The sequence below is a fragment of the Micropterus salmoides genome, unplaced genomic scaffold, assembly GCF_014851395.1.
Source record: "Micropterus salmoides isolate LMB-PRFRI ecotype aquatic unplaced genomic scaffold, ASM1485139v1 Ms_hic_scaffold_9, whole genome shotgun sequence".
Lineage (NCBI taxonomy): Eukaryota > Metazoa > Chordata > Actinopteri > Centrarchiformes > Centrarchidae > Micropterus > Micropterus salmoides.
Window position 1 is genome coordinate 2,706,722 of NW_024044681.1, and position 72,089 is coordinate 2,778,810.

The 72,089-nt window shown below is 40.2% G+C and overlaps 2 protein-coding genes, 2 long non-coding RNA genes and 1 pseudogene across 4 annotated transcripts; 1 reads left to right on the forward strand and 4 right to left on the reverse strand.

Moving 5' to 3' along the window:
• Nucleotides 1–7,524: 7,524 nt before the first annotated feature.
• Nucleotides 7,525–16,510, reverse strand: LOC119895435 (ribonuclease inhibitor-like). The gene is made up of 2 exons (XM_038708571.1): nt 15,693–16,510; nt 7,525–7,747 (listed from the first exon to the last, which is right to left on the reverse strand). Exons 1-2 carry the CDS (start codon nt 16,127–16,129, stop codon nt 7,525–7,527), a joined length of 660 nt encoding a protein of 219 aa, XP_038564499.1. The 5' UTR covers nt 16,130–16,510.
• Nucleotides 16,511–17,812: 1,302 nt separating this feature from the next.
• On the reverse strand, nt 17,813–34,222 carry LOC119896075. Its single transcript, XR_005443165.1, has 5 exons — nt 34,135–34,222; nt 31,912–32,000; nt 31,634–31,795; nt 30,092–30,211; nt 17,813–17,871 (listed from the first exon to the last, which is right to left on the reverse strand). It is a non-coding gene; the product is annotated as an uncharacterized LOC119896075 (long non-coding RNA).
• An 8,160-nt stretch (nt 34,223–42,382) lies between these two features.
• On the reverse strand, nt 42,383–47,835 carry LOC119896070. Its single transcript, XR_005443159.1, has 2 exons — nt 47,802–47,835; nt 42,383–43,923 (listed from the first exon to the last, which is right to left on the reverse strand). It is a non-coding gene; the product is annotated as an uncharacterized LOC119896070 (long non-coding RNA).
• Nucleotides 47,836–48,727: 892 nt separating this feature from the next.
• On the forward strand, nt 48,728–51,985 carry LOC119895436 (annotated as a pseudogene).
• On the reverse strand, nt 51,954–59,899 carry LOC119895437 (NLR family CARD domain-containing protein 3-like). Its single transcript, XM_038708572.1, has 4 exons — nt 58,113–59,899; nt 54,533–54,706; nt 53,589–53,641; nt 51,954–52,000 (listed from the first exon to the last, which is right to left on the reverse strand). The coding sequence occupies exons 1-4, from the start codon at nt 59,882–59,884 to the stop codon at nt 51,954–51,956; spliced, it is 2,046 nt and encodes a 681-aa protein (XP_038564500.1). The 5' UTR covers nt 59,885–59,899.
• Between the last annotated feature and the right edge of the window lie 12,190 nt (nt 59,900–72,089).

Consider the following 72,089-nt stretch of genomic DNA (forward strand, 5'->3'; position numbering starts at 1 on the left):
GGAAAACAGGTCGGCTGAGTCAGTGAACTCTTTTAAGTCCCTTCTTAAAACATACTTTTATAGGAGAGCTTTTCCCGATGTTATTTGACTTTATTTTATCCCTTTTATTTTATTGTATTTTACTAATTTTATATAAATTTTTCATGCTCTTATCTTGTTTTTTTTTGTATTATTCTTTACACTTGTTAAAGCACTTTGTAACTTGTTTTTGAAAAGTGCTCTACAAATAAGGATTATTATTATTATTATTATTGTTCTCACCACAGGTTACGTCCCTTGTCCCTTTCAGGGGGGCCAGGCCACTAGCTGGAGTCCCACTGGGAAGGGGTGAAACAGAGTGCCGCCTGCCTGCGACAGGCAAGGGGAACTATCTGCACCATGGCAGCTATTAAGCCCATTAGGTGAAGGCAGAGCCCCCAGTTGTCCCAAAGAGGAGCCTCCAGAATCAGCCTCACCGCATCCACCCACACTCTTCTGAGAAGAGGTTGGAGGAGAGTGAAGGATGGAAAGCAGACCTTGGGGCCACAGGTGGCCCAGAGCTTCCAGCCCAGGAGTGGATTGCCGTTCTTCAGGGAGAAGAAGAGTTGACAATGCGCAGATTCTCTGCACGCGAACAGGTTGACTTTAGCCCTGCCGAAGCGGTGCCATATCCAGCCTCCACTTCCCTGGGTGAGTTTCCTCTCGACATGATGCTGCTGAGATCAACAGCCCGGCACGTGTACCGCTCTGAGAAAGCAGAAGCGGGGAGTGCCCACAGCCACAACTTGGTTGCTATCTTGCAGAGAACCCAGCCCCCCTTGCCTGTTGATGCAAGCCTCCTCTACTGTGCTGTCCACCCGGACGATGACATGATGACCTCGCAGTCTGGGCAGAAACTGGCAAAGAGCCAGGTGCACAGCTCTTAGCTCCAAGACTTTGATATGCTGAGTCACCTCCATGATGGAGGCAAGGAAGGAGGAAGCCTCCTGAAGCTCCTCTGTAGGACTGGGGCTGACAGAACCCTCCGGCACGTGATGAGACAGGTGGCGCAGGTAGAAAGACATAATGGCTTCAGAATTAGCCAAGCAGGTCTGCGTAGCCATAGCCTGCAGTTCTTGTAGGGCAGGTAGCCTTGAGAGGGACCTGTACCAGTGTGGAGGACACCTCCGTACTTTCATCGAACCAATATGGCTTGTTGGTGGCTCAAACACAGTACACATTGGTCATGGCCATCTTCAAATGGCAGAGGAATACTACAGCCCACACAGTTATGTCCCTGTTGGCTTTCCATATCTAACAGCTCACGGTGAGATTGGAAGGGGCAGGCACCAACGAGGGGAGCACTCTCTGTCTTACTTCTGTGTTTACACTTAGCTCTGAGAGGCTAATAGCTTAGCGTGCTAGCACAGCTACGCCCTTATCACTTTTTACTTTCTGTTTGTTTGAGATGTCAGGTGTCAGCCAACAGCGCTGGCATGCATGCAGACTATTGTCTGAGCACGTGAGCTGACAGCGCCGGCAATACGCTCAAGGGAGTTGGCATCTTCTCTAAACAGAAGTGTCTGTCTCGTCTGTTAGCCGACAGTATCGTACAGCAGCCTACTAACTGCTTTGAAATGTGTTTAATATTTTTTATTTGTTCCCCAGTCCATTTCCCACAGTCACAGCCATTAAAATAAATGGGATCCATTTTTCTACGTGAGGCTCAATATTAAGAGCAGTTTGGTAGGGATATTCAAATACTAAATTTTAATATGAGGGTAGGCTATTTATTTTATGGTTAGTAGCTATCTTAAAGTCTATCACAGAGACTGGTCATGTTCTGCCCCACCTTTTGCAATGTGGGTGTAGGTAAGATGAGTTTTCAGTAGCCTAGATGTTGACATTCAGTTTTTCAACCACTATTTGAGCACATTGTGTGGCATGAATATATTTTTCGTTTTATTACTTTATGAAGTTAATTTAGAACAATGTTTGGAACACTTTTGAGTGTGTTAAATAAATAAATCTCATTTTTGAAGTGAGTGAGGTGGACCGACCACTTCTTCAGTGCCCAAGTCTTTTAATGGGGAAATGCTGACACAAAGCCGAGCTGAAAGAATAAGGCTAATATTTTCATACAGCTCATAAGAACGCATAAAATCAATGTATTGTTTTAGACTGCGTCTCTTCATTTAGGCATTCACACTGTCTGTGTTTTTCTGCCTCCCTGCATGTGTCAGCTGTAGCCATGCTACAAGGACCATGTTTGTTTCTGTAGTGTCACAGTTTAGCTCTTCGTTTGTAAAATATGATGCTCTTCTGACAGTGGACTTGTTCATGTCTGAGATTGGTCATCTGCTGTGAACATCGCCTCTTTTATGTGAACATGCTCACGGATGGATTGGGAAACCCTGGGTTGACTTACCAAGTTGATGACCAGCTTTGTGGTACCGCTCATCCCAATTGCGATTGTTAGGTTAGTTAAACCAGATAACGAAAACATATCCTAGGTATGTTGAACTCGCTTTGTGGTACAGGCCCCAGGTCTGTGTACTTCTGTTTCTTGTTATTTTGGTCTTGTCTACCTTGTGTTCCATTTCATCCTAGTCTCTGTCTGTTTCTCTGTTTGGTTGTTGTTAGTTTCCATCTGTTCCACCTGTGATCACTGAGCCTGTCTGTTCTCTCCTTGTGTCTGTGTCTATGTCTCTCATGTTAGTGTAGTCCTGTTTTGTCCTGTCTCTGTTCCCTGCCCTGGTTTTGTTCTGTTATGCTGTTTCTGTCTAGCATTGTTTCCTGTCTGCTTGATTGCTTATGTGTCTCACCTGTGATTAATTGCCCTGCCTACTTGTGTGTGTTGCCCTCAGTTCTGTTCAGTCCTTGTGGTGTTATCCTCATATGTTGAGTGTTCTGCCCTGTGCCCTGTTTCCTGTGGTTTCCTGGATTGTTTCCCTGTGATTTGGATTATACCTGCCTGTGTTGAGAATTATTTTAGAACATTACAGCCTAAATTGTTATCATTAATTGCTAGAGCGAAGGTGGTCTGCATTGGCATCATTTAAAATATTATTTTAGAGTGTAAAGTTAAGATTACAGTGTCAAAACTCTATAGCTATTGTCATCATTTAGAGTGCTATTTTATAGTGTAAAGTTAAGATCCCAACGCTGAAACTCTATAGCTCTGAGAGTGTGTGGTCCTCTCTGTGTCTAGCTGCCTGGAGGCAGTAACAGTAGCACATGTGTGTGTAAGCAGGCATGTGTACTCTGGGAGCAGAATGAGCACAGCAAGGCATCATCAAAATGTAGAAGCAGAATTAGTGAAAATTGTGTTACAAAACATACATCAATAGAGTAAGAATGTCCTGTCTATAGCAAACAGCACAAGAGACACCAGGTTTTTGGTTAAAATAGCATGATCAGCAGAGGGCATCCCGGACACAGAGAGGGGGAGCATTGCAGACAAAAAGTTAGACATTAGGCAAGAAACAGTCATCAGTAATTATCCTTAATCAATATTAATAATCATTATTAATCATTTTAATCAGTTGTATTATCATTAATCAGTTACTTACTTTAAGTAATAATTGTTATATCATCATTTTAATCATTTTACTAGTATTAATCATTAATCATTCTTTTCTTTTTACATAGATGTGCTTTGGTTTTTACTTCTAAGTAGTGAACTGTAGTCATGAACACAGAAACAAGCTCACTGTGGTTAGATCCTTGAGTGGGAGGAATGACTGCAGGAACAGGCTGCAGGTGGTTTACCTTGTCCAACTGTCATCTACTGTAGATTATGACCATAGGAGAGGCTACAGGTGTGCAAGATCTGCCGACAATGTGACAGTGCATGCTTTGGTCTACTGTTATCTACTGTTGTTGTGATTACATGAGGAACTGCTGATGTGTTAATCTGCTGATTAAGGGGGTTTGATTGTCAACTTTCAACCTCTGGTTATTATAGCCAGTATGAGCTTTGAGTGAACTTGCTGTAGGAATTCATGCTTTGCAAAAACACGACAGAGGATGACCAAAAATCCGACAGATGCTTGGCAAAAACACGACAGACAGATGATAAGCAGAAAGCAGTCAGCATAACATCAAGAATGCTGTAAGAAACCAAGCATTAATGAAAAATGCAACTTTACGTATGTTATTCTTATATTAATTCTTTAAAAAATACAATTATGTGTCAAATTAAGCATGCGTAACCTTTAAAAAAACGGTGAGACTGAAATTGAAATGTAAATGATGAACTTCTTATGCAGTAGTAAAAAGATGTAGAAAGTCTACAATACAGTAATAAATGACAGCAGGGGAACAGTGTTAATTCGTAAAAACAACACAATAACAGAGGAAAAGAAGTTCATCATAAGGAAAGGAGGGGGCAAACCAGCACAGAAGAGATATATATAATATAAGGCTGTCTGCAGACCATAGGAGGGACTTCATCCTCCGGCCTGCTGGGATGTTGTACAGGTTTGCTGTCCTGTTTTGGAATAAACTCTTTTTGCACCGACTCTTGACCGTCTCCAGAGAAGTTTTTGATTGCAAATTTATTGACTATAATAGAAAGCTAATGGAGTATTTTTTGACAAAGTTTATTAAGTTGGTGAAGGTGGGGACCAGGCTTAACTGGCCCAGCCTGGTCATACATCTGACCCAACACCTGTTTAGATTTTGCTGTTTAGTTTGGACTGTAATTAAAATATCATCAACTGAACTTTGTTCTGGTCTGCATTTTTGTCCACACCTCTGTATTCCTGCTTCAGCACTCAACTTTCTGACACTTTAGTGTCATAACAATGTTGGAAAAAGCAAATACTGAATATATTTGTTGTTGTCTGATAGATGAAATAGATTATTTATTAATTGAATTCATGTAGTTTTATGATCAAAACGTGATGTGGAATAGAAGCTGAAAATCAGGAGTTTAAGAGGTTTAGAGTGAATTATCCAGTGGAGACGTTTCTTGTTATATTAAGCTCTTAAATGTGGAGCTCAACATTGCTCTGCCACAGTCAATGGACTAAACCACTGAAGAAGAAAATAGACTTTAGTACTGAGATACTCAGTGTGGATCAGTATAATATCAGCCTTATGTCTGCACTTTAGTGTCACCACAACTTTCACATCATATTAATAAAAAGGAAAAAATGGTGTCTGACCTCAGAGTCTCCAGTCTGCAGTGTGGACTCTCCAGAAAACCACACAGCAGCTTCACTCCTGAATCCTGCAGCTCGTTGTCACTCAGCTCCAGCTCTCTCAGATGGGAGGGGTTGGACTTCAGAGCTGAGGCCAGAGAAGCACAGCTGATCTCTGACAAACTGCAGCCCCTCAATCTGAATAAAGAATAAATGATGGAGATAAAAATACATTTCTAATCCAATCAGATGTGTTCAGGTTTTAAATGCGGAGCTCAACATTACTGATTATGTCCTAATCAATGAGCTTTTCCCTAAAATGAGTAGAGGGATTTTGTCATTGTAGATCATCATAATGTCAGCCTTCTACAGACATCATCCAAATGTCAGCACAACGTTCATACACCTATTCATGTCAACACAGATATATAACATGTTGGTGATCAAGTCAGTCTGTGTGTATGTGCATTCTGAAGGATCAATATTAGTGATCAGAAATTCTATGTGATAACACATGTAAATGCAAATGCTCTGTATTTGTATAGCGCCTTTCTAGTTTTTGCAACCACTCAAAGCGCATTTACACAACATTCATAAAGGTGGAACAGCCACCAGGGGCAAATCAGGGTTCAGTATCTTGCCCAAGAACACTTCGACATGCAGCCTAGAGGAGCAGGGGATTGAACCGCCAATCTTTCGATTTCCAAGCAACCCACTCCACCTCTGGATGGAAGTTATGTATGAACAGAAATTAGGTTCAGTTGTTAATTAAACATATCAGATCTATATTAGTAACAAAGAGTCAGTGAACTGACCTCAGAGTCTCCAGTCTGCAGTGTGGACTCTCCAGAAAACCACACAGCAGCTTCACTCCTGAATCCTGCAGCTTGTTGTGTCTCAACTCCAGCTCTCTCAGGTGGGAGGGGTTGGACTTCAGAGCTGAGACCAAAGAAGCACAGCTGATCTCTGACAACCAGCAAAGACTCAATCTGAATAAAGAATAAATGATGTAACTTTAGAAGAAAATGTTCCTGCTTGAAATCATTCAGTGTTTGATAATCTGTTCAGAGCTGAAGAAGGTTTTGAATGTAGAAGTTTAGAAAATGGAAACTCCAAACACCTGAACCCAACAGGACGCAGGTTTAAGCTGTAAAATACAAAAAAGTAAAAAGATTTCTCATTAATATTAATGGCAACGTGCTGCTACTTCAATAAAGACGTAGTGACTTCAGCTCTTAAACTCTGCAGCTCCACCAGTGGCTCCATCTATACAAACTCATGCTGTGCAGCCAAACACAAAGAAAAACCCACAGAAACTGATTTAAGATTCCGCTCAAGATCCCAAAGTTTCCAAAGATGCCAAATTTGTCAGGATGAACATTGGGCAAATGTGAACAAAAGACATCTACAATATTTCTTTTAGGAATAGTAGAGTCATCAAATCAAAGCTTCTTCACTTTAAACCATTCAGTCAGTATAAGCATCATGTAGCTTCATCACAATGTTGGAAAAAGCAAATACTGAATATATTTGTTATTGTCTGGTAGTTGAAATAGAGATTATTAATGTCTTCATTGAAGTCATGTAGTTTTATTATCATATTAAGCTTTTAAATGTGGAGCTAAACATTGCTCTGCCACAGTCAATGGACTAAACCACTGAAGAAGAAAATAGACTTTAGTACTGAGATACTCAGTGTGGATCAGTATAATATCATTATGTCTGCACTTTAGTGTCACCACAACTTTCACATCATATTAATAAAATGGAAAAAATGGTGTCTGACCTCAGAGTCTCCAGTCTACAGTGTGGAATCTCCAGAAAACCACACAGCAGCTTCACTCCTGAATCCTGCAGCTGGTTGAAACTCAGGTCCAGCTCTCTCAGATGGGAGGGGTTGGACTTCAGAGCTGAGGCCAGAGAAGCACAGCTGATCTCTGACAAACTGCAGTGACTCATTCTGAATAAATAATAAATGATGGAGATAAAAATCCATTTCTAATCCAATCAGATGTGTTCAGGTTTAAATGTAGAGCTCAACATTAATGTGTCCTAATCAATGAGCTTTTCCCTAAAATGAGTAGAGGGACTTTGTCATCGTGTTTTGTGGATCATCATAATGTCACCTTCTACAGACATCATCCAAATGTCAGCACAACATTCATACACCTATTCATGTCAACACAGATCAATAACATTGTATCACTGCCATCTCCATCAACACACAGCTGACTGACTGTGAGCTTCATCCTCAGGTGTCTTTAGAACTGGATCAACATGAATCCACTTTGAGTTCAGACTAAATTCGGAGCCAAACTCTTCAGACTGACAAACATTTAAAAAGAACTGTTGTGATTTGTGCTCAGACAAACCCCAAAAACAAGAAAACTTAACGAAATTTAAAACTTCTGTTATGGATTTAATTATGGTAGATATACACTGGACAAGAGCAGAATACATGAACTGACCTCAGAGTCTCCAGTCTACAGTTTGGACTCTCCAGTCCAGCAGACAGCAGCCTCACTGCTGAATCCTGCAGATTGTTGTTACTCAGGTCCAGCTCTCTCAGATGGGAGGGGTTGGACTTCAGAGCTGAGGCCACGACTTCACAGTGAGTCTCTGAGAGTCCACAGCCACAAAGTCTGCGATGACAGAGAATAAAAAACTTAAAATATAATAAAAGCTGCTCAGCCATTGATCACAATGTTTGTGGTATGAAACTTGAGCTCCTGTCCACATGTCCAAGTGTCCTTGAGCCACATAACAAACCACATTATTACTACTTTGGACAGAAGTGCCTGCTAAATGACTGTAATGTGAACATGTCATATTGTGATTAACAGGTTGCTGTGATTTGTGTTTGTTCACTGAGCTGTAAAATTAGTGCAGGTTCGAACTGCATTCGAATGGATTTATCTCAGTCATGTGCTTGAGTGTTTTGTGCATCTCTGATGCATCTTATGTCACTCTATCTGCTTTTCATTTCCCATTAAATTAATTTAATGACTCCTGTTGCATTGATAGTACAATTAGTAGTACAGATTGTATTATTACTATTTTATTGCCAATAGTTTTTCCTCAAGTGGAGCTCAGCTAGAGTTCAACAGCATTATTTCTTCTCTGAGCTTGGTGAAGATAAAATCCCTCCACTGAAATGAACCCATGAGCAGAGATCATATTTATTTGATAAATCTTTGTAAATCCTTTCTTAAATAAATACATTAAATGTGAAAGTGTCTTGATTCATCCTTGGTTTTACAAGTGGTTTGTTAGTCCCACGTCCCTAGACAAGCCGTGAACATAACAACTGCAAAGAAAGTCCTTTTCAAAAGAAGAAACATACAGATATAATCTCAAATTATGAAACACTATCAAATAGAATAATTCCATTCACACAAATGTGCTGACACTCTAGTGGGCATCACATGTGCTGCCGTTTTCTCTGCATATCTTGCCTTTAGTGTTGCTGCTGTGAAATGGTGCAGAAAGGAAACACATTATCTGACAGTTTGTGTTTGCAAACTGATATTATTTCTCACATTAAGCTTTAAAAACGATCTCTATCAGTGAACATTACCAAAGTAGCTTTGGAATTTACCAGATTACAGACCAGTCCACTCAAATCCTACCGTAGAGAGCTTCCTTACTGTTTCTAATTTAAACTCATTTCTAACGCAGCAAAACACATGAAGAGACATTCATCGTTGGAACTAAACAATGTAAAGTGGTATCTTATATTTAATGAGGATGGAGAGGGGAATGTTCTGTTCTCTCTTCAAGAGGGAGGATGGCCTCCCCTCACATCCTCTCAAATCAAACAATAATTAGAGAAAATGGACAGAACAGTCCATCATATGAAATAGCTCCCAAACTGCAGAGAAAAACTAGAAGAGCAACAACTGCATGAAAGCTTCAAGTGACGTTAGCTCCAGCAGATCACAGATACGACATGTCTGTGTGTCTGTATAGAAGAAGAACAAGAAACAGACACAGTCAACTAACTCCCAGGGATGACGTATGACGTATGGACGGATGACGTATGACGTATTGACGTAGTGTGTGTGTGCGTTGGGTGCGAAAATTAAACATGGCAGCGCGCCGCTGCTAGAAAAAGATTAACTTATCCGTAACATCCTAATTCAAAAACCTGGATTTCAATTCGGACCTGGACCAACTGGAGGATTACATTGACCATCACTTCAACAGACTTTGTACAATGGGCCGATCACGCAAAGCCAAAAAACCACGCACTTCGGATTCTCCCTTATCAACCGATTCACCGTTATCACCAACATCACCAGCATCCACTCCTACCGAAACAAACTGCTGTTCCGACATACTTTTATCAATCAACGAGCGCTTATCTAACCTGGATTCTAGACTCTCACTAATCGAAGTACTGCACAAAGAATTTCAAAACATCCGCCATAGCCTGGAATACAGTCAACAACAAGTCGATTCGCTCACAGAAGAAAACAAATCACTGAAAAGCTCCGTGGACACACTCACTGCAAAACTTTCCACTGTAAACACTCAACTTACCTCCGTCATCGCTGAGAACAAAGCCATGCAAGAAACTATCCTGGATATACAGTCACGAAGTATGAGAGACAATCTAATCTTCTCCGGCATTCCCGAATCATCCACCGAAGACCCCGAAAAATCTGTTAAGGACTTCATGGTTAACCAGCTCAAACTTACACCAGAGACTGTAGAGCACATCACTTTCCATCGCGTTCACCGTTTAGGGCAGAAACCCATCAACTCCACCCGTTCCCGGCCCATCATCGCCAAATTTGAACATTTCAAGCAAAAAGTACTGGTTCAGCGACAAGGACGGCAGCTCAAAGGGACTCATTACGGACTCAACGACCAATATCCACAAGAGATCATCCGCAGACGTAAGCTACTTTTCCCCATCCGTAAGACAATGATCAATCAAGGTAAAAAAGCAATCATCACAGTGGATAAATTATATTGATGGACAATTGTTTAGAGACAAAGACACTACTCCCTGGCTTTACTAACTATTGAAACTAGCAATGTAACATTTCCAATCCGTTTATGCTCAATTTATATTCAATTCATAATCTTCATATTCTTTAATAAAACCAATTGCATCACGCACGCACATTGTATTCTAAATGCACCTAAATAGCCTTGCACACTGTTTATATGTTTGTTGCTGGTTTTAGGTATCTATGTTTTCCCTGTTTTATTTGTCACTTGGTATAATAGATTTACACACACACACACACACATACACACACATGCACACACACATCCATACACACAGACTTATATACTCACACAAGGTAAATATGAAATGTACATTATAGGTTCATGCAATTGAAATTCTTAACTTGGAATATTCGTGGAGTTGGTTCACAAACAAAAAAAAATAAAGTTTTAAATTACCTAAAAAATACACAAGCAGATATATGTCTAATACAGGAAACACACCTGTCGCAATATACACAAAACAGCTTAAAAACTACACATTTTAACCACTGTTTTTCCTCCCACTATAATTCAAAACAAAGAGGAGTATGCATCTTAATAAACAAAAAAATACAGTTTAACCACCATACAACCATTTCAGATCCTGAAGGCCGTTTTATCATTATTAACATTTCAATCAATAATAATCCAATTACAATTGGCAACATTTATGGACCAAACTCTGATGATTCCGCCTTCTTTGCAAATTTCTCTTCCTCTCTTTCAAACATTTCCAACGGTCCAATAATTATAGGGGGAGACTATAACACTGTAATCAATCCATCATTTGACAGGTCAAAACATACAGGAAAACCTTGGCAGTCCTCTAAAACAATAAAACAGTTCATGAGTGATTTTGGTCTTGGTGATGGTTGGAGGCTACAACACCCACTCGCCAGAGAATACACCTTTTATTCTAATGTCCACCAAACCTACTCCCGCCTTGATTTCTTTCTAACCAGTAATTCAATCCTACCTAATATCTTAGAAACTAAAATACATCCGATCATTATTAGTGACCACTCTCCAGTAACTCTCACATGGAATCCATCTGCAATACCAAAGCACCCCACCAGATGGCGTTTTAATACATCACTCTTGAAAGATCCAGAATTTGACAGCTATTTCAAGAGAGAGTGGACATCCTTCCTTGAAATAAATGACTCTCCAAAGTCGTCAGCATCACTGCTCTGGGAAACATGGAAAGTAGTTTTACGGGGTAAAATTATATCATATTCAGTACATAAAAAAAAAAAGGACAAAGAAAAAGAAGTCCAACTGGAAGAAAGAATAAAAGAATTAGAAATTTTACATGCTAATAATCAATCAGAAAGCATCTATATAGAAATTAGAGAGAAGAAAATTTTGCTTAATGAAATAATAAACAAAAGAAACCAGTTTCTGATTCACAGGCTCCGTCAAGAAACTTTTCACCATAGCAATAAATCCGGAAAATATTTAGCCAGTCAAATTAAAAGAAATAAAGAAAGAACAGCTATAACCTCCATCAGAAACTCGGCAGGGAAGCTAACCAATTCACCAGTTGAGATAAACAAGATATTTCAAGATTACTATATAAAATTATACTCATCGGATCTGGACCCAAACCAAGAAGACATAACCCAATTCCTCGATAACACTATTCTACCCAAACTCAACATGGAACAAGTAAACACACTAGAATTACCAATCACAGAAAAAGAACTTCACTCCGCATTGAAAAGCATGCAAAAAAATAAAGCACCAGGTCCAGATGGCTTCCCTGCTGAGTTCTACGAACATTTTTGGTCAACCGTATACCCACTATTCAGCAGAACAATAACAGAAATAAAACATAACGCAAAGTTCCCATCCCACATGAATACAGCACTTATATCACTCATTCCTAAACCTAACAAAGACCACACCTTCGCATCTAACTATCGCCCTATCTCACTTATAAATGTCGACATAAAAATGATTAGCAAAACACTAGCCCATAGAATTGAACAAATTATACCGTTTATAATCCATCCTGATCAGACCGGCTTTATAAAAGGTAGATATGCATCCAATAACACCCGCAGATTATTCAATCTAATGCATTACTCATCAGTACAAAAGAAAGATACTCTCATTGCCACATTAGACGCCGAAAAAGCTTTTGATAGGGTCAACTGGAAATTTATTAATTGGATCAAGATTTTATACACATCACCATCGGCCACAGTCACAACCAATGGACTAACATCACAAAGCTTCACACTGCACAGGGGGACGAGGCAGGGATGTCCACTCTCTCCATCCCTATTCACGATTTTTATTGAACCTTTAGCAGCAGCTATCCGCCAAAACCCAGTAATCAAAGGTATTGAAACACCACAACAAACACATAAAATCTCACTTTATGCAGATGATATCCTACTATATATACAAGAACCCCTAACATCCACTCAAGAAGTAATTAAAACAATCCAGTCCTTCTCAAAAATATCAGATTATGCAATAAACTGGAACAAATCTTTCATCCTCCCTCTACATAAAACCAAATGGGATGTGGCACCCCACCAAACACCTATACCTATATGTCATGATCACATCACTCACTTAGGCATTAAGATCTCCTCCAGACTGTCAGAGTTGGTAACACTCAACTTCACACCACTGCTAAAAAAAATAGAAGACGATTTGCTTCGATGGCTCAACCTTCCAATCTCCATAATCGGCAGGATAGCAGCAATAAAAATGACGATTTTACCGAAAATTAATTATCTATTCTCAATGATTCCAACCCACCCTACACTCACCTGGTTTAAATCACTAGACTCCATTATCACTCACTTCTACTGGAAAAATAAAACGCCAAGGATAAAACTCACTACACTACAAAAAAGTAAGGTTCAAGGAGGACTAGAAGCACCAAATTTCCAATATTACTCAATGGCTAACCAACTGCAATACATATACAAATGGATTCACCCCACCCAATCCGATATTATATGGCTAGATATAGAACAATCACTATGCAAAGAATTAAATATAGCTGACATACCGTTCCTCACCAAATCAATCAAACAACACACATGTTTTAATGCAGTAACTATAGCTTCCACTCTGACAGCCTGGTGGAAATTTCACCATATCACAAATTCTAAATTAGTTCCATCTAACTTCACACCACTGTGGAACAACCGTGACTTTATAAGCAATAAAAAAACATTGAATTTTCACACATGGGCAGAAAGGGGTATTACCCACATTAAGCACATTTTCAAATCTAACACATTTAGACCATTTCCGCAACTAGCCCAGGAGTATGGCATCGGGAGCAACGAATTCTTAAAATACCTACAAATCAAATCTTCTGTTCTGACAAAAATAAACATCAGAGACACAACTTTAGAACTTCCAGCGGCAATATCAGACTTGGTCAACATTTCCTCCCCAAAGAAACTTCTCTCTAAAATATACAAAATGATTTCAAACCAACTTCAGACCATATACTTACCAACAATAAAATGGGAAAACGATCTTTCAATAGCTCCTGATGCCAGCTTCTGGACCCAAATCTGTAAAAACATCCATCTCATGTCCAAAAATGCAAATCTTCAGTTAATACAATACAAAATACTTCATAGAACACATTACACGGGCAATAGATTAGCTAAAATGGGTTTCACATCAGAAGTTTGCACACATTGCAATCAAAATTCTACAGATACATACATCCATGCAACCTGGCACTGCACTCCAATCAAACACTTTTGGGAAGAGGTCACACAGTCACTATCCACTATAGTTGGCTGCCACATCCCAATGTCGCCTTCTCTTTGCTTGCTGGGAGACCTCACAATAATCACTGATAAAACTATAAACTCTAAAATACTCCTCATAGCTCTAACCATCGCCAAGAAAACTATCCTCATGAACTGGAAAACTAGAAATAAATTACACATTAACATTTGGAAAAATCTTATAACAGACTTCATTGCAATGGAATATGCATCTCCCCTTCATAATTACGCATCTAAAACTGACTCCTGCCGCCCAACACTTTCTGACCTCTTACAGCTGTGAACCCTTTCTCGGTTTTCAACTCCAACTCCTCCCACCTTCTTAATCAACCCACGAAAATTAATGCATTTAGTTGTTTGAACTTGTTCATGTCATCATTGTTATTACTATCTTTACTGTTATTGTTATCGTTGCTATTTTCACTTTTATTTTTTCATTGTTGTAATTGCTGATGTTGCTGTCTTTTGCTTTCACCATTGCGGTCACCACTGCCATCATCATTGTCATTTATTATTAATATCATTATTACCATTATTATTATAATCATCAATATTGCCGTTGTCAATGCTGTATTGGAATTAAGTGTCATTGTCATCACTACTGCAATAATTCCCCCCTTATCTCTTCACGGGTTTTTAATGCACCACAACATAGAATAGGGAGAAAAAAAAAAAAAAAAAAAAAAAAAAAAAAAAAAAAAAAAATGTATATATAGAAAACCACACAAACACCAAGGCGGTGGTTTCAATGGGACAGCATCTCTGTCCCAATTTGAGACACTATCGCACTGTACTCTCTCTTTTAATGCACCTTAGACATTACACATAACACACAAAAAAAAAAAAAAAAAAAAAAAAATGAAAAGATAGGGACTGAAGAGATGTGGGGGAAAGGTATCTTACATTATCTTATTTTATCATCTTTTATTTTATGCAGGATTGACAATGGCAATTGGTACATAGGAGGAAGGATGGAAATAAAAATCAACAAACACAATACTGGCAATATGGTGGTAGTGGGGCGGAGATGGTAATGAAAATGGTAATAAATAATAAATGGTAACTTTGTTTACGCATACACACACATACACATACACATACACATATATATACTCACACCTGTTCACATGTACACTTAGATCAAACACTTAAATCACTTTTATGTCACTTCTGGAATTATGGATTTACAAGATTGCTCACTACTGCACTATGTTGGTTTGTATATGTCTGACTGTTAAATAAATACAAAAAAAAAAAAAAAAAAAAAAAAAAAAGAAACAGACACAGTATAGAAACAGAGTGCAGACACTGGATCAGTGGAAAAATAAAAAGACTGCTGGGATAAAATGACTCAGCTCCACCACCTCTACGGAGATTCCACCTGACCACCCGCTGCCATCTGCCTGTACCCCTGCTCAAACCCGCTCGTTCCGCCTGGACCAAATCCTTATTTGAGTTTTTTTGAGAAGAAAAAAACTGAACTGCCTCCTCACTACCTGAGTCTTTGTCTGCACCTCCCTGAAACCAAACCTAACAACAAACTCTTAATCCTGAAGTTTTCCTGCTGGATTTGTATCAAGCCTCCATCACCCAAAGAAAGTTAGAAGATGATAGAAGATACTTGTGTCACTAACTTGATGGATAGAAACAAAAAAATAAGAAGTATTTCAATAAGCAGCTTTAATACTAGTTTAGGAAACTTTTATAGTGTGATTTTTTATTGAGCGTGTGTGTAAAGTGTGTATCTTTACTGTAATACTGATGCTTCAGCTTTACGTTGCTTTACAGTGTTGATAATCACATCTGGACTTACCGAGCCTCTCTGTAGTTCCTCACAGCTGGAATCAGTCTCCGTCGTCCCTCATCTGATGTGTTGTACTTCTTCAAGTCCAACTCATCCAGAACCTCCTCTGACATCTGCAGCATGTAGGCCAGAGCTGAGCAGTGGATCTCAGAGAGTTCCTTCTCTGATCTGTTCTCTAACTTCAGGAACTCTTGGATCTCCTGATGTACTGAGTGGTCGTTCATCTCCGTCAGACAGTGGAAGATGTTGATGCTTCTGTCAGGAGAGATCCAGTTCATGTTCATCACCTTCAGGTTGTTGATGGCTCTCTGGAAGATTTCTAGACCGTTGTCTGTCTGACCCAGCAGGCCTCCTAAGAGTCTCTGGTTGGACTCCAGAGAGAGGCCATGAAGGAAGCGAACAAACAGGTCCAGGTGGCCATTTTCACTTTGGAGAGATTTCTCCATGGAACTCCTCAGGAAGTCCTCCAGTCCCTCTGTGTAGCTGCTGGTGAAACAGTGGAACTTGTAGACTGCAGCCAGAAACTCCTGAACGCTCAGATGAACAAAGCAGTAGACTGTTTTCTGGAAGATCACACTCTCTCTTTTGAAGATCTCTGTACAAACTCCTGAGTACACCGAGGCCTCTGTGACATCAAGACCACACTGCTCCAGGTCTTCTTGGTAGAACACGATATTTCCATTCTCCAGATGTTCAAACGCCAGCCTCCCCAGCTTCAGAAGAACCTCCCTGTCAGCCTCCGTCAGCTCCTGTGGACTCGTCTCATGTCCCTCATCGTACTTCTGCTTCTTCTTCTTTATCTGAACCAGCAGGAAGTGTGAGTACAGGTCAGTCAGGGTCTTGGGCAGCTCTCCTCTCTGCTCTGTAGTCAACATGTGCTCCAGAACTGTAGCAGTGATCCAGCAGAAGACTGGGATTAGACACATGATGTGGAGGCTCCTGGAGGTCTTGATGTGTGAGATGATTCTGCTGGACAGCTCTTCATCACTGACTCTCCTCCTGAAGTACTCCTCCTTCTGGGCGTCAGTGAAGCCTCGTATTTCTGTTAATCTGCCAACACGTGAAGGAGGGATCTGATTGGCCGCCGCAGGTCTGGAAGTTATCCAGACGAGAGCCGAGGGAAGCAGATTCCCCTCGATGAGGTTTGTCAGCAGCAGGTTGACTGATGACTTCTGTGTGACATCAGACACAACCTCACTGTTGTGGAAATCCAATGAAAGTCTGCTTTCATCCAGGCCGTCAAAGATGAACAACAGTTTCCAGACAGCGAGCTTCTCTGCTGGGACCTTCTGTAATGTTGGATGGAAAACATGGAGCAGCGTGAGGAGACTGTGCCGCTCATCTTTGATCAAGTTCAGCTCCCTGAACGAGAGCAGAACCAGCAGACTGACATCTTGGTTTTCCGAGCCCTCTGCCCAGTCCAGAGTGAACTTCTGCACCGAGAAGGTTTTTCCAACGCCAGCGACGCCGTTGGTCAGAACCACTCTGATGGCTCTCTGTTGGCCAGGTAAGGTTTTAAAGATGTCCTGGCACCTGATTGGAGCGTCATGGAGGGTCTTCTTCTTGGAAGCTGTCTCAAGCTGCCTCACCTCATGCTGGGTATTAACCTCTTCACTCTGTCCCTCTGTGATGTAGAGCTCAGTGTAGATCCTGTTGAGGAGGGTTCCACTTCCTGTTTCATCACTTCCTTCAGTCACACGTTCACATCTCCTCCTCAGACTGATCTTATGTTCATCTAAAACCTCCTGCAGACTGCCATCCACTGTCACAGAAGAAAGAATCATTAGTAGGAATTATTCATTATCACCAACATAAAAACAACCAGTAAGAAAAATGAATCCAATTGAAAATGTTTCTGATTGGCTGAGACAGCAACATTTTAAATGCTGCGAGGCAAAGAAACCCAAGAATCCTGTTTTCAGACATGACGACATCAGCAGACAGATGGACAGTCTTACTTTGTACGGCGCTGCTCTGACTGGCTGTCTGCAGTCCAGCTCTGGATCTTTCTCCACACTGGGGACAGGAGGAGTGTCCTGATGAAGCAGACTGGTCCCAGTATGAGGTGATGCACCGTCTGCAGAACCAGTGTCCACAGCTGGTAGAGACTGGATCCTTCAGGACGTCCTGACACAAAGCACAGCAGGACGGCTGCTCCTCCACAGAAACTTGACTCCTCTTCTTCTCTCTGTGAAGACATGTCATGGTTTTGGCTTTGAGGGTTATTATTTCCTGTTTTATTTTTTTAAATGTGAAAAAAAGAATTCATGCTTTGACAGGTCTGTCAACACCACAATACGACAACAACTTTTTCAATGTTTGTTTTCTGAATGGAGTTCCGATGCTATGCTAACTTGTAAAGTGCAATGGAAGCTTGAATAAAGTTACAGTTAGTTAGTCAGTTAGTTAGTAGTAGTCCAACTGAGCTCTAGGTGCCAACCGATGCCAACAACAACAGTGGAACTTGATGTGCACAGAAGCTCGCTGCCGAGAAGCTCCAGTGAAGATAAATCAACATTGTAATCCCAAAAACTAAAGTAAAAAGCTAATTTAATAAAAGTAGTTTACTCTGAGCTCCTGCAGGTAAATGACATAGTTGTCAGAGCAGAATCCACGCAGCATTTTCACTAGCCAAATTTTTGTTTTTGGCAAATTACGTTTTATACAATCAAAGTTGACAATGGCGTGCTAAAATGTACTAATATTATCATTAGATCTGATAAGGTTATGTGTAAAGCTCCTTTTTTGAAAACATGTAGTCTATTAAGATAAACACATTAAAATAGTAGCTTCTTATTATATATGATAAAACTGCTGCATAGGTGTAAAAGATTCATTAAAAAGATTAAAACTAAACTGTAAAAATTTGCCAGAAACATTTGCATCTGCCTTTCCACAGAGCTCTGACTGGATTTATGTTTATCATCACGAAGTTGTGGTAGCTCTGAGTAACTAGAGATACAAAACAAGTATACAGGTCTTTTTTAGATTATTCCCACACAGAGGCATCTTCTGCTTCCCTATGGCATGACAACTTTTATTAAAACATAGTCCAGTATTTTAATAATCAGAAGATGGGTACATGGTGGCCATAAAGGGATGGATATGGTCAGAAACAATGCTCAGGTAGGCCGTGGCATTTAAACGATGCCCAATTGGCACTAAGGGGCCTAAAGTGTGCCAAGAAAACATCCCCCACACCATTACACCACCACCACCAGCCTGCACAGTGGTAACAAGGCATGATGGATCCATGTTCTCATTCTGTTTACGCCAAATTCTGACTCTACATCTGAATGTCTCAACAGAAATCGAGACTCATCAGACCAGGCAACATTTTTCCAGTCTTCAACTGTCCAATTTTGGTGAGCTCTTGCAAATTGTAGCCTCTTTTTCCTATTTGTAGTGGAGATGAGTGGTACCCGGTGGGGTCTTCTGCTGTTGTAGCTCATCCGCCTCAAGGTTGTGCATGTTGTGGCTTCACAAATGCTTTGCCGCATACCTCGGTTGTAACGAGTGCTTATTTCAGTCAAAGTTGCTCTTCTATCAGCTTGAATCGGTCGGCCCATTCTCCTCTGACCTCTAGGATCAACAAGGCATTTTCACCCACAGGACTGCCGCATACTGGATGTTTTTCCCTTTTCACACCGTTCTTTGTAAACCCTAGAAATGGTTGTGCGTGAAAATCCCAGTAACTGAGCAGATTGTGAAATACTCAGACCGGCCCGTCTGGCACCAACAACCATGCCACGCTCAAAATTGCTTAAATCACCTTTCTTTCCCATTCTGACATTCAGTTTGGAGTTCAGGAGATTGTCTTGACCAGGACCACACCCCTAAATGCATTGAAGCAACTGCCATGTGATTGGTTGATTAGATAATTGCATTAATGAGAAATTGAACAGGTGTTCCTAATAACCCTTTAGGTGAGTGTAGTTGGACTTGCCACTAGCAAGATTGCCCAGCAACATTGCTCAAAAAGTTTCCCCATGTATCATCAGCTTAACACCATGTTTCTTAATCTGTTCTTAATGCTGTGCATTTCTTCTCTACACTGGTCGGCCACGCAAACTTACGCAGACCGACTGCTGTGTTAATGTGTGTGCATGCGACCAGTCGCGTGTGATGACAGAGACCATGCCATCAAGTTAAAAGCAGACGGGAAGCTGACGGTCCACATGTGGCTGCCCTGTGACAGATTCAAATTTTATATTCTCTTGACAAAAGTCTGGATGTCGTATTTGGCGCGCGCACCCTCGTGAGAGAGTGAGACGCACATGTTGCAAATGTTCATGTCACCTAGGACAAGTAGGGGACAGTCACGCTCTGGGATTGAAGACAGCAGTGTGTCTAGCTCCTCCACAAAGTTACCCATTTGTCCTGGTGGACGGTATATGACAATCACAGAGACCTTTACCGGAGCGGACACAAAAACAGCATGGTATTCGAAGGAGGCATATTGATTCAGGGGTAGCAGCTGTGTGAATTTCCATTTGTCCAGACGACCGGGGGGGAGTAATTCGTGGACAGCGCAGCGGGGGTAGCAGAGTTTTCTGGTTTGATCCAGGTCTCAGTGAGCGCCAGTAGCCCAAGAGTGTGTGTTACTATAAGCAGTGATAAAGTCAGCTTTGTTCCACGACCTAACAGACAAGTAAACAGATGTGGGTGGTGCCTGTTTTAAAAGCTTGAGGAGTGCCTGGTTTCTGTGCCTGATGGCATGATACCTCTTGCGTGAACCGGAGACAATAGGAATAGTATAGTAGCACATGGCCTGAGTGTAGTTGTAGCTGGCTTGCTCAGTGGACTCACACAGGTAGACTTGCTGGTCTTTACCCGAGTAAGTCTTCACACAAGGAGCCGATGATTACGCAGACGCTTCAGTGGTAGGTTTCACTGAAGTAGTATGAGTCTAATTGCACACAGGTGTTGGGCATGACAACTGATTGGACCCAGCTGAGATCGCCCTCTGGATTAACAAGACAAAAGCTTGGTTTGAGTGGGTGGGACAGACACCCAGTTGTTTGATCTCGCTCAGCCGGCCTTCAGATTCTAGTGGATTGCTCAGTAAAAGTGCAAAGAAATAGCACCTCAAGAGTAGCAAAGAGAGTAAAGTATTACCTCACTGCTGCAAACTTTTATTTGCCCCACGATTCTTGTCCTGTGTTTAAGAGTACAACAGGAGTACAAGTACTCTGTTCAAAGCTTTGGATTGCCCTCTGGATTAACAAGACAAAAGCTTGGTTTCAGTGGATGGGACACACACCCAGTTGTTTGATCTCGCTTTTAAATTCCCAACTCTCCCAGATCCTCTCCAAACAAAACTCTGAAGCCATCGTTGAGTTCTGAGATATATTGGGGACGGAGGTGGGCGGAAGAGGAAGTATGACAAGGTTGGCGGGAGATCACATTTTTTGATCTTTTCTTTTGTGAGTGTAGCAATGGGTTATAGATCAGATGGTAACGGTGGTGGGTGGCCATAGATATGGAGGTTAGCCAAACTAAAAAGGCAGGGCGAAAATCTTGGTGTGAAGCGAACCGTGGAGGAGAGAGTATTCCAAAACAAGCCAACAAAAAGATAAGAGCTAAACCTAGTGAGAGAAGTAGGCATGATGATGACAAGCAGGGAGAGTGGAAAGTCATTACACTCAGTAATTATAAAGGTCACTTTCATCCAGTTCAGGTGACCAACGCCATTGAGAAGGATATGGGGAAAATTAAATATGCTAAATTATTGAGTAACAGAATACAATGCAAGGGCTTTAAAAATAATGGGCACTTACGAAACCAAGCAAAATAGATCAATACACTATCAGGCCTACCCCAGAGGTTAGGCATAAGGAGTTCTCAGCCAGGAAGACCAGCTACACCACAGTAACCGTGCAGTCATTAGTGTATAGTTGAGGAGAACATCTTGATTGTCGAAAAGAAGAGCTTCATACCTTTTATGTGTAAAGCTGTTAATGTTTCTACACGACAAGAAAGAAAAAAGTGACAGGATCAAGACAGTGGTAGAAGCTGCAGAGGAGTTCCATCTGAGATTTATAGCTGAACATATACATGTTATGTTAAGTACTAACAATGAAAATCTTCTCAGAGTGTTATGTAAGCTTATAATATTCCACCCTTTGCAAAGGAAAGCTAGAAGTTTGATTTCAAATGAACAAGAAATTAAAAAGTTTGTAGTCTGAAGTTAAACGTGATTTTGTTTGCATTCAAGAAACTTTATTTTACATGGTTATGAGTATGCTAGGTTTGATAGAGGTAATAATCAGGGTGGAGGATGTGCAACATTTGTAAAGGATGGGATACCATTTAGAAGAATAGCAACAACAACAGAAATAGAATGTGTGGTTACTGAAATTTATAAATCAGATTGGCACTTAGTAGTTATCAACTTATATAACCCTTGTAAACCATTAAGCCTAGAAAACTCAGAGGAAATAATATGGACACAAGGAAACTGGAAATATGGTGTGGAGACTTCAATGCACATAATAGTCTTTGGGGAAGTAAGTATACTGATAATGGAAGAAGCAGTGGAAGAACTGATGGATGTTAGGCAACTAGTTTGTTTAAATAATGGAAATGGCACAAGTATTGACATACAGTGAGGAAAATAAGTATTTGAAGTTCTCCCACTTAGAAATCATGGAGGAGTCTGAAATTGTCATCTAGGTGCATGTCCACTGTGAGAGACATAATCTAAAAAAAAAATCCAGAAATCACAATGTATGATTTTTTAACTATTTATTTGTATGATACAGCTGCAAATAAGTATTTGAACACCTGAGAAAATCAATGTTAATATTTGGTACAGTAGCCTTTGTTTGCAATTACAGAGGTTAAACGTTTCCTGTAGTTTTTCACCAGGTTTGCACTGCAGGAGGGATTTTGGCCCACTCCTCCACACAGATCTTCTCTAGATCAGTCAGGTTTCTGGGCTGTCGCTGAGAAACACGGAGTTTGAGCTCCCTCCAAAGATTCTCTATTGGGTTTAGGTCTGGAGACTGGCTAGGCCACGCCAGAACCTTGATATGCTTCTTACAGAGCCACTCCTTGGTTATCCTGGCTGTGTGCTTCGGGTCATTGTCATGTTGGAAGACCCGGCCTCGACCCATCTTCAATGCTCTAACTGAGGGAAGGAGGTTGTTCCCCAAAATCTCGCAATACATGGCCCCGGTCATCCTCTCCTTAATACAGTGCAGTCGCCCTGTCCCATGTGCAGAAACACACCCCCAAAGCATGATGCTACCACCCCCATGCTTCACAGTAGGGATGGTGTTCTTGGGATGGTACTCATCATTCTTCTTCCTCCAAACACGGTTAGTGGAATTATGACCAAAAAGTTCTATTTTGGTCTCATCTGACCACATGACTTTCTCCCATGACTCCTCTGGATCATCCAAATGGTCATTGGCAAACTGAAGACGGGCCTTGACATGTGCTGGTTTAAGCAGGGGAACCTTCCGTGCCATGCGTGATTTCAAACCATGACGTCTTAGTGTATTACCAACAGTAACCTTGGAAACGGTGGTCCCAGCTCTTTTCAGGTCATTGACCAGCTCCTCCCGTGTAGTTCTGGGCTGATTTCTCACCTTTCTTAGGATCACTGAGACCCCACGAGGTGAGATCTTGCATGGAGCCCCAGTCCGAGAGATTGATTGTCATGTTTAGCTTCTTCCATTTTCTAATGATTGCTCCAACAGTGGACCTTTTTTCACCAAGCTGCTTGGCAATTTCCCCGTAGCCCTTTCCAGCCTTGTGGAGGTGTACAATTTTGTCTCTAGTGTCTTTGGACAGCTCTTTGGTCTTGGCCATGTTAGTAGTTGGATTCTTACTGATTGTATGGGGTGGACAGGTGTCTTTATGCAGCTAACACCTCAAACAGGTGCATCTAATTTAGGATAATAAATGGAGTGGAGGTGGACATTTTGAAGGCAGACTAACAGGTCTTTGAGAGTCAGAATTCTAGCTGATAGACAGGTGTTCAAATAATTATTTGCAGCTGTATCATACAAATAAATAGTTAAAAAAATCATACATTGTGATTTCTGGATTTTTTTTTTAGATTATGTCTCTCACAGTGGACATGCACCTACGATGACAATTTCAGACCCCTCCATGATTTCTAAGTGGGAGAACTTGCAAAATAGCAGGGTGTTCAAATACTTATTTTCCTCACTGTATGTTCTAAACACCATGTATATATACCTAACAAAAAGTTTCATAGCCCAGTGTGTTTGACTGACTCGGATCGTCACTGATTACTCAGCCCACCTACAAGGTTCACCTGCCAAACACCAACGCAGTGTCACTGATAATAGTTATTTTAGATTCACTGAAAGTTTATAATCTAAGCAATACGGTTACATCTCTCGTGTGCGACAGGATGTCACAGGGTTTTGACATCATTTTTGGGCTACATGGAACCGTCCGTGCAGTCTTTGGTCGGCTTCACTGTTTCAACTGTGGCTTACCCCCTTGGTTGTGTTAGACAGATTTGTGCAACTGTGTTCATGAGGGAGAGGGAGAAAGAGAGAGGGACAGGTAAATGAGAAAGAGAGGGACGAGCGAGTGGATGTGCTGCGCGAACGGCGCTCTGCAATCAAATATGATTTTAATTAGTCCTAGTAAAAAAAGGAAACGAAAATCAATCTGTGGCGGTCAGCGTTGATATTTTGGCGGGTCGCCACAAATAAATGAACATGTGGGAAACACTGCAAGAGACCAACAGCAGATAATGTCAAAACTGGAAAAGCTACACCAAATGCAGTCTGGAGGGATCTGTGGGCTAGATATAGTAGATGTCACTTAGCAAAAGAGAAACAGTTTTTTTTCTTGTCTGTGTGTTTTGGTTGAAGGTTTATTTGTTCCGTTTTTGAGGATGTTGAGGACGACCAAGAGGCTCTGGACAAGACAATCCTTGGAATCTTCGCCATTTACGATGAATGTGCAGAACCCACAGATGACCTGCAGGGTGTTGGAATAATCAGAGTGTTAAAGGGCTTCACGACCTAGGTAAAACTGCAAATACACTCGTGTTTTATGTGGCCTCATGGACTCATTGGACTTCAGCTACGCAACAAAAACTTGTGATGGAACTGGATGGTGACATTCTAAAAAAAAAAAAAAGAAAAAAAACGCTGTTTGAAGGAACAGTTTAGATTGCAGGTGGACTGTGGAGCATCACAGACCTTCATGTGCAATGCTCTGAATGGTCTTAGTTTCAAGTGATTGATGTCTAAAACAGACATTCGTTACTCTCAAAATGAGAGTAACAATTAAAAACTTCAAGAGCGGGGAAAACAACAGTTTGAAATAGGGAGACTGACAGAGATCAATGTGAATGAGTTGGCAATAAGATGTATGTGTTGTATGTATACTGTATGAGGTGAGAGAAACCAAATGAATTACATACAGCGATAGACTGTGTGAGCGTATAGACAGGCACCAAATGAATGTGCAAATTTTAAGTTGGTGTTTCTGATATATTTAACATGACATGTTGATTTCAACAAGTTGTGCTGTTCTTGAAAATGTCCATTCCTAAGCTAAATGTGGTGCACATTGTATTGTATTTTGTATTGTCAGTGTAATAAAACTCTGTACACTGTAGGAGCATTTCCTACATGGCATATAACACTGATTTACGGTTTACATATAGATGGTTCTTCTGGTTATGCTAATTAGAAACACTCTTCATTGCAAAAATTCAGTTTTTTTCCAGTCAGTCAAATCTATTTTACTACAACTAAAACTGTAAAATTCTAAGATAATTCAATTTAACTTAATCTCAGGAGTGTTAATCAAATGTGTACAATTTAGTGTTAAACAAGTTGGGATTTTAAAAATTTGTGATGATGATGGTTATGATAGAGTTGAAAGATAAGGCTGGCGATTTTCTATAAGTTTCAAATTGTTGACAAATCCTACGAAAGACCAAAAGCAACAATGAATTTACCGTTTAAGAAGTAAATTCTTTAGTAAGTTTCCAAAACCTGATATGACTTATTCCCTTGTGCCATAGAATCCCATTGTTGTTGGTTTGGTTTTGATAGAACTTGCTGACAATATGAACAACATAGAAAATCACCAGCCTCAGAGGTAGCATCTTAGGTAAGAGTGAATTGGAACCCATTTTGAATTTATTTCCTCTTTTGTGAACATTGTAAAACATTTCAAAGAAGATGGAAAATGTTGATTGATGGTGATACAAATCAGTCTTTATAGGTATCCGTTATTTTGAACTCAGGCCGCTGACCAGGTTGGTGGTACTACAGTATAATGTGTTTCATTGGTAATAAATGAACTTTTTCACTGAACCAAAGTAGTTTGATTTGTATTTACTCAACTACACTGTGTGGAAATTGTTGACATAATCAGGTTTAGTAAGTCCATTTAAAATGTTGGTATTACCAAATGCAGTTGTGTAAGGGATGTCCAGCAGTTAAGTTAGATTTACTTAAGTGAGTTAAGTCAGTATATTGAAATATGTTTATGTTGGCATTAATCATCACAGTTAAGTAAAGCCAAAGAAACAGCATTTTGGTGAATTTATGTTGGTCAGTTTAGTTAGCTGGACGCTGACCTATTAATTACTTCCAAGTTGACCAGATAATGTTGGAATTGCCTAAAACATTCATGTTGGTTGCACATAAGTCAGTTATGGGCATCTTAATAATTGAGCACGACCGCGACAGTTTCACAGGAACTAAGCTTGTCGCTGCCGACCACTTCCCCTCACTCTAACAGGGACACTTGCTACTGAACATAGACTGTTTCTGCTGCTCCCTGATAAAAGAAAAATGTTTCTGCTGATACCTGCTCAAAAGAAATTCCAAGAAAACTGATAAAAGGGTAATGCCCTGGCAGTGGCGAATAGCTTAGGTTAATATTTGATTTGATTACATTAATGTTTAAGTTGAGATTTACAAGAAATATTTTATTGCTACCATGTAAAGGGAATACTGCTGGGAAAAAGCACCTTATTTGTTTAAAGTGTTTGCAAATCACATGTTACTGCACTTTTGTGTATATAGCAGTACATTTAAATAAAAAGCAATACACTACTTTACAATTCATTATTCAATTTTGCGCAGAACATTAATGAGAAATCATGCAATTAAATTTTATTATAGCTCAGCTTATAAAGATATTAATGCTCAGGGTGTGACTTTTTGAAATGGCAGAATAGGTTCTGAAATAATATAACTTGCAGCTAAATAACAAAATGCCTTTAGAAAGGTTTATTTGCACATTAAGCATGTGATGCAATTAAAATATAGAAGAAACAATGTGCATTGTCCAGGAAAATGAACTTCACCTAAAAATAAAAAAAAAAACTATAAAATGACCCAAAAATGTGAACTTCATGACACTGTCACATATGTGTTGCCTCAGCAGGGATGATATTACATGAGAAATGCTTATCTACAGGAGAAACAGATCTGAAAGCAACAAAGAATGCCTGAGAGCTGCACTGACTTATAGTCTATTATATTTCTATATTTTGAAATGTCACGTGCCACCTGAACTTTGTGTTTCCTTTTACGTAAATAAAAACATTTTCACCATAAATAAAAACTTTCATCAGAATGTAGGAAATGAAGTGTTTAAAGAACAGACCCACAGCCCCTATGTCTCAGCATTGAGGATATCTTTAAAACACTGTTTAAGGATTTTTTTGTCTCGTTCTCACCTAATATTGCGTATTGTGATGTCTCGCGAGCTAAGTGTCTCTTCACCTCCCTAATCTGAGCCTCTAGCCCCCGACAGTCGACTGGACAGACTGGTGGGCTCAGAGCTGGACTCTCTAGTGACAGTGGCAGAAAGAAGGACCCTGGACAAACTGCTTTCCATACTGGACAACGCCCACCACCCTCTGCACAACACCTTCATCGGGCAGAGGAGTGTGTTCATTGGCAGACTGCTGTCCCAGCCCCGCTCCACCAACAGACTTAAAAACTCTTTCGTCCGCCTGGAAATCAGACTGTACAACAGCTCCTGGTCATGGCAGGGAGGACAATAGACAAAAGAACAATTTCTACCTCCATCTGCACTCCATTTGCACTGTTTACTGTGTTATAAGTTATTCTATTTTAATATAGGTTTAATGGATGTATGTTTCGTATGCTACTGGATACTTAAAAAAAATAATATAATAATAATCTATCTATGTCCACACCACTTTTCAACACAAAGTGACGCCCTTGTTGGAATGGAATATAAATCCATGGAAAATGTAGAACATGTACTATTACATTGTAGGAATATAGGGATGAGAGGATGAGGATAAGTCAGGCAGGAAGGAAGTGGAACCTTGAAGGTTTATTAGGCACAAAAGGAGATTGCAATCTGCCATAAAACAAGAAGAAGAAAAAGAGAAACGGACAAATGGAACGCACCATTAGTCTTGCTGTTCCCCTCTGTCTTTGCTTGTTCCTCAGTGTATTTTGTCTGCAGTTCAAGCATTGACATTATTAAATCTCTGAACAATACATACTCTGCCTCCATTGTCTGCATTTGGGTCTAATCTCCTGCTCCCCTATTTCTTTGAACTAAAACAATTTGTTGCTTGCTGTTGAAATTATCCAGATTTGTCCGACACTGTGTAGAAGCTCAGATGGTCACAGAGAACAGTAAAAGTGTCGTTACTTTTCTGTTTGAATTCAGCTTTCAGTCAGTAATGAAGATCATTGTTCCTTATTTCAATAATACATTTTATTTGGGGGACGCCTTTCAGGACACTCAAGGACATCTTACATACAAAGTAATAAAATTACTTTGAGGTTTAAATGAGGTGCATAATTCAAACAGTATAAGTTTAAAGAAGTCTGAAATAAGAGGACAAAAAATATTTGGCAAGTCAAGGATAAAAAGTCTAAACCATAGGCTTCATGGAAAAGATGTGTTTTTAGGAGTTTTGTGAAAGATGCAACTGAGTCTGCCTGTCGAATATGAGGGGGTAGTTCCAAAGCATGGGTGCCGAGCAGATAAAGGCTTGGGCTCCCATGGTGGACAGGCGGAAAGGAGGGGTGAAAAGGAAACCAGCAGGGGAGGAACGGAGGGAGCATAAACTGGGAGATCATTGAGGAGGGTAGGTTCCAGGTTGTGCAGGGCTTTAAATGTGAGGAGTAGGACCCTGAACTTAATCCGGTATTGAATAGGGAGCCAGTGAAGCTTGAGAAGATTAGGTGATATGTTCCCATGATTTGGTGAAGCTCAGGATTCTTGCTATAGAGTTCTGAACCAGTTGGAGCTGCAGTTGTCTAGACGGGAAGTGACAAAGAGTGACTGGTAAATGATCAAAATTGATAATGAGAATTTGCTTTTGGACAGGTTGGATTAGATTAGAATGATCTCCGTCTTATTGGTATTAAATTGGAGTAGGCTCATGTTCATCGAGCTCTTGGAGGTGGTTGATGATGGAGATGGGAGGCAGGGAGGTGGAGTGTTTGGTAGAGAAGTAGAGCTGGGTGTCATCAGCTTAACACTGGAAACTGATGTTGTCGCGTCGCACGATGAACTCTCCTGCTTTCAGAAACACAGCTTTTCCTGTCTGTGATCTGCCTGCAGTTTGTTATTAACACAAACTCAACACTTCCTGCAGCTCCTTCACAGTAAAAGCCTCCATCAAAGAGAGCTGATTATGTCCTTCACTGTTTTACAGTCACTCTGGCAGCTTAGCTTGAGTTAGTTAGCTTTTAACTGAGCTTAGAAGTGGTCTAAACACACAGCATGTAACAGCGGTGTCACAGGTTCAAGTCCACACGGAGCCTTGTTTGTATGGCATTCTGTTTTCTGTCACACTCTACTGTCAACTATCACATGAAAACAATTCAAAGAATCTAAAAAAGAGAAGTGGTCCAAATCTCCATGGGACCATTTTCTGCCCTTTTCCATCCACTGCTAACTTTTCCATCAGAGCTGCCCGTGGACGTTTGTTCTTCACCTTTAGGAACAATATATGGTGGAGAGAATCTGAGCTCAAAGCTCCACTTACTAATGATTCAAAGCAAAGTGTTCATCAAGGTGAGCAAAGCTGAACTACAAATGCTTTTTCACCACATGTTGCACAATTATGATCTGAAGTGATTCAAGATGCATCTGGTGGATCAGAACAGCTGATCTGAGGAAGAGCCAAACAGCTCAGTGTTTAGAGGACAAATAGGAGAAAATGACCCATCTGAAGCAGATTCTTTCAGATTCTGAATCAAGTCTTTACAGTGACGTCAACGTGAGGGCAAAAATATAGGAACATTTTCTTGAAGTGTAAATTCTGAAATGGAGGTTCAGGTGTTCCATCTTAGTTTGAAACAGTATCTGCACTAACAGTTCTTTTAGCACAACATTTTGTCTTCATCATCATCTTCCATCAGGTCAGTTTACAGTAAAAACAGTTCTCTTACTTTGTGTCTGAGGGTCCAGGTTCAGGACTGAAGTTCACAAGTTCCTCTTTGGACAAGTCACTCTTCATAGACAGACAGCTGGATCCTGCAGACTCTGCTCTCTGTCTGTTGGACTGAACTCTGCAAACACCAAGATGTTTTTATTCAGATCACATGAATCTTTGATATATTCTCTGATGAAGCCATTCAGGAAGCTATAAACACACAAACTGCTGCTGCTGTGGATCATTAGGAGCTTTAAAGTTTTTATTGGGAGGTGATGCACGAATATATGCTCCTAAATACAGCTCCTTAATCAAAAATGATTTTAAATAGGCCTAGTAAAAATTTGGAAAATCAATATGTGGCAGTCTGCGTTGATAATTATCCAAATTATAGGCTAATTATGGGAAACACTACTCTCATTACCACCCGCCTTCACCCACATACAAATCGTCTCTCCCGACTTTTTAACTAACATCATATCCATAACAGCAGCAAGGAGTGTGGTTTTTACAAAGCATATAGCCTAGGCCTAACGTTACTTAACATCACCGTCTGAAATAAAAAATAAAGCAAGTAAATCCCGACTTTTTAACAGCAGTTTTACTGCACATTTAGCCTGTTTGTAAGGGCAGTATTCAGTATTTTTACAAAACGTTGCGTTAACACCACTCTCACTCTCTCCTGATGAGTCCAAGCATCAGTGGCAGCTGCTGCCGGAGTTTCTTTCTGTAGCCTTTGTTTCATGTTGCTGTGCTGCTTCAGCTGCTGAGCTGCAGCACAGTCGTGGATTTACATCAACGATGGTGCGTTCAGTAACGTAGTAACGCAGCATTACTTGCCTTAGTAACTAGTAATAGTATTACCGTTTTAGAAAAGTAATTAGTTACACTACTAGTTACTGGGAAAAGTAATATTATTACTGCCCTACACTGGCTGTCACAGATACTAAGAGGAAGGAGGCACCAATGATTTGTCTTTGTCTGTGGCACAAATGTAGAATAAAGGAATGCAGGCCAGAAAAAATGCAGACATTGTTTATGCAATATGCACATAGCATGGACAGCACCCCCTAAAACCAGGTCTTAGAATAGTGTTAAAATGATAGTGTTTCCACTTTCGTACTGGGATATAGGCTGTATGTGCAGTACACAAGTATTTGTGGTGTTTTTCTCTGTTTATTATCACATGTATTAGTCCATCATTAGATCCCTTGTGATGACACACACACACACTTAACTCATTTATGTATTCATTTTATTTTTACTTTATTTTTATGTTTTATATTTTTATTAATTTTATTATTTTTTAACACAAGCACGATTTTTACTTTTTTATTTACTTTTTTAATGAAATGTATGAAATGAAATGTTCTTATGTAATTAATTTGTAGCTTTGGCAATATTGTTGTTTTACATTAAATTCCTATAAAGCAGATTTGCATTTAATTGAATTGAGAATGAGGTAAGTGTAGATGTGAGGTCTTTGCTCATGAAGCCTAATGTTACTCTACAACTGGCAAACAGCAAACACTGAATGAGTTAGTAGCAGTTCTCTTACTTTGTGTCTGAGGGTCCAGGTTCAGTACTGAAGTTGGAGGTTCTCTTTAGACCCGTCACTCTTCATAGACAGACAGCTGGATCCTGCAGACTCTGCTCTGTCCTCCATCTTCTGGACTTCAGTTCAGGTGTTCTTGTTGTTCCAGCTTAGCTGGTGTGTTGTCTGTGTTCAGGATTAGATTTTGGTCTAAATGGTGACAGGTGGGAAATACAGCCAGTAAATCTGAAATATGTTGTCCAGCTTTATATTGTACAGCTACAGTAACACGGTTCACTCACATTTTACATGTACTGGATGGTGCAGCTAACAGTGTCTCCACTCTGTGTTCCAGCTGGGCAACAAACTCCTCAGCCTGTCTCCCTATAGGCTGTATGTAAGTACAAACACATTAAACACCATGAGGACACAAAGCAGACAACATGAACATCTGGACCATTTACTGACATCTGCAGTGTTTTTACCATCGATACAGTCGATCACTCCCATAGTCCTCACTTTGGACTAATGAGCAGTTTGGAGAAATCCCTGTGAATCAGTTTGGTACATTTGGATATAAAGTAACAGATTCAATCAATAAGTCGTAAACGCAACATGTTTAAAACACAAACGACAACACCGAAAACACATACTGCAGAAATATTCAATAACTCAGATACAGTGTAGTGTTCCCAAAGTCACATTACACATTAATGATATACTGCTGGTTATACTAAAACATTTAGTTTGGAAAAAGGTTTTTGCATAATTTTAGGTAGGCCTATTTTTAATATTCAATATCTACACTGATAAGTTGTCATGTCTACAAAATCACCCCACACATCAGCGGTATCCTGCTGGTGATACTACAACACTCAGTTCATAGAAAATAGATTTGGGGAATTTAATATTCAATAACTTTACTGTTAGAAGCTTTAGTGTCTCCAAAATCACCTCAATGAACAATGGTCTAGTAGTATCATCAACATAAGACCCTTGTTGATTGAGGTGTCTGGAGACAGTACAGCAGGGCTATTTAATTAAAGTTCAAAGAGGTCCAGTTAGAGAAAATTTCACAAAGCAAAAGGTCCGGAACATCAACTTGTGTTATCATTCAGTAGCCTACCATAACGTATAGCCTGGTTGTACCAACATAAGTTTTTACTCAACAACTGTCAGTTTTCACATAAAACTGAAGGGATAATAAATAACTACTCTAATAATAAATTCTAAATTTAAGTAATCTAAAGGCTGCATTTAAAAAACGTTTTGTTGTAAATGTGCATCTTAAAATAAATTTTATTTGTAAAAAAGTGTAGCTTTGAGTGATTGAAGTTCAGTCTGAACCAATTTTATAATAAACACTCAACACATCTTTACAAATGAACAGCTTTAATACCACCTTCTCTTTCAGTCCCTCTTATATAGCTACTAGGGCAGGGCAATAAAACAACGATAAATCTCGCAATATAATTTTCCTCAATAACAATATAACAAATGTTCAATATATTTTCAGTGTTTGATTGAATTAATTTGAATCATGAACAAATTAGCACTTTTTTTTTTATTATAAGATATTTATTTTGTTGAAGAAAAGTGTTTGTCACATTCTGACCATACAGAAAAGTTTAACCATCTGATTTCTTCAATTTTCACTCAGGAGCAAAAATCAGTCTTTAAACTTGAAAGAAATATTGATTTGACATTTATCGTGATAATTATTGATATCTAATGGTATTAAATTTTTATCATGACAACATTTTTGGCCATATCGTCCAGCCCTAATAGCTACCACTTCCCTACTTTCTCTTGTTCAGGGAGAAGCGTGAGCTCTGGCTACGATTGGAGATCTGTGAGATATTCTGGTTTTGAACTGCCCGTGGGGAAGAATATACATGTGAGAATCTGTACATTCTTGGTTAAAAGCCATGTGAAGTCTCTTTTCTCTTTAGTCTCCTCTCTTCCTCTGTGTATCTCACTGGCAGACTTGACTCACAATATCAGAATGCACCGATTTGACTGGCTGAGCAGCATCACATGAGATGATTAGAGAGTTTCCTGTGAGATTCCTTCCTATATCATTAATGTGTAAGGTGATTTTGGGAACACTACACTGTATCTGAGTGAAGTTATTGAATATCTCTGCAGAATGCGTTTTCGGTGTTGCACTTTGCAGACGGTCCCTGCGCAGTGCGCACTCGCCTCAGAGCGGCTGCACGTAGAGGCCAAAGTTATTTGTGCCGCTCGTAGGACGACTCATTTAGGTAAAAAATTTACTTGTAGCTTGATGTCTACATAACTCCAATAGTTAGGAGGCCTCGTTTGTGTTTTAAACACGTTGCGCTTACGAGTGATTGATCCTGGAAGTTCGAATCTGTGAATAGGCCTATATTTCCAACTCAATTCAGCCACCAGGGACTCACCGGGACTTCACTCTGACATTTCTTTCCTCTACAGTCCACAGGGAGAAAACTGCCTCAGAGACTCTGACAGGAAAAGAATCTAAATTTTGGATTAACACTCACCCTGCTTCAGCCTTCAGTTTTCCTCCTGCTGTGTCCACTTAAAATGGAGTCTGAACTCTCTCAGCTTCAGGTTGAACAGGTAGGGCCTGTTCTCACCTGATCACTGCTTAGTGTTGTTCCTTCCCTCTCTAAACTGAAAGCTGTCTGTCTTTAGTAACTGTTCAGCTTAATTTAAAATATGGCACATTATATAAACCCAGCTGGTGGAGACAGAGCAGCCCTCCTCTCTACCAGCAGAAGCAGAGGGAGGAAGAGGAGAAGAGGTGCTGAGTTGATGTCAGGAATATGATTTATTTTACTGACATGTTAGATTTGTTTCTAGTGAGACTTTAGTGACTTTGCTGTTGTAAATCGTGATGCTGCTCTAGAAACAATATTCAATTCATAAAGAATGTTAAATTCTTTTTTTAAATACATGCAGTATTTAGTAATAAATGGGACTGATAAGAGCATCGATAAAGAAATGAACCAATAAGGATTACCAATACAAGTGTGTCAATAAAATCCTAATGACCCCAACGTGAGAAAATGTCTGGCCCATCTCTGTGTCCTGGTTTTAAAATCCGGCCCAATTGAATCTGTAATTGAACAGCCCTGGTCTACAGTAATCATAGTAATATATCTTCCTTGCAACAAAATGAACATTTAACTGAATGCAGCATTGTAGACAATATTTTTGCCTTGTAATCCATGTTTCCTTTGCATGGATCACGATCCTGTCCTGAGGTTGTCTGGGTTATATGATTTTGGCCTATGCCTTCTCTGTGTGTTTGGGTTTTGGTTCCATGTGTTGTGTTATGCTGTTTCGCCTTGTTTATTCTGGTAGGGATTTTTGTGTTGGTTGTCGTTATTTTCTAGTCCTGCGTTCCAGCTCTGAGTCTTAGTTCATGTCTTAGTGTTTACTCCTGGTCTGTGTATTTCTGTGTTGGTTGTTATTTTTGCCCATGTCTGCTCTGTATTCTGTTTTCAGTTCAGTCTGTTTTCCCTGTTATGTTTGTAGGCTATCAGTATGATTAGGTTTTAGTCTGTGTATGTTTCTTCTCTTGAGTCAGTTGCCTGTTCCTTATGTTCAGTTCTGTTCATGTTTGGATCTGTGCCGGCCTAAGTTCTTGTCTAATTCTGTTTCTGTCTGGTGTTGGTTTCAGTGTAAGTGTTATGTCTGGTCCTCCAGAATCCCTCTGCCTGTCTCTCTCTCTGCCGGTCTCCTTAGCCCTGATCCGTCACCTGTGTTGCTGCCGCCCAGCTCGTTCACCCTGTGTATATATGCTTGATTGTTTCCTTCAGTCTTTGTCTGGTCATTGTTGTATGATGTATGTTCTACCAGTTGCTGCATGTTTGATGTTACCAGTTTCCTGTACACGTGAGTTTTGTTCATGCCTGGTGCTCAGCGATGTTGACACGGTAAATTATTATCATAACAATTTAATAAAGAATTGCATCTAAACAGCACTTTTCATACACGACTCGCGGTAACAGTAGCGTACTGGTCCTACCATGCTGGACATATGTATCCCCCTCCACAGATGCACAGATGATGGCCTACTATCAAGTATTTTGATTTGGGTATATTTTACATCATGACTAATAACAGGGTTGAATATGGAGACGTTAGTTGTTTCCTAGCAAAAGTTATATTGAGATAGAAAATACAAACTGGGATCCAGAGAAAGTCTCGTACACTAGAGCTTAAATGGTTCATTGAGCCTTACAAAGAAGGGTTGCATCAAAGAATGTCCTGCAACTTCAGCTAAAGTTAACAGGAATGTTTTTTTGTATAATGTAGTTTAATAAGTAACTGAAAAGATCCTGTTACTGATATAATAACTGTAAAGTACTGTAACATACTAAAACAGCTCCCATTCCCTTTTAAAGCCAGCTGCTCTTGTATCTTGGCGCATTGCTGTTCTAATGCTGGATGAATGGCGCATTATAAAAAGCATCAGCTGACTGATTGAAGTGCAGACTCACAGCAGAGGGGGGATATGGACATCTCTCTCTCTTCCACTGGTTTCTTTATTCTGGCTTTTATTGATGTAGGAATGTTTTCTTTAACCATTTCCTTTCATGGTCAGAGAGGCTGCTGTCAGTCATTTGAAACGTTTCTATGTGCAGTAAAGTCACAGCAAATATCGTGGTGCATTTAAGCAGCAAAACTAAAAGCTGTAGTTCTAAAGTTGCCATGACAGGACAGAGGAAACTCTGCAGAGGAAACAGGATTCAACTTTTAGCTTCTGAAATCATTGAGACGCTCTGATGGAGCTCAGGATTGATCAGGAGGACGGCTGCTTTACTCCAAACACTTTCACTGGATGAACCTGGACTGTGTGTGAGACCTTCAGGATGTGGAGAAGAACACAGAACATGAATTAACATTAGATCCTGACCGATCCTGTCGGCGTGTCGGGAGATTTGAATCACCAATGTCAGTCTCTTCAGAGCATCTTACTATCGGAATAATGCGGCCCTAAAACAAAATCTGTTCAGTGACCTCCACTGACGCTTTTTAACGCAACTATAATGTCTTCCTAAAATCCAGCACGTTACTGCTAATCAACCAACAAGGACCTTAGGTAACGGGATCATGCAGTATGTGTTGCATTGTGGGAAAAGCCATTTGAGCTGATCTGCACATGTGAAGCTGGATCCGTTCTTTTCTTCATCCATCTCCAACTTCCTGTTTTGGCTGAGTCGCACTTTGATTTCTTCCTAAATGCAAAGTCTCTCAGTGATGTTTCCAGTTTGTTTGCAGTGCTGAGTATGTGCACGTCATGAGAGAAGAATTCAGCAGCTAGCTAGAAATTCACACACAACACAAGGCTCATTTTAATGAGTACATATTTAAGTTAATGTGTGGACACATTTAGCTTCTTTTGCCAGTGTATTAATGAAGCACAGCGATAGTCTTGACAGTGGGAACCTTTTCCAGTGTATGGAAGTCACTTCAACAGCTGAAGGAACATTCAGACTTCAGTGCAGCTAGTTATTGGCTGCTAATTCAGCAGTGCACATTCAACATTTAAGGCAGGTCATTTTCAAGAGAATCGTTGGATCAGCAATGAAGTGCTGAATAAGATTTGCTCGGCTGGAACTTTCTGCTTCTTCAAATCTATGTAGGTGTGGTTGTTTTTCTCCAGCTTGTATTAATCCCATTGGCATGAGTCTGCTTGATGACATGTTGATCGTGCAGTGAAGGCCACAGAGCAGAAGCTGTGGCTGGATTAGATCAACTATTGAGTGTTTTGGGCATCATTTAAATCAGACACAGTCTTACAGTCTTCACAGTCTTCCAGCTGCAGTTTGCTGCTTATTGAAGCACAACAGTCAAGTTTGTTTGGCTTGCACTGATGTTTTCTTGTCAGATCTGTGAACATGGGTCTAGCACCTCAGTGGCCTGAGTGAGACATGAAGATTCACAGCAATAGAGCTCATTTAGTGCTGCGCTGTTGTATGCCTGATTGCAAAAGGAGCTTTTAGAAATGTGCAGGTCTGACAGCACATATATAGCCTCCAGAAATCAGAAGGAATGTGTGATTGAGCCCAGAGCGAGTGTGTCAGTGGATCTGATGTGCCATGTTGTTGTTTGTCAGGCGCTTGGTTGGAATAAACCCTGAGAGAGGCACTGCTGTCTTCACAAGTCAGGACTTTTTCTTCCTTTAACATGAACAATTGTTCTTCATGTGCAGTTTCCAGCTTTAGATTTCAATCAAAAGGAAAGTGCAATAAGAAGCTTTGGATTTTTTTCCTCTCACGTTGCAACGACATGATTGAAAAATGAAGGATTTCTGTCTGTTCTTCACTCACAAAGAACGTTTCCATCTGCTTTGTGTGCAAAAAACAGCTAGATAATGTTTTTGAAACAAGTAAATTAACTGTTTGATCCTGTGAAAGTAAGTAAAATAAAGTTTGTGTCCGGGGCGGCAGGGACGACTTTTTACTTCACTCCAATCGATTCAATCGATTAATGGAGAAAATAATCAGCAGATTCATCCAGAATGAAAAGAATCATAAGCTGCACTCTGATACTAAATAGTTCAAATGAGCCTCAAGAATTAGAGCAGGAAAATCCTGCTTTACATTAACGAGGAGGAAGAAGAATCTACTATATAATAGTACAACAGTTACAGGACAGTGAGTACTTTTACTTTGAATACTTTAAACACATTTTCCTGATTATACTCACATACTTTTACTGCAGTAACATTTTCAATGCAGGACTTTTACTTGTAACAGAGTATTTTTACAGTGTGGTATTAGTACTTTTACTAAAGTAAAGGATCTGAATACTTGTCCACCATTGACACACACACACACACACACACACACACACACACAGTAAGTTGAATCCTTATTAAGGGCAGCCTGTTTCTAATGAATGCCATTGTTTAATAAAGAGGAAAGTTTTCCGCTGTATTTTTAAACTCTGTTTGTCATGTCAGCAACCCCTGACAAACACAACCAGACTAATAGAACAAAACATGGAGAAGGACAAGCAGATTATGTTGCTGGAAAAACGGGTGGCTGATCTGGATCAATATACCAGGATGAATGACATCATAGTCACCGGTTTGGAGACCAAACCCCGCTCATATGACGGGCGGTGACCACGCTGAACGGAGGGGAGACGAGCGAGCAGGACGCTCCATCGGTGGAGCAACAGGTGACGGTGTTCCTCCACTCAAAGGGGACTGAGTTGGACAGGGGCCACATTGAGGCTTCTCACCCTCTCTCAAGTAGAAACAAGACGGATAAACCAGCCAGAATCATTCGTTTTGCCAACAGGAAACATCAAAGTGAACTGCTGAAACAGGGAAGACGGCTGAAGGGCCCGGATGTGGATTTGAATGAACACCTGACTAAGAAAAACGCTGACGTCACCAGAAAGGCCCGACTCCTTAGAAGACGGAGAAAATACAATCCACATGGACTGCAAACTGAATGAAAGACCGGAGCGAGCCAAAGAGCAGGACAGCAGCTGGTGATGAGCTGCTGGAATGGATGACAGTAGAAATCTGGATGGAAAGGACAAAAAACATTGTTGTGAGCTGAATATACAGAACTCCTGGATCAAAGATCCAAATCTTTAAAGAGCGGATGGAAAAAATGTTTACAGAAACAGTAAAAGATTCTGTTCATATGTGGAGATTATAACATCGCGCTATTCAATCTAAAAAAGCATCAAATGACAGAAGAGTTCATTAATACTTCTATCCACCAATCAGCAGATCTAGTAGAATCACATCTCACTGTGCCACATTAATAGACAACATTTTCACCAACATGATGGAAAACTATCTAGTTAGTGGGCTATTATACAACGACACTAGTGATCATTGAGCTGTTTCTATTGTCTCTCACTGTAATTATAGGAAACCTGAGGATATTAGTCATCTCAAATCCAAAAGAGGAAGAACAGCAGAAAACAGAAATGCTTTTAATAAAGAATTACTGAAACAAAAGTGGAAAAATAGTTTCTGAGGAAGATGATATTGACAAAGCTTCAAATGGATTTCTAAAGATCACTGTGTGACAGAAACTCTCCTGTAAAACAATCCACACTAAAGCAAACAAATAGTCCAAGGATCACTGAGGGTTCAATAAATGCCTGCAGAAAGAAAAACAGACTTTATAGACTATTCATTAAGTATCGTCCCCCAGAAGCAGAAAATAAAGAGAAAAAGTAGCAGAATATTAACCAAAATTATAAGGAGATGTAAGAAAGTATACTTTAATAAAATATTAGAGAATAATAAATAATATGAAAGGTTTCTGGAATATTCTAAATAGTTTTATTAGAAATGGAACTAAAACTAAAAATACAAGTTACCTGGAATATTATATTGAAAACGAGGAGATAATAAATAAGATGGAAGATGTGGTAAATGGTTTCAACAAATTCTTGGTAAATCTGGCAGAAATAATAAAGTATCCAGAAACAACAGAAGGGTGGAGGCTGATCTTTGGGATAGAAATCCTAGTTCTGTTTTCTTTAGAGCAGTGGAAAGAAACGAGATAATAGACACAGAAGAAAGTGTGAAAGCAAATCCTCCATGGATTGGAATAACACTGAGATGATTATTATAAAAAAGTTAGTGAAGAAGTTGAAGAACCATTTACTCATATCTGTAACGTCTTTTCAATCCGGTGAATTTCCAAATCAAATGAAAACAGCTAAAGTAATAGCATTATATAAAACTGGGGACAGACACCATTTCACAAATTACAGGCCTGTTTCTGTTTCTCCCCCAATTCTCCAAAATCCTGGAAAAGCTTTTTACAGAAAGACTTGGCAGTTTCATGGAAACACACGAGCTTCTAGTTGACAGTCAATCCGGATTCTGGACAGATCAACATCTTTGGCACTAATGGAGCTAACTGAGGAAATCAAAGTACACAGACAAGAAGAAACATGTAGAGGGAATTTTCAACGCTTTAAAGAAATAATCTGAGCCCATAAATCATGACATTTTATTCCATAAACTAGAGAGGGATGGTATCAGAGGGGTTGGGTTGGACTGGCTGAGCAGCTGCTTCAGAAACTGCTGAACACAAATCTACACACATGAACATAAAGTGTGGTGTAGCGCAGGGATCTGTCTCAGGTCCAAAGCTTTTATCATTTAACTCAATGACATATGGAAAGTATCAAACATACTAACATTTATTTTATTTGCTGAGGACACAAATATTTTCTGTTCCGGTGACAATTTACAGCAGCTTTCAGAGGCGATCAGTCCAGAAATGAATCAATCAAAATGCTGCTTTGATGGAAACTAATTGTCATTAAATATAAAGATCATGTTATTTGGAAACATAAAACAAACCCTCAGGTAGAATTGAAAATGGACAACATAAGCATAGAAAGAGTTTATGAAAATCCATTTCTTGGTGTGATCCTAGACACAAAATCTGCTGGAAACCTCACATAAACCAGGTCAAAGCAAAACTGAATAAATCAAGACATATTCAGGACAATAAATCACTGCATCCTCTGTATAATACACTCATGTTACCATATCTGAGTTACTGTGTGGAAATATGGGGAAACAGCTACAAAACCAACCTCCAGCCGTTCTGCACATTGCAAAAGAGCAGAATCATCAATAACGTCGGATATCTGGAAGAGACAAACTCATTCTTCTTAAAGTCACATAAGAACAAGTCTAAAAAGTCTGTGCATCACTATCTGTGGGGGGAGTTTGTGGAATGGTTTGGAGCAGCTGCTAAAACAGCACAGACATTAAAAAGTTGAAACAGTTGTATAAAAAGATGTGAGGATGAAGAGAGGATGAAGAGAGGTGAGTGTGGGTTACTATACTGACTGTAATGGGACGGCTGATTATAGGCTGATGCTTTGTTTGCTGCAGAATGTAAAACAGCTGCTGGGTGTTTATAATGACTGTATATTTGTTATCTTGCTATGAATATATAATATATAATGATAAACACACTGAGTCTGTTTTAGTTCAGTTCATCTCTTAAAACCACCTTAAACCTTCTGTGTTCAGTTTAAGGTGGAATTCTGACTGAAAGTGAGACTTTATGGGGTAAAAGGCTGAATTTGCTCCTTTAAAGATGCAATAATTCATTTGACCACTTGTTGTCAGCAGAAGCAACCTGAAAACACCTGAACACACCTTCACCTGTTCAGGTGAGACGCCACAGTCAAACTAACTTTACTCACATCACAATGAAACTTTACAAGCTGAAAGGAAACTGGAAGAGAAGCTTTTTTTGAATTACAATTCTTTATGTTTTTGATGTTTTATCCCTTTCATGCATGACGTCCACTACAGAGGACAGATATTTGGAAGCCATTTAAGTTGTAGCACCATGTCACATCACATACGATGTCACAATTTACATCTGTCATTTTGAAATTCAAAATATGGGAGGGAAGTGTAGACTCACCAAGTACCTCAGCAATAACTGTAAAATCATTTTAGTCTCAGAAAACTAAAAAACTAATTTCCAACTAAACAGGATGTTAGAAAAACTTTTATCCAGATTTAAATGATGTATTTCTTGACTGAAAATACATCTGTCCACTCCAGTGGACGTTCTGCACCAATATTGAGTTCCACTGAATCACTTTTGATGCCGCTGATGCAGCAGACACATTAAAAATCAAATATATTGGGGAAAAAGATTTATAGGCAGAGTTTTGACTTGTTTAAAAGTAAAAACAAACTGATTTAATAATATGCCTTATCACACAAATCCATTTTCCAGCACATTGATAAGAGTCAGATGGATTTTTGTTGTTTTATTGTGATAATAAACCAAATGTTCAGACATTTACAGAACGCTTTATCAAAATATAGTTTTTACATGGATTTATTCAAAATAAACCACCTGTAGGAGCCACAGTTGGAAGTTTTTGCATCTTCATGTCCTTGATTTGTATTTGCACACTTGATTGGCACTTGGGTGGTGGGTGTGTATCTGGGTGTGTAGGACGCAGTTAGAAGCAGGTGCACTCACCTGTTCACCTCACCTGGCTGCAGTGATCATGGGGGTAGGGTCATTTTAGATCTTTAATGGTGCATGTTGACTTGTCTTGTGCTCCGGCCTTTTCTTTGCACAGACGTATGGAAACAGCTGTTAAGTGGAACTGTTGTGCATCGTTGTGAAATAGAAAATAAACGGATGGTTAGAAATGTGGTGGAGTCTCATCAGTTTTCTCCATGTTCAGCCTCTCACGGCTTGTTTTCCCTTTATCGACAGTCGGCTGCAACACCACTCATCTGTGGGACGGAGCCTTTTATTCTACATATTTCCAGATAAAATGAGAATTATAAAATATATTTTGCTATAAGAAAAATGACTTGGCGTACAGGAAACGTAATTTTGAGAAAACATCTGTTTAAGATTAGTAAAGCAACAACAACACACTGAGCATAAAAATTACATTTTGTCACATGAACTCATCTCTTATAGATATTGGCCATATTTGGACCAGCTAACGTGCGCTAGAAAACAAGCTTCAAACAATATATGACTCAATATGGAGAGTTTGAAGATTGATGTTAACAAGGATCTAAAGTTGACGGACTTCGTATAAAATAAACAAATAATAATGTTTATATATATTATTCAGGATTGTTGTATTTATTATATTTTCTGATTATTCATTTATATATTTATTGGCCATTTTTATAATGTTTTCAAAATGTGTCAGAAACATAACGTGGAAATTAATTGCAATTCTTCATCAATCCACAAGGTGGAGCTGCAACAGAAAGCAAAGCAGAAAAGTCAATTTAAATAATTGTTAATCTGCAGTTCTGTTGTCAGAAACAGAACTAATGTGCAGAGGCTCTTTGGGTTCAGAACATCTGAATGAATTAAACAGACAGAATCAGGTCCAGGTGGAGGTCCAGGTGGAGGAGGTGGCTGAGTGTGCAGCAGAAGGAGTGGAGGAGTCTCAGTGTGTCTGCAGAGACTGTGTAGAAGGACAGAGCAGCAGCAGAGCAGTTCAGATCCACTGATGATACTCTGTCACATCCAGAGGAACACACAGGGAGGATGGTGGACTTGACTTTGTGTCTGACAGTGGAGCTGATCTCAGAGCAGTTCAGACTGCAGCACTGTTGGGATTCCTCTGTCAGTCACTGCTGGATGAAGCTCTCCTCTCCACTCTACCTCCCAGTAACATGGCCCAGTCAGAGCCTCTCCACACACAAGCTGATGCTGCTGCTTCAACCTCTCTGGATCATCAGGACACAGCTGATCCTCTCTCAACACCTCCACCTTTCTCATCACTCACACTCTGACAGAGATCACCTCCAGCTGATGAGAGAAGAAGACAGAGAGCAGAAGTCATAAATCAGAGTTTACAGAGACTCCCTTCATCAGCTGTCAGTCAGTGATGCAGCACATCCAGTATAAAGACCAGCAGGGACTTCAGTCCTGTTCAGAGCAGAAGTGGAGCGGCTGTGTAGCGTAGCCAGCTTCCTTTCAGCTCTCACATTTAAGAGTAGGCTTAAGACTTTCCTCTTTGATAAAGCTTATAGTTAGGGCTGACTCAGGTGAGTCCTGAACCAGACCTTAGTGATGCTGCTATAGGCCTAGACTGCTAGGAGACTTCCCATGATGCACTGAGCTCCTCTCTCCCTCTCCATCTGGATGCATTCTTATCCCATTACTTTGGGCATCAGGTCTGTTTATTCTGCAGGTTTCACTCAAGTACACAGTGGAAATAAAGTGCTGAGAGTCCCTGAACGCATCATGACTGCAGAGACACAGAGATATTCACTGCTCACTGTAATGATGGATTTACTGCTGTTAGGGCTCAAAGCTGTTAAAAACCAGCGGCTCAGTCACATTAGAAGATTTTATATACTTTTGAAATATTACAGGAAAAATCTGTAAATATGGAGTCTGTTCTAATGAAACGGCTGTATGTTTTTCTCTGTGCTGTGTCCATGTTCTTGTCTGTCTTCTAGTTCTGCTGCAGGAGTTCTCCAGCTAATTGCCGTACGAGGTCCACCTGGCCTTGGAAGGTGGTCCTTAAAAGCTGCTGTGCAAGTGTCAGAGGGGAGGCTTCTTGATTTGGGACTGCTGGACCGGCTGCCTCTCAGCTGGGGCATTTTTGTGTTATGTTGTATTTTTCTTAATTTATTGTCTTGTGATGTTAATAAATTCCCTTGATTTGGCTGTTTTAAAAGGTGTTTATTTATGTGAAGTTTGGGTCAGTGTTGGGGTGTTGTTCGCCCCATGTTGCCACCAAAGGGTGGGGCGTAGCACTAAAAACATTTGGACCAAACCAAGAAGCCCGTCACCATTCTCCTCTCACAGCTTCACTGAGGAAAGCAGCTGCTGAGAAGGTTGAAAGTTTACAGGAAATACTGGATCTCTGCTTTGATACTGTGTTTAGTACAATACTGCTGAAACCAGCATGGACTGACTCCAACCCTCTACTGACCTCAGAGTCTCCAGTCTGCAGTGTGGACTCTCCTTCAGATCAGACAGCAGCTTCACTCCTGAATCCTGCAGCTTGTTGTTACTCAGCTCCAGCTCTCTCAGATGGGAGGGGTTGGACTTCAGAGCTGAGGCCAGAGAAGCACAGCTGATCTCTGACAAACTGCAGGAACTCAATCTGAATAAAGAATAAATGATGTAACTTTAGAAGACAATGTTCCTGCTTGAAATCATTCAGTGTTAAATAATCGGTTCAGAGCTGATGAAGGTTTAGAATGTAGAAGTTTTGAAAATGGAATCTCCAAACACCTGAACCCAACAGGATGCAGGTTCAAGCTGTAAAATACAAGAAAGTTCACCTCTAAACCTCTGCAGCTCCACCAGTGGCTCCATCTATACAAACCCGTGTTGTGCAGCCAAACACATAGAAAAACCCACAGAAACTGATTTAAGATTCCACTCAAGATCCCAGAGTTTCCAAAGATGCCAAATATGTCAGGATGAACTTTGGTGAAATGTGAACAATAGACCTCTACAATATTTATTTTGGGAATAGTGGAGTCATCAAATCAAAGCTTCTTCACTTTAAACTATCCAGTCAGTATAAGCATCATATAGCTTCATCACAATGTTGGAAAAAGCAAATACTGAATATATTTGTTATTGTCTGATAGTTGAAATAGAGATTATTTATTTCTTCATTGAATTCATGTCGTTTTATTATCATTTCTTTAAAAACATGATGTGGAATAGAAGCTGAAAATCAGGAGTTGAAAGAGGTTCAGAGTGAATTATCCAGTAGACATTTTTGTTGTTATATTAAGCTTTTAAATGTAGAGCTCAACATTACTCTGCCACAGTCAATGGACTAAACCACAGAGGAAGAAAAGATACTTTAGCATTAAGATACTCAGTGTGGATCAGTATAATATCAGCCTTATGTCTGCACTTATCCCCACAAATTTCACATCATATTAATCTCAGCACAGAAGGAAAAAATGGTGTCTGACCTCAGAGTCTCCAGTCTGCAGTGTGGACTCTCCAGAAAACCACACAGCAGCTTCACTCCTGAATCCTGCAGCTCGTTGTTGTAGCTCAGCTCCAGCTCTCTCAGATGGGAGGGGTTGGACTTCAGAGCTGAGGCCAGAGAGCTGATCTCTGACAAACTGCAGCTGTCCAATCTGAAAAAAGAATAAATGGTGGAGATAAAAATCCATTTCTAATCCAATCAGATGTGTTCAGGTTTTAAATGTGGAGCTCAACATTACTATGTCCTAATCAATGAGCTTTTCCCTAAAATCAGTAGAGGGTCTTTGTCATTGTGTTTTTGTGGATCATCATAATGTCAGCCTTCTACAGACATCATCCAAATGTCAGCACAACATTCATACACCTATTCATGTCAACACAGATCAATAACATGCTGCTGATCTCAGGCTAGTGTGTGTTCTGAAAAATGAATATCAGTGATCAGAAATTCTTTGTGAAAACACATTGAAACCAACAGAAAGCAAAGACATTTCTCCACCAACAAGTAAACTTGATCAGTTTAAAACAAATATTAGTTCAGAGGATCTTCTATATACAGATGTGACCATTTACCAAAAATTAGAAACATTCATTTACTTTAACGACTAACAGTGGACATTTTCTACAGTTTCTTTAAGAAACACAAGTCTTTGTGACTGCAGACTAAATTTAGTACAAGAAACATGAAAATATGAACAAAAGGAAATTACAACTTTATGGATGGAAGTCATATATGAACAGAAATAAGGTCAATTGTTAATTAAACGTATCAGATCTACAATAGTAACAGAGAGTCAGTGAACTGACCTCAGAGTCTCCAGTCTGCAGTGTGGACTCTCCAGAAAACCACACAGCAGCTTCACTCCTGAATCCTGCAGCTTGTTGTCACTCAGGTCCAGCTCTCTCAGATGGGAGGGGTTGGACTTCAGAGCTGAGGCCAGAGAATCACAGCTGATCTCTGATAAACTGCAGCCCCTCAATCTGAATAAAGAATAAATGGTGGAGATAAAAACATTTCTAATCCAATCAGATGTGTTCAGGTTTTAAATGTGGAGCTCAACATTACTATGTCCTAATCAATGAGCTTTTCCCTAAAATCAGTAGAGGGACTTTGTCATTGTGTTATTGTGGATCATCATAATGTCAGCCTTCTACAGACATCATCCAAATGTCAGCACAACATTCATACACCTATTCATGTCAACACAGATCAATAACATGCTGCTGATCTCAGGCCAGTCTGTGTTTGTGTGTGTGTGTGTTTGTGTGTGTGTGTGTGTGTGTGTGTGTGTGTGTGTGTGTGTGTGTGTGTGTGTGTTCGTGTTCTGAAGGATCAATATCAGTGATCAGAAATTCTTTGTGAAAACACATTGAAACCAACAGAAAGCAAAGAAATATTTCTACTTCAACAAGTAAACTTGATCAGTTTAAAACAAATATTAGTTCAGAGGATCTTCTATATACAGATGTGACCATTTACCAAAAATTTGAAACATTAATTTACTTTAATGACTAACAGCGGACATTTTCTACAGTTTCTTTAAGACACACAAGTCTTTGTGACTGCAGACTAAATTTAGTACAACAAACATGAAACTATGAACAAAAAGGACATTTACAACCTTACGGATAGAAGTTATGTATGAACAGAAATTAGGTTCAATTGTTAATAAAAACATATCAGATCTACAATAGTAACAGAGAGTCAGTGAACTGACCTCAGAGTCTCCAGTCTGCAGTGTGGACTCTCCAGAAAACCACACAAACCACACATACACACTCCTGAATCCTGCAGCTTGTTGTTACTCAGCTCCAGCTCTCTCAGATGGGAGGGGTTCGACTTCAGAGCTGAGGCCAGAGAAGCACAGCTGATCTCTGACAAGCTGCAGCCCCACAATCTAAATAAAGAAAATGATGTAACTTTAGAAGCCAAAGTTCCTGCTTGAAATCATCAAGTGTTTAATAATTTGTTCAGAGGTGAAGAAGGTTTAGAATGTAGAAGTTTAGAAAATGGAAACTCCAAACACCTGAACCCAACAGGGTCCATGTACGTTCTGATAGTTTGTTTTTTCGTTTGAACCACAAAATGAACCATCGAGAAAACCACCTTTAAAAAAAAAAAAAAAAAAAAAAAAAAAAGAGTCGTTCTCCCGTTTGGTTTCTAAATCCAAAAATGAAAAAGACTAATCCAATTTCAAATAACGCCCCGATTGTTTTTTTGAAATATCTTTTTTCATTTCTCCGTTTGAAGAGCTACATTAAAAGCAAGACAGGTAGGCCAGGTGAGCCGGAAGTAACAGTAAATATAGCCAATTAAAATAGAAGCCAAGCTTGTAGAACGGTCATAACATTATGCAGCACTAACTTTATATCAGGGTGATGTTAGATGGAAAATAAATAAAGTTGGACCGAGAGAAATACGTTAGCAACAGCAGTTGATTACATGCACTATAATATTGTGTATTTATTCATTTAAACAGCAAGAGTCACGTTTTTTTTTTTAAGCGTTTAAGCACATTGATTGGTGCAGTACAGTTTGTAGGCTAATATAGGTTAACCTAAGAAATGATTGTTGATGCAGAGTTGTTACTGTTAGCGCTATATTTTTTAAATAAAATTTATATTTAATGTGGTTTCCACCGTAATGGACCAAGCTGTTCCCCCTTTCTACCAGCAGGTGGCAGTATTTTAATGAAGGTCTGTATTGTGCCTTTGGTAACTGTTTTAAATCCAGGTTACTGATACAGGTGTATTTATTGTTGTTCAATTCATTTGGTTTTTGATATCTTTGTCTTATTTGCAGCCTAGTTATCATCTTCATCATTCACTCTCAGCCAAGTGTTAAACCTGCATGCACTTCTGTTCAAACCTGGTTCAAACACTGCTGTCAGCTTCTTAGCCGCTCTGACAACAAACTCACATCAGAAATGTCTTAATGTAGGCCATCTGGCCAAAAGAATGCTTTACCAGTGTACTGTATACTGTGAGAATCTTTCTTCTCCATACACATTCCACGGTGTATAACATACAACACTCTCATTGTGTCATGCAAGTGAAGAGAATCCATCTTCCGTCTTAAACATTAATTCAACATATATAGCATATACTTTACAGAAGTACATGCAGGTTTAACTCTGGGCTGAGAGTGAATGATGAAGATGATAACTAGGCTGCAAATGAGACAAATATATAAAAATCAAATGAAAGGAACAATATACATACATCTGTATCAGTAACCTGGATTTAAACAGTTATCAAAGACACAATACAGGCAGTCATTTAAATACTGCCATCTGCTGGTAGAAAGGGGAAACAGTTTGGTCCATTACGGTGGAAACCACATTAAATATTCATTTAATTATATAAGGTAGCGCTAACAGTAACAACTCTGCACACACAATAAGTTCTTAGGTTAACCTGTATTACCAACTGTATTGAACCAAACAATGTGCTCATTAAACGTAACTGGTGATGTGTATATTAAATCACGTTAATAACTACTGCTGCTAACATAATTCTCTCGGTCCAGCTTTATATAGGCCTATTTACTGATTGATTTTTTTTTTCTTCTAACATCACCCTGGTACAACGTTCATGCTGCATAATGTAATGACCGTTCTAAAAGTTTGGCTTTTATTTTAATTGGCTATATTTACTATTACTTCTGGGTCACCTGGCCCACCTGTCTTGCTTTTAATGTCGGGCCGTTATTTTAATTTGGTTTGGTCGTTATTGGATTCAGAAAACAAAAATGGGACAACGGCTCTTTTTTCCCGTTTCTTCATTTTAGGTTTGAAATGACAAACGTGGTTTTTCCCGTTGGTTCATTTTGTGGTTAAAAATAAAAAAAACTATCAGAACGTACACAGGATGCAGGTTCAAATTATAAAATACAAAAAAGGTAAAAAGAACTCATTAATATTAATGACAACGTGCTGCTACTTCAATAAAGATGTAGTAACTTCACCTCTTAAACTCTGCAGCTCCACCAGTGGCTCCATCTATACAAACTCATGTTGTGCAGCCAAACACAGAAAAACCCACAGAAACTGATTTAAGATTCCGCTCAAGATCCCAAAGTTTCCAAAGATGCCAAATATGTCAGGATGAACTTTGGGGAAATGTGAACAAAAGACATCTACAATATTTCTTTTAGGAATAGTGGAGTCATCAAATCAAAGCTTCTTTACTTTAAACTATTCAGTCAGTATAAGCATCATATAGCTTCATAAGAATGTTGGAAAAAGCAAATACTGAATATTTGTTATTGTCTGATAGTTAAATCCGTCAGCCCCCCCCATCAGGGCATTCATGGATGATCGGACAGTAACAACTGTAACAGTCCCAGGATGCAGATGGATTCTGCAGGGCTTAGAGAGGTTAACCACCTGGGCGAGGATGCGTTTCAAGCCGGAAAAATCCAGATCCATGGTACTGAAAAGAGGGAAGGTAACAGACCAGTTCCACTTCTCCCTAGGAAATACCCAAATCCCATCAGTCACAGAGAAGCCTGTGAAGAGCCTTGGGAAAACCTTTGACTACTCTCTAAAGGATGCCGCTTCCATCAGGGCAACAAATGAACAACTGGAGAGCTGGCTCACTACAGTTGTAAAGTCAGGCCTACTGGGAAAATTCAAAGCTTGGTTATACCAACATGGAATCCTACCTAGGATATTGTGGCCATTGTTGGTGTACAAATTTCCAATTTCCACCATGGAAGGATTTGAGAGGAGGGTGAGCAATTACCTTCGACGTTGGCTGGGCTTGCCAAGAAGTCTGAGCAGCATCGCCCTTTACAGCAAAAAGAACAAGCTAATGCTACCAATCAACAGCCTTAGCGAGGAGTTCATGGTTACCAGAGCAAGGGAGGTGCTTCAGTACAGAGATTCCAAGGGCCCAAGAGTATCTCAAGCTCAAACTGAGGTCAGGACTGGCAGAAAGTGGAGGGCACATGAGGCGGTGGGCCAGGCACAATCACGGCTGCGTCATAAGGAACTGGTGGGTCCCGTGGCTATTGGCCGTACAGGAATGAGTGGTATTCCAACAAGCCATTACAACAGACTGAAGGGTAAGGAAAGGCGGGACTTGGTCCAAAAAGAAGTGAAGGCTGGGATCGAGGAGCGGTGTGCAAGCCAGATGGTGGGAATGAGGCAACAGGGTGCATGGACAAGATGGGAAGATGCCATGGAGAGGATTATTTCATGGGCAGAGCTGTGAAGGGCTGAGCCCTATTGCATCAAATTTCTCAGTCAGTCTGTCTATGACACTGCCCAGTCAATCCAATCTCTTTTGTTGGGGCAAGGTTGAGACACCGGCATGAACCCTGTGCCAGGGAAAAGGATCGCTGGAACACATCCTCAGCAGCTGTCCTAAAGCACTTGGGGAAGGCCGCTACCGTTGGTGCCACAACCAAGTGCTGAAGGTCGTTGCTGAGTCCATCACCAATGCCATCAAACAGAGCATGCGTTCACAACCAAGGCGGAAAATCTCTTTCTTAAGAGCAGGGGAACTCACGCCTTCCCTACCAACAGTTCAGACAGGCCTGCTGGGAATAGCGAATGACTGGCAGCTAAGGGTGGACCTGGGAAAGCAACTCAAGTTCCCCTGAGACATTATGGAGACCAGCCTTAGACCCGACATGGTTCTGTTCTCAGTAACATCGAGGGGGCTTTGCAGAAAAGTCACTCTGCAGGTCCTACAGCCTCCTGGGAATCACAGGAGAACGCAAGAGAAGAGCCATTAGCGCAGCTTCAGAGGCTGCGGAAAAAGCCTCATGTTGGCTGTGGATCAGGAGGGACAAACGGTGGGCGAACACTTGGACACAGGCCGGGAACTCATCACTCCCGGTCGGGTCACCTGGGTGAGGGGGTCTAAAGTTGAAAGACCCGAACACCCCCTATGATCCCAGGGACTATCACTGATGATGTGTCCAAGAGTTCATCACAAGGTGTATGATACAATCTAGATTATTCAATTCTTCATTGAATTCATGTTTTATTCTCATTTCTTTAAAAACATGATGTGGAATAGAAGCTGAAAATAAGGAGTTTGAGAGGTTCAGAGTGAATTATCCAGCGGAGATTTTTGTTATATTAAGCTTTTAAATGTGGAGCTCAACATTGCTCTGCCACAGTCAATGGACTAAACTACTGAAGAAGAAAAGATACTTTAGCATTAAGATCCTCAGTGTGGATCAGTATAATATCAGCCTTATGTCTGCACTTTATTGTCACCACAACTTTCACATCATATTAATCTCAGAACAGAAGGAAAAAATGGTGTCTGACCTCAGAGTCTCCAGTCTACATTGTGGACTCTCCAGAAAACCACACAGCAGCTTCACTCCTGAATCCTGCAGCCTGTTGTTACTCAGGTCCAGCTCTCTCAGATGGGAGGGGTTGGATTTCAGAGCTGAGGCCAGAGATGCACAGCTGATCTCTGACAAACTGCAGCCCCTCAATCTGAATAAAGAATAAATGATGGAGATAAAAATCCATTTCTATTCCAATCAGATGTGTTCAGGTTTTGAACGTGGAGCTCAACATTACTATGTCCTAATCAATGAGCTTTTCCCCTAAAATGAGTAGAGGGACTTTGTCATTGTGTTATTGTGGATCATCATAATGTCAGCCTTCTACAGACATCATCCAAATGTCAGCACAACATTCATACACCTATTCATGTCAACACAGATCAATAACATGCTGCTGATCTCAGGCCAGTCTGTGTGTGTGTGTGTGTGTGTGTGTGTGTGTGTGTGTGTGTGTGTGTGTGTGTGTGTGTTCTGAAGGTTCAATATCAGTGATCAGAAATTCTTTGTGAAAACACATTGAAACCAACAGAAAGCAAAGAAATATTTCTACTTCAACAAGTAAACTTGATCAGTTTAAAACAAATATTAGTTCAGAAGATCTTCTATATACAGATGTGACCATTTACCAAAAATTAGAAACATTAATTTACTTTAACAACTAACAACAGACATTTTCTACAGTTTCTTTAACCCGCGCTCCCATAGGTTTGCGTGTGTCTGTTTAAGAGCCAATAGAATGGTAACCACGTGGGTTACAACAATAATTCTTTTTGGATAGAAATTTAGAGAAGGATTGTATTGATGTATGGCATATGAACTGCTCCAAAGATTGACAGTACAGCATGAAAATAATACTTAGATATGCTCTGGTGGAATTGTTCTATGGCAGGTCATAAAGGGTTAAGAAAAAAGTCTTTGTGACTGCAGACTAAATTTAGTACAAGAAATATGAAAATATGAACAAAAAGGACATTTACAACTTTATGGATAGAAGTATGAACAGAAATTAGCTTCAATTGTTAATAAAAACATATCAGATCTACAATAGTAACAGAGAGTCAGTGAACTGACCTCAGAGTCTCCAGTCTGCAGTGTGGACTCTCCAGAAAACCACACAGCAGCTTCACTCCTGAATCCTGCAGCTTGTTGTTACTCAGGTCCAGCTCTCTCAGATGGGAGGGGTTGGACTTCAGAGCTGAGGCCAGAGAAGCACAGCTGATCTCTGACAAACTGCAGCCCCTCAATCTGAATAAAGAATAAATTAAAATTAAAATCCATTTCTAATCCAATTAGATGTGTTCAGGTTTTAAATGTGGAGCTCAACATTACTATGTTCTAATCAACAAGCTTTTCCCTAAAATGAGTAGAGGGTCTTTGTCATTGTGTTATTGTGGATCATCATAATATCAGCCTTCTACAGACATCATCCAAATGTCAGCACAACATTCATACACCTATTCATGTCAACACAGATATAACATGCCGCTGATCTCAGGCCAGTCTGTGTGTGTGTGTTCTGAAGGATAAAATCGGTGATCTGAAATTCTGACCATTTAGCTTCATCCTCAGTCATCTTTAGAACTGGATCAACATGAATCTAGTTTGAGTTCAGACTAAATTCAGAGCCAAACTCTTCAGACTGACCAATCTTTAAAAAGAGCTGTTGTGATTTTTGCTCAGACAAACCCAGTAAATCAGGATCAGAATCGGGTTTATTGCCAGGTACATTTTAACATACGAGGAATTTGCCTTGGTATGAATTGGTGCTTACAGTACACATAACATAAATAGTAAAAATTACAAGTATACAAAAAATATAAAAAGATACACTAATACTATAATACAATGCTGACGAGTATGTGCAAAAGTTGGCAACATGAGTATAAAGCACAGTTGAGCGTTGTTGTAAGTGTGGGGTCAGGAGAGTATATGAGTGTGTGCGAGTTTGGGGAGGGGGCATGAAACTGTTCTTGTGGCGAGAGGTTTTGGTCCTGATGGACCGCAGCCTCCTGCCAGAGGGGAGAGTCTGAAACAGTTTGTGTCCAGGGTGGGAGAACTGAAGAAAATTTAATACTTCTGTTTTGGATTTAAATTTGGTAGATATACACTGTACAAGAGCAGAATACATGAACTGACCTCAGAGTCTCCAGTCTACAGTTTAGACTCTCCAGTCCAGCAGACAGTGGCTTCACTTTTGAATCTTGCAGGTAGTTTTTACTCAGGTCCAGCTCTCTCAGATGGGAGGGGTTGGACTTCAGAGCTGAGGCCATGACTTCACAGTGAGTCTCTGAGAGTCCACAGTCACAAAGTCTGTGACGACAGAGAATATAAATATAAAAAAACAATAAAATCTGACACTTTATTCTAAAAATAGACATCACAAAGCATGTTAACATGAGCGGCTCCAGTTCAGCTGCTCAGCCATTGATCACAAGGTTTGTGGCTTGAAACTTGAGCTCCTGTCAACATGTCTAAGTGTCCTTAAGCAACATAATGAACCACAAGCTTTGGAGCGCTGTGTGCTGTGATTTGTGTTTGTTAAACTTTATTTTAACGTGATGTTCACTGAGCTGTATAATCACTGCAGGTTGGAACTGCACTCGTATGGATTTACCGCAGTCATGTGCTTGTGTGTGTTTTGTGCATCTTTGATGCATCTTATGTCACTCCATCTGCTTTTCATCTAACATTAAATTAATTTAATGAATCCTGTTGCATTGATAGTATAATTAGTACTAAAGACTGTATTATTACCATTCTATTGGTAATAGTTTTTCTCAAGTGGAGTTCAGCTGTTTAACGTTTCTTCTCTGAGCTTGGTGATGATAAAATCCCTCCACTGAACTGAACCTGCTGAGCTCTCCTTCACTGGCAGAATGAACCTGGAGGCCGTCCCAGCAGCTGACTGTGTAATGAGCTGCTGTCTGAGGAAACCAGCTGCTAAATACACAAAGACTGTGTGCTGCAAATTCAATGAAAGCCACAGTGGAAATGTGTGTGTTACAGGTACCGCACAGCAGCACCCAGAAACTGTTGGATTTGTCCTGAAATACAGGAAAGAATGATGAGACAGGGAGACGTGGCCTGTCGCTGCTGAAATCTCCTCATTTATGAGGAAAACCAGCGGAACATGCGCTCTTGATTACAGTGCCTGGGTAAACCACAGTGTCACAGCGCCACCTACTGTCCACAAACTGCTGCAGCAGATTTAACATTTTGGTTTCCAAACGATATTACTCATATAAAAGAAAGTCATTTTCAAAAAGGAAACATACAGATATAGTCTCAAATTATGAAACACCATCAAATCTAATAATTCCATTTACACACTCTTCAAGAAGGAGGATTGCCTCCCCTCACATCCTCTCAAATCAAACAATAATTAGAGATATTGTATAAAAGTGTGAAAATGGACAGAACAGTCTTTCATATGAAATAGCTCCCAAACTGCAGAGATAAAATAGAAGAGCAATAACTGCATGAAAGCTTCAAGTGCCGTTAGCTCCAGCAGATCACAGATACAACATGTCTGTGTGTCTGTATAGAAGAAGAACAAGAAACAGACACAGTATAGAAACAGAGTGCAGACACTGGATCAGTGGAAAAATAAAAAGACTGCTGGGATAAAATGATGACTGTCAAAACATTTTCAGCACAAACTCTTAATCCTCATGTTTTCCTGCTGGATTTGTATCAAGCCTCCATCACCCAAAGAAAGATAGAAGATGATAGATGAAGATACTTGTGTCACTAACTTGATGGATAGAAACACAGAAATTATGTTTGGAGACATTTGGAGTTTAACACATGTAGAATTATTTCAATAAGCAGCTTTAAAGAGGTGGCATTATGCTCATTTTCAGGTTCAAAATCTTACTTAGGGGTTGTACCAGAACAGGTTTACATGGTTTAATTTTCAAAAAACACCATATTTTTCTCATACTGCACATTGCTGCAGCTCCTCTTTTCACCCTGTGTGTTGTACGCTCCGCTCTTGAGCTACAGAGTGATGCATCTTACTTGTACAAAATCTTTGTTGGGAGGTGCCCGTGCGCAGTTCCCAGGTAAGAACTACTAGCCAATCAGAAGCAGAGAAGGGCGGGTCGTAAGGAACAAGGTAGTGTGATCCAAATCAAAGCCGCTTCAGACTGAAGACCGTAACCTAGCAGATGGTATAAATTATTACCAGTCCACAACCACATAATATTCTTCCACATCTTACCATCAGGACTAAACATTGAACTTTTGCCGGTGTTCTGATGATCTTTACTGCCTTGCCGAAAAATGCTACCATAGTGCAAATCGATAGACTGACTCTACTCAGCCCTGCTCCGTTTTCCATTGCAGATAGTACCCACAGATAGTACGTAGTTTGTTGACATAGTGACGCCACACACAACTGCTGCGACGTAATGTTCAATGCGACACACACACCAGCGATCCACACAACTTTCTCTTTTTTAAGTTAAAACGTTTCAACATTCCTCAGAATGTAAAGACAGATAAGCGGTATGAAAACCTTCCAGCTGTGTTTTCCTCTGTTGTTGTTGCTGCAGCGGTCTGTGTGACGGCGGGAGCAGAGGGCTCTGTGAGCGGGCGGCTGGCCGGCCTCACGCTCCTCCCGCGGGTTGGCACAGGCTTCCCCCACAGCCACTCACGGAGCTCTTCAACTCATTATTAAATATTCAAGCATATTTTTGTCGAGCCAAAGGACCTCCGCTCAGACTAGCTTGGTTTGAGGGCGTGCCTGACCCCGTTAGCCGCTTGGCAAGCTTTATGACATTGTGATGTCACAAGTAAAGGAAGTGAAGGGCTGGACTACAAACGAGCTGTTTTCAGTTCAGAGCAGAGTTTTCTGTGGGAGATGGGAACTCCCTTTGGGCTTTTTCACTTTGCAAACCTGTTACATGCACAGAAAAAATATATAACTCAATAAAAGGAGAGGGGAAAAGCCAAAAGCATAATACTGAGGACATAATATTGAGGACAACTAGAATAGTTTCCGTATATAGCTGCATTGTACCCTTTTGCTATTCAGCATTTGGGCAGGCAGCCTTTTCTATCAAAGCTGTGAAACAATGGAACACAATTTCAGATGATATAAAACTTGTGACTTGTTTGGGGCCTTTAAAGATAACTTAAAAAAAACATCTAAAACTTTCACAACAATGCACCCACTATTTTGTCAGTGGGTAATATAATTTTTTCCTTCACTCACATTCACCTTCTTATTGTAGGGTTGACGTAAGGGTTGAGAAGGGGTTGGGTGTTGGCGTACCATTGTATGTTGTGATTGTGTGTGTGTGTGTGTGTGTGTGTGTGCGCCAGTGAAGGGCATTAAGTACATGGTATATGCTCTTAAACAATGTCTGATGTTTTATGTTTGATATGTCGTGTATTTTTGAATAATGTTGATATTTATATTGTATGTATTTGTATTTATTTGTATTTGGGGACTGCAGATGTAAATTAGCCTAAGGCTAACTCTGGTGTAATGCATCAAATGTTTACATTTATGTTATTAATTGCACATGGTCCCTTCTAAATAAAAATCAATCAATCAATCATAATACCACCTCTTTAATACTAGTTTAGGAAACTTTTATAGTGTGGAGGTTTTATATTGAGCGTGTGTGTAAAGTGTGTATCTTTACTGTAATACTGATGCTTCAGCTTTACGTTGCTTTACAGTGTTGATAATCACATCTGGACTTACCGAAACTTTCTGCAGTTCCTCACAGCTGGAATTAGTCTCCGTCGTCCCTCCAATGATGTGTTGTACTTCTGCAGGTCAAACTCATCCAGAACCTCCTCTGACATCTGCAGCATGTAGGCCAGAGCTGAGCAGTGGATCTCAGGGAGTTTCTTCTCTGATCTGTTCTCTGACTTCAGAAACTCTTGGATCTCCTGATGTACTGAGTGGTCGTTCATCTCCGTCAGACAGTGGAAGATGTTGATGCTTCTGTCAGGAGAGATCTCGTCTAGGTTCATCTCCTTCAGGTTGTTGATGGCTCTCTGGATGATTCCTGGACTGTTTGTCTGACCCAGCAGGCCTCCTAAGAGTCTCTGGTTGGACTCCAGAGAGAGGCCATGAAGGAAGCGAACAAACAGGTCCAGGTGGCCATTTTTACTTTGGAGAGATTTCTCCATGGAACTCCTCAGGAAGTCCTCCAGTCCCTTTTTGTTCCTGCTGGTGTAACAGTGGAACATGTAGACTGCAGCCAGAAACTCCTGAACGCTCAGATGAACAAAGCAGTAGACTGTTTTCTGGAAGATCACACTCTCTCTTTTGAAGATCTCTGTACAAACTCCTGAGTACACCGAGGCCTCTGTGACATCAAGACCACACTGCTCCAGGTCTTCTTGGTAGAACATGATGTTTCCTTTCTCCAGCTGTTCAAACGCCAGCCTCCCCAGCTTCAGAAGAACCTTCCTGTCAGCCTCCGTCAGCTCCTGTGGACTCGTCTCATGTCCCTCATCGTACTTCTGCTTCTTCCTCTTTATCTGAACCAGCAGGAAGTGTGAGTACAGGTCAGTCAGGGTCTTGGGCAGCTCTCCTCTCTGCTCTGTAGTCAACATGTGCTCCAGAACTGTAGCAGTGATCCAGCAGAAGACTGGGATTAGACACATGATGTGGAGGCTCCTGGAGGTCTTGATGTGTGAGATGATTCTGCTGGACAGCTCTTCATCACTGAGTCTCCTCCTGAAGTACTCCTCCTTCTGGGCGTCATTGAAGCCTCGTATTTCTGTTACCCTGCCGACACACGAAGGAGGGATCCGATTGGCCGCCGCAGGTCGGGAAGTTATCCAGACGAGAGCCGAGGGAAGCAGATTCCCCTCGATGAGGTTTGTCAGCAGCAGGTTGACTGATGACTTCTGTGTGACATCAGACACAACCTCACTGTTGTGGAAATCCAATGAAAGTCTGCTTTCATCCAGGCCGTCAAAGATGAACAACAGTTTCCAGACGGCGAGCTTCTCTGCTGGGACCTTCTGTAATGTTGGATGGAAAACATGGAGCAGCGTGAGGAGACTGTGCCGCTCATCTTTGATCAAGTTCAGCTCCCTGAACGAGAGCAGAACCAGCAGACTGACATCTTGGTTTTCCGAGCCCTCTGCCCAGTCCAGAGTGAACTTCTGCACCGAGAAGGTTTTTCCAACGCCAGCGACGCCGTTGGTCAGAACCACTCTGATGGCTCTCTGTTGGCCAGGTAAGGCTTTAAAGATGTCCTGGCACCTGATTGGAGCGTCATGGAGGGTCTTCTTCTTGGAAGCTGTCTCAAGCTGCCTCACCTCATGCTGGGTATTAACCTCTTCACTCTGTCCCTCTGTGATGTAGAGCTCAGTGTAGATCCTGTTGAGGAGGGTTCCACTTCCTGTTTCATCACTTCCTTCAGTCACACGTTCACATCTCCTCCTCAGACTGATCTTATGTTCATCTAAAACCTCCTGCAGACTGCCATCCACTGTCACAGAAGAAAGAATCATTAGTAGGAATTATTCATTAGCACCAACATAAAAACAACCAGTAAGAAAAATGAATCCTATTGAAAATGTTTCTGATTGGCTGAGACAGCAACATTTTAAATGCTGCGAGGCAAAGAAAGCCAAGAATCCTGTTTTCAGACATGAGGACATCAGCAGACAGATGGACAGTCTTACTTTGTACGGAGCTGCTCTGATTGGCTGTCTGCAGTCCAGCTCTGGCTCTTTTTCCACACTGGGGACAGGAGGAGTGTCCTGATGAAGCAGACTGGTCCCAGTATGAGGTGATGCACCGTCTGCAGAACCAGTGTCCACAGCTGGTAGAGACTGGATCCTTCAGGACGTCCTGACACAAAGTACAGCAGGACGGCTGCTCCTCCACAGAAACATGACTCCTCTTCCTCTCTCTGTGAAGACATGTTGTCATGGTTTTGGCTTTGAGGGTTATTATTTCCTGTTTTATTATGTTAAATGCTTCCTCTTGTGTCTTTGCGTTTCCTGTTTTACAGGTATTTTCCTCTCATCTGGTTTTGGGTCACTTGGCTTCCCCCTTGTGTGACTGTCTGCTCCTCCCTGATTAAGTTCACCTGTGTCTCATTATCTTGTGCTCACTAGTATATTTAGTCTTGCATGTTCCTCAGTGTATTTTGTCTGCAGTTCAAGCCCTGTCCCTCGTGTTAGTTTCCTCCTGGACTATATATTTCCTTGTGCTGTTGAACTGCCTGTTTTTGGACTTTGGATTCTGATTCTTGCATGCTCCCTACTGGATCTGTTTGCTCCTTGGACTTCTTTCCTGCTTTTTGTTTTTATCTCTGTCAGTTTCTTGTCCCGGTTGACATTATTAAATCTCTGAACAGTACATACTCTGCCTCTGTTGTCTGTATTTGGGCCCAATCTCCTGTGTTCCTGCTCCCTTATTATACATTTCTTTAGAACTAAAACGATTTGTTGCTTGTTGTTGTAAATATCCAGATCTGGCTGACACTGTGTAGAAGCTCAGATGGCCACAGAGAACAGGAAAAGTGTTGTTACTTTTCTGCTTGAATTCAGCTTTCAGTCAGTAATGAAGATGATTGTTCTTTATTTCAGCTCTCCTGATTTCAGAAACACTAATTAACAGCTTTTCCTGTCTTTTCCACTTACTAATGATTCAAAGCAAAGTGTTCATCAAGGTGAGCAAAGCTGAACTACAAATGCTTTTTCACCACATGTTGCACAATTATGATCTGAAGTGATTCAAGATGCATCTGGTGGATCAGAACAGCTGATCTGAGGAAGAGCCAAACAGCTCAGTGTTTAGAGGACAAATAGGAGAAAATGACCCATTTGAAGCAGATTCTTTCAGATTCTGAATCGTTCTAAATCTTTACAGCGACGTCAACGTGAGGGCAAAAATATAGGAACATTTTCTTGAAGTCTAAATTCTGAAATGGAGGTTCAGGTGTTCCATCTTAATTTGAAACAGTATCTGCACTAACAGTTCTTTTAGCACAACATTTTGTCTTCATCCTCAATGCATCATCTTCCTTCAGGTCAGTTTACAGTAAAAACAGTTTCTTACTTTGTGTCTGAGGGTCCAGGTTCAGGACTGAAGTCTGGAGGATTTCTTCCTTTGGACCAGTCACTCTTCATAGACAGACAGCTGGATCCTGTGTCTGAGGGTCCAGGTTCAAGACTGAAGTCTGGAGGATTTCTTCCTTTGGACCAGTCACTCTTCATAGACATACAGCTGGATCCTGTGTCTGAGGGTCCAGGTTCAGGACTGAAGTCTGGAGGATTTCTTCCTTTGGACCAGTCACTCTTCATAGACAGACAGCTGGATCCTGTGTCTGAGGGTCCAGGTTCAGGACTGAAGTCTGGAGGATTTCTTCCTTTGGACCAGTCACTCTTCATAGACAGACAGCTGGATCCTGTGTCTGAGGGTCCAGGTTCAAGACTGAAGTCTGGAGGATTTCTTCCTTTGGACCAGTCACTCTTCATAGACAGACAGCTGGATCCTGCAGACTCTGCTCTGTCCTCCTCTTCCATCTTCTGGACTTCAGTTCAGGTGTTCTTGTTGTTACAGCTCAGCTGGTGTGTTGTCTGTGTGTGACAGGTAGGAAATAGAGCCAGTAAATCTGAAACATGTTGTCCAGCTTTATATTGTACAGCTACAGTAACGCAGTTCACTCACATTTTACATGTACTGGATAGTGCAGCTAACAGTGTCTCCACTCTGTGTTCCAGCTGGGCAACAACACCTCAGCCTGTCTCCCTATAGGCTGTATGTAAGTACAAACACATTAAACACCATGAGGACACAAAGCAGACAACATGAACATCTGGACCATTTACTGACATCTGCAGTGTTTTTACCATCGATACAGTCGATCACTCCCATAGTCCTCACTTTGGACTAATGAGCAGTTTGGAGAAATCCCTGTGAATCAGTTTGGTACATTTGGATATAAAGTAACAGATTCAATCAATAAGTCGTAAACGCAACATGTTTAAAACACAAACGACAACACCGAAAACACATACTGCAGAAATATTCAATAACTCAGATACAGTATAGTGTTCCCAAAGTCACATTACACATTAATGATATACTGCTGGTTATACTAAAACATTTAGTTTGGAAAAAGGGTTTTGCATAATTTTAGGTAGGCCTATTTTTAATATTCAATATCTACACTGATAAGTTGTCATGTCTACAAAATCACCCCACACATCAGCGGTATCCTGCTGGTGATACTACAACACTCAGTTCGTAGAAATGTAGATTTGGGGAATTTAATATTCAATAACTTTACTGTTAGAAGCTTTAGTGTCTCCAAAATCACCTCATTGAACAATGGTCTAGTAGTATCATCAACATAAGACCATTGTTGATTGAGGTGTCTGGAGACAGTACAGCAGGGCTATTTAATTAAAGTTCAAAGAGGTCCAGTTAGAGAAAATTTCAGAAAGCAAAAGGTCCAGAACATCAACTTGTGTTATCATTCAGTAGCCTACCATAACGTATAGCCTAGTTGTACCAACATAAGTTTTTACTCAACAACTGTCAGCTTTCACATAAAACTGAAGGGATAATAAATAACTACTCTAATAATAAATTCTAAGTTTAAGTAATCTAAAGGATTTAAAAAACGTTTTTGTAAATGTGCATCTTAAAATAAATTTTATTTGTAAAAAAGTGTAGCTTTGAGTGATTGATGTTCAGTCTCAACCAATTTTATAATAAACACTCAACACATCTTAACAAATGAACAGCTTTAATACCACCTTCTCTTTCAGTCCCTCTTATATAGCTACTAGGGCAGGGCAATAAAACAATAATGATAAATCTCGCAATAATTTTCCTCAATAACAATATAACAAATGTTCAATATATTTTCAGTGTTTGATTGAATTAATTTGAATCATGAACAAATTAGCACTTGATTTTTTTTAATTAATATTTATTTTGTTGAAGAAAAGTGTTTGTCACATTCTGACCATACAGAAAAGTTTAACCATCTGATTTCTTCAATTTTCACTCAGGAGCAAAAATCAGCCTTTAAACTTGAAAGAAATATTGATTTGACATTTATCGTGATAATTATTGATATCTAATGGTATGAAATTTTTTATCATGATAACATTTTTGGCCATATCGTCCAGCCCTAATAGCTACCACTTCCCTACTTTCTCTTGTTCAGGGAGAAGCGTGAGCTCTGGCTACGATTGGAGATCTGTGAGATATTCTGGTTTGGAACTGCCCGTGGGGAAGAATATACATGTGAGAATCTGTACATTCTTAGTTAAAAGCCATGTGAAGTCTCTTTTCTCTTTAGTCTCCTCTCTTCCTCTGTGTATCTCACTGGCAGACTTGACTCACAATATCAGAATGCACCGATTTGACTGGCTGAGCAGCATCACATGAGATGATTAGAGAGTTTCCTGTTAGTTTCCTTCGTATATCATTAATGTGTAAGGTGATTTTGGGAACACTACACTGTGTCTGAGTGAAGTTATTGAATATCTCTGCAGAATGCGTTTTCGGTGTTGCACTTTGCAGACGGTCCCTGCGCAGTGCGCACTCGCCTCAGAGCGGCTGCACGTAGAGACCAAAGTTATTTGTGCCGCTCGTAGGACGACTCATTTAGGTAAAAAATTTACTTGTAGCTTGTTGTCTACATAACTCCAATAGTTAGGAGGCCTCGTTTGTGTTTTAAACACGTTGCGCTTACGAGTGATTGATCCTGGAAGTTCGAATCTGTGAATAGGCCTATATTTCCAACTTTACCGAACTCTGTGAGTGAGTTAACGCGCAGGAGAACGATGAACAAACTACATTCAGAAGCAGATATTTACAGAAATATACATTAGGTAGATAAACAAAGTGGTCTGAACGGATTTCCTGGTTAGCAGCTCAGAGATCCTCAAGCCACAACTGCAACACATCTGAGACTATCAGCTGTGGATTCAGCCACCAGGGACTCACCGGGACTCTGACATTTCTTTCCTCTACAGTCCACAGGGAGAAAACTGCCTCAGAGACTCTGACAGGAAAAGAATCTAAATGTTGGATTAACACTCACCCTGCCTCAGCCTTCAGTTTTCCTCCTGCTGTGTCCACTTAAAATGGAGTCTGAACTCTTTCAGCTTCAGGTTGAACAGGTAGGGCCTGTTCTCACCTGATCACCTGCTTAGTGTTGCTCCTCCCCTCTCCATTTACAGGAAACAGCTAAAGTGAAAACTGTCTGTCTTTAGTAACTGTTTAGCTTAATTTAAAATATGGCACATTATATAAACCCAGCTGGTGGAGACAGAGCAGCCCTCCTCTCTACCAGCAGAAGCAGAGGGAGGAAGAGGAGAAGAGGTGCTGAGTTGTTGATGTCAGGAATATGATTTATTTTACTGACAAGTCAGATTTGTTTCCAGTGAGACTTTAGTGACTTTGCTGTTGTAAATCGTGATGCTGCTCTAGAAACAATATTCAGTTAATAAAGAATGTTAAATTCTTTTTTAAATACATGCAGTTATTTAGTAATAAATGGGACTGATAAGAGCATCGATAAAGAACTGAACCAATAAGGATCACCAATACAAGTGTGTCAATAAAATCCTAATGACCCCAACGTGAGAAAATGTCTGGCCCATCTCTGTGTCCTGGTTTTAAAATCCGTCCCAATTGAATCTGTAATTGAACAGCCCTGGTCTACAGTAATCATAGTAATATAGTGTTATGTTTGTAGGCTATCAGTATGATTAGGTTTTAGTCTGTGTATGTTTCTTCTCTTGAGTCAGTTGCCTGTTCCTTATGTTCAGTTCTGTTCATGTTTGGATCTGTGCCGGCCTAAGTTCTTGTCTAATTCTGTTTCTGTCTGGTGTTGGTTTCAGTGTAAGTGTTATGTCTGGTCCTCCAGAATCCCTCTGCCTGTCTCTCTCTCTGCCGGTCTCCTTAGCCCTGATCCGTCACCTGTGTTGCTGCCGCCCAGCTCGTTCACCCTGTGTATATATGCTTGATTGTTTCCTTCAGTCTTTGTCTGGTCATTGTTGTATGATGTATGTTCTACCAGTTGCTGCATGTTTGATGTTACCAGTTTCCTGTACACGTGAGTTTTGTTCATGCCTGGTGTTTTGGATTAATAAACCCTGGAACTAAATCTCTGCTCGCAGTGTCATGCGTTTGGGCTCTCTCCTGCTTTGCGCACCCAGCGATGTTGACACGGTAAATTATTATCATAACAATTTAATAAAGAATTGCATCTAAACAGCACTTTTCATACACGACTCGCGGTAACAGTAGCGTACTGGTCCTACCATGCTGGACATATGTATCCCCCTCCACAGATGATGGCCTACTATCAAGTATTTTGTTTTGGGTATATTTTACATCATGACTAAAAACAGGGTTGAATATGGAGACGTTAGTTGTTTCCTAGCAAAAGTTATATTGAGATAGAAAATACAAACTGGGATCCAGAGAAAGTCTCGTACACTAGAGCTTAAATGGTTCATTAAGCCTTACAAAGAAGGGTTGCATCAAAGAATGTCCTGCAACTTCAGCTAAAGTTAACAGGAATGTTTTTTTGTATAATGTAATTTAATAAGTAACTGAAAAGATCCTGTTACTGATATAATAACTGTAAAGTACTGTAACATACTAAAACAGCTCCCATTCCCTTTTAAAGCCAGCTGCTCTTGTATCTTGGCGCATTGCTGTTCTAATGCTGGATGAATGGCGCATTATAAAAAGCATCAGCTGACTGATTGAAGTGCAGACTCACAGCAGAGGGGGGATATGGACATCTCTCTCTCTTCCACTGGTTTCTTTATTCTGGCTTTTATTGATGTAGGAATGTTTTCTTTAACGATTTCCTTTCATGGTCAGAGAGGCTGCTGTCAGTCATTTGAAACGTTTCCATGTGCAGTAAAGTCACAGCAAATATCGTGGTGCATTTAAGCAGCAAAACTAAAAGCTGTAGTTCTAAAGTTGCCATGACAGGACAGAGGAAACTCTGCAGAGGAAACAGGATTCAACTTTTAGCTTCTGAAATCATTGAGACGCTCTGATGGAGCTCAGGATTGATCAGGAGGACGGCTGCTTTACTCCAAACACTTTCACTGGATGAACCTGGACTGTGTGTGAGACCTTCAGGATGTGGAGAAGAACACAGAACATGAATTAACATTAGATCCTGACCGATCCTGTCGGCGTGTCGGGAGATTTGAATCACCAATGTCAGTCTCTTCAGAGCATCTTACTATCGGAATAATGCGGCCCTAAAACAAAATCTGTTCAGTGACCTCCACTGACGCTTTTTAACGCAACTATAATGTCTTCCTAAAATCCAGCACGTTACTGCTAATCAACCAACAAGGACCTTAGGTAACAGGATCATGCAGTATGTGTTGCATTGTGGGAAAAGCCATTTGAGCTGATCTGCACATGTGAAGCTGGATCTGTTCTTTTCTTCATCCATCTCCAACTTCCTGTTTTGGCTGAGTCGCACTTTGATTTCTTCCTAAATGCAAAGTCTCTCAGTGATGTGTCCAGTTTGTTTGCAGTGCTGAGTATGTGCACGTCATGAGAGAAGAATTCAGCAGCTAGCTAGAAATTCACACAAAACACAAGGCTCATTTTAATGAGTACATATTTAAGTTAATGTGTGGACACATTTAGCTTCTTTTGCCAGTGTATTAATGAAGCACAGCGATAGTCTTGACAGTGGGAACCTTTTCCAGTGTATGGAAGTCACTTCAACAGCTGAAGGAACATTCAGACTTCAGTGCAGCTAGTTATTGGCTGCTAATTCAGCAGTGCACATTCAACATTTAAGGCAGGTCATTTTCAAGAGAATCGTTGGATCAGCAATGAAGTGCTGAATAAGATTTGCTCGGCTGGAACTTTCTGCTTCTTCAAATCTATATAGGTGTGGTTGTTTTTCTCCAGCTTGTATTAATCCCATTGGCATGAGTCTGCTTGATGACATGTTGAAAGTAAGTAAAATAAAGTTTGTGTCCGGGGCAGCAGGGACGACTTTTTTTACTGCAGTAACATTTTCAATGCAGGACTTTTACTTGTAACAGAGTATTTTTACAGTGTGGTATTAGTACTTTTACTAAAGTAAAGGATCTGAATACTTCGTCCACCACTGACACACACACACACACACACACACACACACACACACACACACACACAGTAAGTTGAATCCTTATTAAAGGGCAGCCTGTTTCTAATGAATGCCATTGTTTAATAAAGAGGAAAGTTTTCCGGCTGTATTTTTAAACTCTGTCATGTCAGCAACCCCTGACAAACACGACCAGACTAATAGAACAAAACATGGAGAAGGACAAGCGGATTATGTTGCTGGAAAACCGGGTGGCTGATCTAGATCAATAAACCAGATGAATGACATCATAGTCACCGGTTTGGAGACCAAACCCCGCTCATATGACGGGCGGTGACCACGCTGAACGGAGGGGAGACGAGCGAGCAGGACGCTCCATCGGTGGAGCAACAGGTGACGGCGTTCCTCCACTCAAAGGGGACTGAGTTGGACAGGGGCCACATTGAGACTTGTCACCTTCTCCCACGGAGAAACAAGATGGATAAACCAGCCAGAATCCTTCGTTTTGCCAACAGGAAACATCAAAGTGAACTGCTGAAACAGGGAAGACGGCTGAAGGGCCCGGATGTGGATTTGAATGAACACCTGACTAAGAAAAACGCTGACGTCACCAGAAAGGCCCGACTCCTTAGAAGACGGAGAAAATACAATCCACATGGACTGCAAACTGAATGAAAGACCGGAGCGAGCCAAAGAGCAGGACAGCAGCTGGTGATGAGCTGCTGGAATGGATGACAGTAGAAATCTGGATGGAAAGGACAAAAAACATTGTTGTGAGCTGAATATACAGAACTCCTGGATCAAAGATCCAAATCTTTAAAGAGCGGATGGAAAAAATGTTTACAGAAACAGTAAAAGATTCTGTTCATATGTGGAGATTATAACATCGAGCTATTCAATCTAAAAAAGCATCAAATGACAGAAGAGTTCATCGATACTTCTATCCACCAATCAGCAGATCTAGTAGAATCACATCTCACTGTGCCACATTAATAGACAACATTTTCACCAACATGATGGAAAACTATCTAGATAGTGGCTATTATACAACGACACTAGTGATCATTGAGCTGTTTCTATTGTCTCTCACTGTAATTATAGGAAACCTGAGGATATCAGTCATCTCAAATCCAAAAGAGGAAGAACTGCAGAAAACAGAAATGCTTTTAAGAAAGAATTACTGAAACAAAAGTGGAAAAATAGTTTCTGAGGAAGATGATATTGACAAAGCTTCAAATGGATTTCTAAAGGTCACTGTGTGACAGAAACTCTCCTGTAAAACAATCCACACTAAAGCAAACAAATAGTCCAAGGATCACTGACGGTTCAATAAATGCCTGCAGAAAGAAAAACAGACTTTATAGACTATTCATTAAGTATCGTCCCCCAGAAGCAGAAAATAAAGAGAAAAAGTAGAAGAATATTAACCAAAATTATAAGGAGATGTAAGAAAGTATACTTTAATAAAATATTAGAGAATAATAAATAATATGAAAGGTTTCTGGAATATTCTAAACAGTTTTATTAGAAATGGAACTAAAACTAAAAATGCAAGTTACCTGGAATATTATATTGAAAACGAGGAGATAATAAATAAGATGGAAGATGTGGTAAATGGTTTCAACAAATTCTTGGTAAATCTGGCAGAAATAATAAAGTACCAGAAACAACAGAAGGGTGGAGGCTGATCTTTGGGATAGAAATCCTAGTTCTGTTTTCTTTAGAGCAGTGGAAAGAAACGAGATAATAGACACTGGAAGAAAGTGTGAAAGCAAATCCTCCATGGATTGGAATAACACTGAGATGATTATTATAAAAAGTTAGTGAAGAAGTTGAAGAACCATTTACTCATATCTGAAACTCGTCTTTTCAATCCGCTAAATTTCCAAATCAAATGAAACCAGCTAAAGTAATAGCATTATATAAAACTGGGGACAGACACCATTTCTTTACAGGCCTGTTTCTGTTTCTCCCCCAATTCTCCAAAATCCTGGAAAAGCTTTTTTACAGAAAGACTTGACAGTTTCATCGAAACACACGAGCTTCTAGTTGACAGTCAATCCGGATTCTGGACAGAAAGATCAACATCTTTGGCACTAATGGAGCTAACTGAGGAAATCAAAGTACACAGACAAGAAGAAACATGTAGAGGGAATTTTCAACGCTTTAAAGAAAGCATCTGAGCCCATAAATTATGACATTTTATTCCATAAACTAGAGAGGGATGGTATCAGAGGGGTTGGGTTGGACTGGCTGAGCAGCTGCTTCAGAAACTGCTGAACACAAATCTACACACATGAACATAAAGTGTGGTGTAGCGCAGGGATCTGTCTCAGGTCCAAAGCTTTTTATCATTTACATCAATGACATATGGAAAGTATCAAACATACTAACATTTATTTTATTTGCTGAGGACACAAATATTTTCTGTTCTGGTGACAATTTACAGCAGCTTTCAGAGGAGATCAGTCCAGAAATGAATCAATCAAAATGCTGCTTTGATGGAAACTAATTGTCATTAAATATAAAGATCATGTTATTTGGAAACATAAAACAAACCCTCAGGTAGAACTGAAAATGGACAACATAAGCATAGAAAGAGTTTATGAAAATCCATTTCTTGGTGTGATCTTAGACACAAAATCTGCTGGAAACGTCACATAAACCAGGTCAAAGCAAAACTGAATAAATCAAGACATATTCTGGACAATAAATCACTGCATCCTCTGTATAATACACTCATGTTACCATATCTGTTACTGTGTGGAAATATGGGGAAACAACTACAAAACCAACCTCCAGCCGTTCTGCACATTGCAAAAGAGCAGAATCATCAATAACGTCGGATATCTGGAACAGACAAACTCATTCTTCTTAAAGTCACATAAGAACAAGTCTAAAAAGTCTGTCCATCACTATCTGTGGGGGGAGTTTGTGGAATGGTTTGGAGCAGCTGCTAAAACAGAGCACAGACATTAAAAAGTTGAAACAGTTGTATAAAAAGATGTGAGGATGAAGAGAGGATGAAGAGAGGTGAGTGTGAGTGTGGGTTACTATACTGACTGTAATGGGATGGCTGATTATAGGCTGATGCTTTGTTTGCTGCTAAATGTAAAACAGCTGCTGGTGTTTATAATGACTATATATTTGTTATCTTGCTATGAATATAATATAATGATAAACACACTGAGTCTGTTTTAGTTCATATATTATTTCTGCTTATTTTGTATGTTTTATTTAAAATGATAATAGAATTTGTACTTGAATAACTATATGTGTATTTATACCACTTTCTTTTAGTAAATGTTTTAAAAACAATATTAAGTTCCACTGAATCAGTTTTGATGCTGTTGATGCAGCAGACACATTAAAAATTAAATACATTTGGGGAAAAGATTTATATCGGCACATCGCTATCCCCATCGGTCACATGAACACATCTCTTATAGATATTGGCCATATTTGGACCAGCTAACATTGTGCTCTAGATAACAAGCTTCAAACAATATATGATTCAATATGGAGAGTTTTAAAAGGGGTGGTCGAACTTCGAAGGTTGATGTGTGAAAAGTCGATTTAAATAAGTGTTAATCTGCAGTTCTGTTGTCAGAAACAGAACTAATCTGCAGAGGCTCTTTGGGTTCAGAACATCTGAACGAATTAAAAACAGACAGAATCAGGTCCAGGTGGAGGAGGTGGCTGGTTGTAGAGCAGACGGAGTGGAGGAGTCTCAGTGTGTCTGCAGAGACTGTGTAGAAGGACAGAGCAGCAGCAGAGCAGTCCAGATCCACTGATGATACTCTGTCACATCCAGAGGAACACACAGGGATGATGGTGGACTTGACTTTGTGTCTGACAGTGGAGCTGATCTCAGAGCAGTTCAGACTGCAGCACTGTTGGGATTCCTCTGTCAGTCACTGCTGGATGAAGCTCTCCTCTCCACTCTACCTCCCAGTAACATGGCCCAGTCAGAGCCTCTCCACACACAAGCTGATGCTGCTGCTTCAACCTCTCTGGATCATCAGGACACAGCTGATCCTCTCTCAACACCACCACCTTTCTGATCCCTCACACTCTGACAGAGATCACCTCCAGCTGATGAGAGAAGAAGACAGAGAGCAGAAGTCATAAATCAGAGTTTACAGAGACTCCATTCATCAGCTGTCAGTCAGTGATGCAGCACATCCAGTATAAAGACCAGCAGGGACTTCAGTCCTGTTCAGACCAGAAGTGGAGCGGCTGTGTAGCGTAGCCAGCTTCATTTCAGCTCTCACATTTAAGAGTAGGCTTAAGACTTTCCACTTTGATAAAGCTTATAGTTAGGGCTGGCTCAGGTAAGGCAAGGCAAGGCAAGTTTATTTGTATAGCACATTTCAACAGCAAAGTAATTCAAAGTGCTTTACATAAAACATAAAAGCAACAGGGAAATATAAATAAAGTTTAAAAGCAACATAGGGAAATTGAAAAAATACACAATTAAATGGAAAATAAAAACAGGCTGAGGGCTTGAGCAAATAACTGAGAAACTTTAAAACAAGAATAAACAGAGAAGTACACTTAATCTACTCTTTCTAGCAAGTCTGTACCCGGGTCTATAGCAATAT

What these genes read in the sequence shown, in the direction of transcription:
- LOC119895435 (XM_038708571.1), bottom strand. Translation starts at nt 16,129, where the DNA reads ATGGAGAAATCTCTCCAAAGTGAAAATGGCCACCTGGACCTGTTTGTT. An exon ending in AGGAACTACAGAGAGGCTCG is followed by an intron (nt 7,748 to 15,692) that starts GTAAGTCCAGAT and finishes CTGTCATCGCAG; the next exon opens with ACTTTGTGGCTGTGGACTCT.
- LOC119895437 (XM_038708572.1), bottom strand. Translation starts at nt 59,884, where the DNA reads ATGATTCTTTCTTCTGTGACAGTGGATGGCAGTCTGCAGGAGGTTTTA. An exon ending in TGTAGACTGGAGACTCTGAG is followed by an intron (nt 53,642 to 54,532) that starts GTCAGTTCATGT and finishes TTCTTTATTCAG; the next exon opens with ATTGAGGGGCTGCAGTTTGT. An exon ending in TGCTTCTCTGGCCTCAGCTC is followed by an intron (nt 52,001 to 53,588) that starts TGAAGTCCAACC and finishes ACACATCATCAG; the next exon opens with TGATAGTCCCTGGGATCATA.